The following is a 54,179-nucleotide window of genomic DNA, read 5'->3' on the forward strand; positions in this document are numbered from 1 at the left end:
ACATCAAACAATATAAGGCCTCTTTCCCCAGAGAAAGACCAAGTCTTCAGTCTCTCCTCTGATCAGAGCTCAGACGAGGGCCAGTCCCAGCTGGTATATGGTATGAATGGGACAGGTCTTCAGGCCAAGGTCTTCAGTACAGAAGACTTATTTAAAAAAAGAGAGAAAGAGGGCAAGGAGTGTGAGGGGGCAGATTTAAACAAACAACAACAACAACAAAACAAACAAAACCATGTTGTACTGGAGATAAGAGATTCCCATTTTGATCCTTCCCGCCAGAAAGAGAATGCTCTTCTGACTGACCTAAGGGGCAGCAGGAGAGTAGCTGAGGTAAGTTGAGGGAAGAGAGAAACTCATTCTGGCCCAAGAGTGGAGGTGGGCTGAGTAGTGACTAGTAAGGGTGTCCCATGAGGGACAGATTGGTTGGAAAACGCTAACAAAAAAACGTGGAACTTCCACACTCTCCATGATTGCCCTAGTTTTGAACTAACTGAAACCAAACTGTAAGAACAAAACTGAGAGAGCCATTTAAAAAGTGGGAAAGGAGAAGCAGAGAGAAGAGGAATCTGAGTCCAGCTCTCTGCCAAGGACTCTCTCCCCAGGGATATTAAAATCAAATCCTGCAACAACCAACACAGAAAGACACAGAGAAACCCGGGAGCAGCCACATTTCACTAATTACAATTACCTGGAAAGAGTGAGATAGGAGTCTTGAGTATAGACCATTTGAAAAGAAACGCATGCCATCACTTGTAAAAGATCACTAATGAAATATTTCCAAGGGGAGGCCCTGGTCAGCCTGTGGCAAAAACCAAGACTCACTTGCAGATAACAGTGTCCATCTACTTAAAACAATATCCCCGTGAAGAACATGTTCTCTTAGTAAGTGTAATCCCTCTACTCTCCCAGTCCTGTTCACACTGTATATTGCTTGGAAGTCCTGTCTTCATAGTCCAGAATAAGATAAACTCAGCCCAGAATTAAATGGATCAACGGAGAGGTTGAATTTGAGAGGTATCTATCTCTTCAACCCAAGGGTACCCTGGAAAATGGAGTATGGGTAGTAACAAGCAACCCCTTCTACCCCACCCACCCACCCCCTGACCCAACACACAAACACATTCACAACCCCATGGTGGTTCTTGAAATGGAAGGGGAAGGAGGAGGCAGGCAGCTTGCATTAGACACAGTTTAATCGCCTTCAGATAGATTAAAAGTTGTGGTTCACACCCCTCCCTGTCCCCATAAGTCGTCCAAACAAGACCCTGGCTTAGAAAGAGAAAAACACAGGTGCTCTAGGAAATATAGCCACATATAATACATAGATCTTCTTCCCTGAAATAGTGCAGGTCCTGAGCAGAGCTACCCGGGGGTCACAGTCTACCCCCAGGATGAAGTGGCTCTGGGACTCTGCCGGTGGAAGTGCTGGAAGAGCAGGGCTCGGATGAAGCCCTGGTGTGGTTACCATTGCCAGAGGTGGGCTGAGGCCTTGGAGTGGAATACCCGGGAGGGCAGCAGTGCTGGGCTTTCCCTCACTCAGCCAAGGCTTAATGGAAGTACTGTTTAGCCTTTTTGTTTTGCTTTTTTTTTTCTCTTTTTTTTTTTTTTGAGGGGATGAAGAGGGAGAGGAGAGGAGAGGAGAGCCTCTCTGTGCCTTGGCTTCCCCATTTGTGCATTCAGGGCCTCTGCAGGCCTTACACAAGAAGTATGAGGGGTAGTGTTTTAAGTGAGCACTCAGGCTTCCTCTGAGGAAAAGGACGCCCCAGAGTGCAGACTTTTATTACTGCCATTCCCACTCCCAATGGAAGCAGGAGTCAAAAGAAGAAAATTAAAATGGGCTCATGAGCAAAGAGGGGAGATGAGACAGAGAGTGAGGGCTATGCTGTTGGCATCTCATCAATGCTTATTGGGAATAGCACAGGCATTGAAGTTTCCGGAGAGTCTATGAGAAATGTCAATTGTTATCTCTATGATGACTACTTACATATATCACCTAATGGGGAGAGCGGAACTTGGATGTTAGAGAGTGGATGGGGAGGGAGTAGGAGGAGAAGCTACACAAATAAATACAAGTGGAAGGTACCTGCCCTATTCCTAAAAGGATTGGCTGGCAATGCTGGCACTTTGTAGCCAGGAAAATCCTCCAACCTCACTCTCCAATCCTCATTAGTTCTGAAGGAGTCAAGAGCCTAGTTAGGATTCCCTGGCCAGAGGTCTCTGTGACTGCCTCTGGACTCAGGACATGCAGCAGCTGGAAAGGACTTGAGTCAGTCTTGAGAATCTTTACCCAAGAATGAGACCAATGACCCCCAGCAGGAGAGCTAGGATCTGGAGGGAAGAGAAGGGGAGGCCAAGGACACCGTGTGGCTGAGACAATGGAAAACAAGTGCCATGTCCCAAGAGACCCATTTGTCCAGTTGCCAGAGGTAACTGGCATCTTCTGCCACTGTCATAAGTCCATAAATTTTAAAAAAAGTTTCCAGCAAGAAAACGCCAGTGTGCAATTCGGTGACTAAAGACCAAAGGAAAATAGTAATAAGGACAGCTTATTTGTTCTCTGTCTCAGGTTGATCTTTCCCCTGAAATCTCCCATAGCCCTAATGAAACACAAATAAAAGTCTCTTCCATAGACAGGCTACTTCTCAGCTTCAGTTGCCTCCTGTGGTGGCTCTGGGGGCTCTGGAGGTGGCATCTCTTCTGGGGTGCTGCTGTCCTCCGGCATCTCATTAGAGTTCATATGTTCTGTTGAGGCCTGAGAAGTAAAAGATACCAGATTCAACACAAAGCTCTCTCAAAATCTAAATGCAGCTAATTCAAAGGCATTGAATTCTTCCTCAGAAACCTGTGGACACTAAAGATATGCATCTGTGGTCACCAAACCCAGCCCAAGACCATCTCCGCAGCAGAATGCACCTGCAGCTTATTACAGGTATATCCTTAACTGCTGCAGACAGATGTTTCCACTATTATAAATGCTGATAATATATACCATAAATAATTATGTGCAAGCACAGCCACCACAATATAATCTTATACTGTGCTTGTCTAGCAGGGTCTGACCCAATAGTTTTGAATCCTGTTTCTGTCCTAACAGAGAATGTATTATAATAGTAAGTTGAAACCTATGGAAGTGGTTTCAAATGATACATATGATTTAAAACATCTCCTAAGTGATTCTAAAATAATCCTTTCCTATATTCAACTGAGAACCACTAACCTATACATTGTTATTATTTGGGGCCAGACTCATCAGAAAAATGTTATTCAAGATGATGACAATAACATGTAAACAAGCTTGCTGTTCTTTAAAAAGCAAATGAAAGATTTAGGGGAGAAGAGAATAATAATTTTAATTATGTATATAAAATAAGTTTCTATTCTGAAACAAAGTTTAAATCTAAAAATCTATTAGAATGAAAACATATTTGCTTAGATTTCAGAATATTAGACAGATATACAAAGTATGTTTTTCTACACCCTACTGAGCAATGCAAAATGAAATTAGGAAATCAACGTCATTTACATTAATGTCAAAAAGAACAAAATATTTATGTAACAAGAGATTCATTTAAAATTCAAAAGAAAACCAAAATGAACAAAAAGACAGCAGAGAGCTACCGTCCCACTATATCTAACAATCAAGGAGACAGAACTGTTCTCTCTCTCTCTGTCTCTGTCTCTCTCTCTCTCTCTGTGTCTATCTGTCTGTCTGTCTCTGTCTCTCTCTGTCTCTCTCTCTCTCTTTCTCTCTCTCTCTCTTTCGCTCTCTCTTGCTCTCTCTGGCTCTCGCTCTCGCTCTCTCTCTGTCTCTGTCTCTTTGTCTGTCTCTCAATCTCTCCCCTCTGTGTGTATATGTGCTTCTGGGTGTGCATGTGTTGCAAGTACCCTACCACTGAGTTCCATCTCCAGCAAAAGAGAGCCATGTTAATGGCTCAGAAAACTTGTGTTATGGTGGTAATATTCCTCAAACTGATCTACAGAGTCAATGTAATCTCCATCGAAATTCCAGTTGTTTTCTTCATAGAAACTAATAAGCTTTAAGAGAATCCTAAGATCCATTCAGGTTTCAAGGAACCAAGAATAGCCAAAATAAGCATGAAAAAGAATAAAGTTGAAGGAATAAGTATTGCCTGTTTAAAAAACTTTTCAGTGCTAAAGCACCAGAGACAGTGTACAGGCCTAAGAACAGACATGTAGATCAACAGACTTTAATTGAGAGCCCAGAAATGAACTCACACACTTCAGTCAATTGATTTTCAGCAAGAGTGTCAAAATAATGGGGGAAAGGGAACAATCTTTTCAACAAATGGTAGAAAGATAACTGGATATCTACAGACAAAAATAAGAAATAAAATGTGTACTCTACCTCTTCCCATGTATAAAAATTACCCTACAAGCCGGGCAGTGGTGGCACACACCTTTAATCCCAGCACTCAGGAGGCAGAGCCAGGTGGATCTCTGTGAGTTCAAGGCCAGCCTGGGATACCAAGTGAGTCCCAGGAAAGGCGCAAAGCTACACAGAGAAACCCTGTCTCAAAAAACCAAAAAAAAAAAAATTACCATACAATGTATGAAAAATATAAATGCAAAGGTTCAAACTATAGGGCTGGGCAGTGGTGGCACATGCCTTTAATCCCAGCACTCGGGAGGCAGAGCCAGGCAGATCTCTGTGAGTTCAAGGCCAGCCGGTCTACAGAGCAAGATCCAGGACAGACACCAAAACTACACAGAGAAACCCTGTCTCGAAACACACACACACACACACACACACACACACACACACACACACACACACACACACAAATGTTCAAACTATAAAACTCTCAGAAGAAACAGAGGAATAAATCTCCACAACCATGGACTAGGTAACAGTTTCTTAGATATGGCACCAAAACATGAGCAATAAAAGAAAAGAAAGAGAAATTGATATATATTACGATTTAGAACATATGGGCTACAGAGCTAACTCAGTGGGAAAGAGCTTTCTGTGTAAATATGAAGAGCCGAGTTTAATCCTTAGAACTCAAGGCGGGGGAAAGCCAAGAATGGTGACATGCACCTCTGATCCCAGCTCTGGGGAGCCAGGGACAGGACGATCACTGGAGTTTGATGCAGGCTATCTAAAAATCTAAAAACAAACAAACAAAATCACAAGCCAAACATATGAACAAGCCATCAAAAAACAAAGCTGGAAAGCACTTAAGGAACAGTAAGTTATCCTCAGGCCCTCTTATCTACCTACACACATGAAGTGGGCATCAGGAGGGAGGGATGGAGGGAGGAAGCAAGGGAGGGAGGGAGGGGGAAGGAGGGAGGGAGGGACAGAGAGAGAGAGAGAGAGAGAGAGCATGCACAAACAAAAGATTTGAATAAACATTCCCTTGTGAAGATATACAAATGACTAATACCTATATGGAAAGATGCATGCATCATTCATTAGTCATCAGGGAAATGCAAATGAAAGCCACAATGAGATACCACTTCACATCTACAGCGGCTAAAATAGAAACGATCAGATAACCTATCAGATAATGCTAGTGGAAATGAAAAATGGTGCAACCACTTTAGAAAGCATCTCAGCAGCATCCCTAAAGATGTAAATGTTTTATTTATATAATTGAGTTACCACTTCTCTCAGTAATTTCACTCCCAGGAATACAGCCAAAAAAAATTAAAGCATATGTCCATGCAAAAACTTGCACAGAGATGTTCATAGTAGCATTGTTTATAATAACCAAAAGGTGGACCCAGGGCTAGTGAGATGACTTAGCAGGTAAGAGCACTTGCCAAGTAAGCCCAATGACTTAAGTTTGATCCCTGGGACCCACAGTGAGACAAGAGAACTGACTCTAAAAATTGTCACCTGACCTACACACACACACACACACACACACACACACACACACACACACACACACACATGCCCACACTCACACACATGTACCACATATACACACACCACAGTAATGATAAATAAAATTTTAAAAATGAAGTGGAAACAGTGACCATACAATATGGTATAACCATGTGATGTTATATGAGTCAGCCATATAAAGGAATAAAGTACAGCCACATGTAATTGTGGTGGTATTGTGTTCCCCAAAATATTGTGTGCCCTAATAAACTTATCTGGGGTCAGAGAACAGAACAGCCACAATATTAAACATAGAGGTTAAGCAGTGGTAGCACACGCCTTTAATCCTAGCATTCCAGAGGCAGACATCCATATGGATCTCTGTGAGTTCAAAGCCACACTGGAAACATCCAGGCATGGTGACTCACGCCTTTAATCCCAGGAAGTGATGGCAGAAAGCAGAAAAGTTTTTACCGCATGAGGACCAGGAACTAGAGCTGGTTAAGCCTTTAGGCTTTTGAGCAGCAGTTCAGCTGAGATCCATTCAGATGAGGACACAGAGGCTTCCAGTCTGAACAAACAGTATCAGCTGAGGAATTGGCAAGGTGAGGTGGTTGTGGCTTGTTCTGCTTCTCTGATCTTCCAGCATTCACTCCAATACCAAGCTCCAGGTTTGTTTTTATTAATAAGACTCAAGATTCATTCTACATGTAATACAGCTGAGCATTAAAAATATTATGCCAAGGCCTGGGGAGCTCATTGGTAGAGTGCTTGCCTAGCATGTATGAGGCCCTGGCTTCCATCCCCAGATCTCACTGCTAAGGTATACAAGGTTTCTTAAGGCAGAGGAGAAGGAAATGTTTTTCTAATCTGTGACAATCATACACGTTAGCATACTATACTAAGGAATTGTACATTTTAAATAGATATGTGCATTGTATCTCAATAAAGTTCTTAAAAATAAATTTCAAATAACTTTTAAGAACATATTTTACAAAATAGATCTTAACTGAGATACCTGGGAGAAGGCTCACAACACCTGTATAATATGCCAATGTAACCGCACCACTAACTCTAACATGGCCCTTTGGCCACATCTTTGCCAAACATTGTATGTTTCCCTAATCAAGCTACACTTCACTCACTGAGCAATGCTCTGTTTTCTTTATTTTTTCTTTATTTTTATTTTTTGGTTTTCAAAGACGGGGTTTCTCTGTGTAGTTTTGGTGCCTGTCCTGGATCTCAATCTGTAGACTAGGCTGGCCTCGAACTCACAGAGATCTGCCTGCCTCTAGCTCCCCAGTGCCACTCCTGCCTGGCTCAATAAATCTTAATCTATGTCAAGGGCACAAAGATCTGGAGGCACTATCAGGGCATAGCAGAGACAGGGAATCTGGGGAGATTCAGGATATAAAAGCACACAGTTATATTTTGAAGTTGTAGAGGTAGCCTACATGGTTCCTATCACCAACATAGTATGCAATACTCACTGGACTCTGTGGCAAGAGGCTACTGCTGGTCTCTTGAGTACTTGGAGGTCGACTTCCATTTTCTTCCAGTGGCAAAATACCCCTTCGATCCAGCACACTGACAGAGACAGGAGAATGAATCAAGGACTTGGCAATCACTCTTCTACCAGCTCAGTCCTCACTGAACCTTGTTATGTACATTAGAAAGCACAAACATACCTTTGGCAATCTGTCCTGACCCTAGTACACATCTATCTTCCATTTACTCTTCCACAAACTAGAGGATGTCACATTAACCAGGGAAAAAACAAATGAAATAACCGGCCCATGGTTTATGGCCCATGTAGATATGGTGCCATGTAACATTCCTGGGAAGACCTATTTGATATCAAGAAGCTCTATTCAGAAGAATGCAGCAGAGCAGGCAAGAGGATGAGTTTGAGTAGTTCATCTTAGAAGCCCAGGGCATTTTTAGTACTTGAGTACCTGGGGGGCAAGGGGCCACAAAGCACTTCACAGCAGTTCTTCACAATGTTGCCATGACTGTAGGGATTCTGCACTCGATTCTTCCCTGTCCATGATCCTTTGATCTGTAAGATAAAAGCCAGGGCTTACATTAAAAAGCTATGTTGGAGAAATACATGCAGCATGGGATGATGAAAACTGTTCAAGAGGTGGATAATGGCAATAATTGCACAATAACATGAATGCACTAAATGTCACTGAACTGTACATTTAGAAAAGTTTAAGATGTTGGGCATAGTATATGTGCTGCCAAAGCAAGGAAGAGGGAGATCTGTATTTGGTATGTAAAATGAATAAAACATTTCTTAATAACAGAAAAGGTGTTGGGCATAATTTCACACACCCTGTAATCCCAGAATTTGGGAGGCCAAGGATGGAAGAGTCTGGGTGCTAGGCCAACATAGTCTACATAGTAATATCAAAATCCCACAAAAATAAATTAATAAAAAATTTTCTAGGCCAACATAGTCTACATAGTAATATCAAAATACCACAAAAATAAATTAATAAAAAATTTTAAATGGTTAAGATGGTATGTATGCTTTATGTTGTATATATTTTTTCTAAATTTAATGATGAAAATAGGGGCCAGGGAGATTGCTCAGTGGCTGAAGGCACTTGCCACCAAGCCTGATGGTCTGAGTCATCAGGACTCACACGATAGAAGGAGAGAACCAAGTTCTCCTCTGAAATCACACAAGTGAAGTCGTTCATGCACATACACACTAATTAATAAATTTCATTTTAAAAAAATAATTGGCCATGAACATTGTTCATAAGAGGAAGAAAAAGACAAATGAACATGTACTATTTGTATTTTAAAATACAGTGTATCTTTAAACTCACAGAGAGTGTGGCAGCACACACAAGACCTGCACAGGTTCAAACCAGATAAAAATCCCAGCACAAAGAAGAGAAAATGGACACAAAGTCCTACCACTAACCAAGAAGTTATTTGCAACTGATACCTGCTGGGAAAGGAAGTCAGTTTTCTCTAGTGAGTGTGACTGGATATAACAACCATACTCCAAGGCAGGCTCCATGCCCAGGAGTAGCTGGCCAACACAAAACAGACTTTTTATTTTGTGCTCTTTGTTTTACTTTGCTTTGGTATTTTTTGGTCTTACTGTTTTTTGGTTAGTTTTTTTTTTTTAGTTTGTTTAGAATTCTGCTTTGACATTTTTCTTTCTTTTTAAAAGAAAAAAAGAGCCAGGCAGTGGTGGCGCACACCTTTAATCCCAGCACTCGGGAGGCAGAGCCAGGCAGATCTCTGTGAGTTTGAGGCCAGCCTGGGCTACCAAGTGAGTTCCAGGAAAGGCACAAAGCTACACAGAGAAACCCTGTCTCGAAAAACCAAAAAAAAAAAAAAAAAGAGAGAGAGAGAGAGAAAAAGAAAAAGAACATGAAGCCAGATGGGTAGGGAGGTAGGGGAGATCTGGAAGGAGTTGAGAGAGGAGAAAGAATATGACCAAAATATATTGTATGAAAAATTTTATATAAAATTAAAATACAGTGTATATGTAAACAAATAAGATCAATTCTAGACAAGTTTAGAAGACTATAAATCATACCATTAACAAAAGTGATATCTAGAAGGTAAAGTTATAGGGATTTCTTTATTTGTTCAACTATATATTTCTCTCATTATCCATAATGAGTGTGAATTGGTAATTGATTAAAAGTAAATATTTATTTGGTGCAATTGCCCTTCTTTATTCCAAATTTAGAAGCATCAATAGCCTTTTTTATTGTTTGCTTGTTTTTTAAGACAAGATCTAGCTATGTAGCTCAAGCTGGTCTCTTTGTCGCTATGTAGCTCAGAATAGCCTTCAACTTGAGATCTTGCTGTCTGAGTCTCTCTAGCAAGTATTGCAGTAATTAAAGTGCTCCATCACACCAGGACTTCAGCTAGCCTTTAAGGACCTAAAAACAGTTAAAAGATGTCATGCCATGCCTATCCAACTTTTCAACCTCTTCCTAATGTTCTACAGGCATTCTGCTCCAAACAAAGCTATCCACCTGCTCTTGTACACCTTTATTAAACAATCTCCCAAGCCAGGTTTCTTTTCCACTTGTCTCTGGGCCCTGGAGACATAGCTTCCTAGCAGGGAACTAGAGAATGGGCATGGAGAGAAGAGTGATCTATAGCATGATGAGAAAGTTGACTCACATCTTCATTGGTTGTCTGGTTGAGAGCCACCAGGAAAGTGTGAAATCCAGTCAGTCCCACAACAGACCAGAGTGTGAAGAAGCAAATGAGGACTTCCAGAACAGTGAGGTTAGGTTAAGGAATATGAAGAACTCATACTAGGGGACTTGATGCTTCCACCCATATTTGTGATATCAGTTATATCATCTTTACCTCTTGGAACAAGAACCACGAAAAGCCAAATTATGTGTATATAAGCATAGATGAATTCTAAACTTCACTGGATAGGTCCTTTATGAAAGTTAATGCAGTTTCTGTTTATCAACTATGAATAAATCTCTAGCATCTCTAGTGTGTAGCATTTGACTGTTTGTCATTGGCTCTTAGAAGAGGACATTTAGGAAGGTGCCAAAGCTAAACAATGTTGGCCACCACTGCTAATGAAAACTCCACAAAAAATACACTTTATAAATGAAAAATCAGTGGGATGGAAACAAGATGTGGTTTATCCAAACCTCTTCTAAATCTTCTTTTCAGAGATGTAGCCACTGCACAAAATAAGCCTTCACTGAAAGAGGAGGGGAGGGCTCCCAGCAAATAGCACAAAAGTGTATTGAGATAGACGGTCGCCAACTTGAGGCATCACGGCTGAGCCAACCAAGAGGTGAGGGGCAAATGTCACTTAAAGTCCTGACCATTTTCCATTCTAGTTGCTAACATGAGGACTACACTTGTTAATTTTAGGCTTTGGCAGTCACTGGTGTCTGAAAAACTAGATAGCAGGAGAAGTGCAGGAAGAAAACAGGCTGGCAAGCAGTTTAAGGCAGCTTCACAGGGATAAACTGCCAGGGGAGGATATGTTCCAGGAGTTTCTTTCAATGTCTCCAGGAAGCCAATTTTCAAGGATTCTGTGAAATTGGGAAGAGGAACAGAAAGAAAAATTAGTGACTTTAGTCAAAACTATAAAAAGCCCCTTTAGTATCTCCTCACTTCCTCATCTCCCTGTCTTGTACTGTACTGTGGCACAAGAGAAGGTCCCACTGGGGCAAGGGTAGAGTTTCCCCTTCACTTGCAAGCTTGTGACTGAGTTCACATTCCCAACATACTCCAGTGCAGGGCTAAGCACTGGAACAGAGCTGAGAGAAACCAGCATTAGGTTCCCTTTCCTTTTCCCAGTTCCCAAATATGGACATGTAGGGGCCAGTAACAGATGAAAGAACCCCAAAGTATTCTAGAGGAGCCTTCTCAGCGATGTCTCTCCATTGTGTGCTATCCAGCTCAGCGCTCTTCTCTGGTCAAGACCACTTGCTTAGCTCCATACTCTCCCTGTTCTTAGCTACTTTGTGTGTGTGTACACATGCAAACATGTGCATGTGTAGTTTGCATCTTTGGAGTAAGTACACCATGATCCACTAACAGGTAAAAGCCTTCCACCACCCACCACAAGGGTATTTATCCTGCAAGACAGAATGAGAGGCTACGTAGAGGCAAATACATACCCAACCTTTTGTATCACTTCAGAACCTCTCAGTACCCTGGATGTGGCTCAGGAATTAGGACCCCATTCTCACCAGCAGAAGGCCAGAGAGAAGGCTAGAATACTCAGTAAATACCTACCAACATGAGCTTTGTTACAGCTCAGCAACAGACAATAGTACTTGCTTCTACTTGCTCCTGGGGTGTCTTCCTAGTGGCAAAAGTGCCACCAGAAATCCAACTTCCCCTAATCTACCCTCAAGCCTTTCCCCCACTCCGCTCTCATTCCAGTGACAGGTGCCGCCCTGTATACTTACTGAGGGCCACGTAGACGATGTTAAAGGCAAAGACATAAATTGTAAGGAGGGAGAGAGAAAGAATGAAGAGGTAGAAGTAGCGGTAGTTCCTCTTTCCAACACAATTGCCCACCCAGGGGCAGTGATGGTCGAAGCGCTCTGTGGGAGAAAGAGAGTTCAATGCCAAACTCTAAACTGAAGCAACCCTACCACCCACATAGTACCTAACCCAAAGAACTCAAGGAGCTGGGCATGGTGGTACACACCTTTAATCCCAGCACTCATAGAGGCAGGTGTATCTCTAGGAGTTTGGGGCCAACCCAGTTTACATAGTGTGTTCTAGACCAGCCAGAGCTACATAGATACCTGTCTCAAAAACGAGCTATATACATACCTGTCTCAAAAGGAGGTGGGGAGAGAAATCACTCCAGTTGACATTCTTTACTTTATGAAAAGGTTTTCACCACTAGTTCATTCGACCTCATGATGGCTCATCTTTGTTGTCAACTTGACAATATTGGAAATCAACTAAAATTCAAGCTGCTTGATGAGCCTGTGAGGAATTCTCTTAATCATATTGTTTGAGGCAGGAAGACCCACTCTAAATCTGGGCTACACCTTCTAATGGCAGCCTACCCAAAAGGACATGGAAGAAGGAAGCTTTTGCTTTTTGCCTGTTTGCCCTCACTCTTGCTGACAAGTTCATCTATACTGTTGCTGAGGCATTCCTTCACTGTTATCAGTACATACTTCTTCAGATTTCAACATAGACTAAAGACCAGAAGTTCTCTAGTAATTCTCTGGGACTCTGGCACCAGAATGGGACTGATGAGACTTCCAGAGTCATGGAAGACACACATATATATATATATATATACATACACACACACACACACACACACACACACACACACACACACACACATATATATATATATATATATATATATATATATATATATTCATTCTATCAGTTATGTCTTCTTAGAGAATCCTGACTGAAGAGATCTTCACAACTACACTGGATATAAAAATATTTTCTCACTTTACAGATCAAAAAACAAAGGCTTTCAACAGTTCAACAGTCAGGTTATTCTGTCAGTTAAGGGCATTGCTCTTGCCAGTAAAATCTTAGCAAGTGGATTTAGTAAATTCAGAAAATAAATTTGAAAAATGAATAGTATGAGTTTTTAACCTGTATTTATTAAAAATATAAATCTACAATACACTATTCTTAAAACTGTATGGCACAGTTCAATGAAACAAAAAGAACATAGAAATAGACTCCAGAATATATAGGAATTTACCATTTAATAAACACACCATTATAAAAGGAAGTATGATTTCATGAATAATTGTGAAAGAATAGGCTAATTGGTAGAAAATGAGGTTATATTCTTTTCCCTTCCATTTGCCGAAATAAATTCCAGATGGATTAATCATTACAGGTAAAAACAAATTTAGATAAAAAAAATTAACTACACACACCAGATATAGGTCTTTCCAACCACATAAGAACTGCAACAAAACATAGAGGACAAGGAAACATAGGTTTTACTCAGGAGACAGAGGCAGGAGGATCTCTGTGAGTTGAAATCCAGTCTGGTCTACAGAGCAAGCTCTAGGACACTGAAGACTAAACAGAGAAACTCTGTGTCATAAAACCAAAAAAAGCCTCTGACTTTTAAAAAATGACTTTCCATACATTAAAAATACTAGAGATCCAGTGAGATGGCACAGTGGCAAAAGGCACTTGCTCTGCAAGCCTGGCAACCTAAGTTAACTCCCCAGAGCTCATGTAAAGATAAGAGTGAATCACAATCCATGATGTTGTCCTCTGACCTCTACACACATGGCATGGCACACAAGCCCCACCCACATCAAACAAACATGCACAAAACATTCTGTCTCTAAATAATAAAAGGAAAAACTAGAGAGAAAAACATATATGCCTGAATTTGTGAGAAATCTTTCTAAATTGATTTAAAAAATATACTTCCTCAAAGAAAGTACCAAAGGCTACCTGAAATTTATTAGAGAAAAGTTCTCTTTTGTTTTTGTTTGTTTGTTTGTTTGTTTGTTTTCAAGACAGGGTTTCTCTGTGTAGCCCTGGCTGTCCTGGAACTCGCTTTGTAGACTTGCCTGCCCTTGCCTCCCAAGTGCTGGGACAAAAGGCATGTACCACCACCACCCAGCTTCGTTTTTATTTTGTAAGACATTATCTCACTATGTAGTCATAGGGTGGGGCCTTAATTCAATAGGACTTGTATCCTCCTATGGAAAGGATGAGACACTAAAAATGTGTGAACATATTTTTTAAAAAAAGGTGTGAGAATACAGCAAGGAAAAAGCCAACTGCAAGCCATAGGAAGAGGCCTTACCAGAAACTAACCCTTTTGTCACCTTGATCTTGGATTTCCCAGTCTCCAGAACCATGAAATATGTATATTCTATTGATTAAACAATCAAGTCTATAGGATTTTGTTGTCATAACCCAAGCAAACATCCAAGTATATAGTCAGAAGTTCACTTGCTAGATCATACACTAATGCCATGTTAAACTTTTGAGGATCTAGCCAAATGTCTTCCACACTGGATACATAATTTTATTTTCCTATTAGAAATGAAAGGAGGTTCTATCTTCTCCACATTCTTAAGCTTAATATAATTTTCTGAAATATGTAGTTCAAGCTGGTCTTGAACACACAATCTTCCTGCCTTAACCTCTCAAGTGCTAGGATTACAAGCATAAACTACCAAAGCTAACTGCGCTCAATAATTTTTATTTCAGTGTTATAATAATAATAATAACATCTAATTAGAGGAGACTGGCTAAATAAACTAGAATAAAACCTTATGATAGATTATGCCACTAAGATAATTTTAAAGATGTAGAAGAGTTTAGGATATAATTTTAAGAAACAAAAGGGAAGCCCGGCATCACCTTTAATCCCACCCTTGGGAGGCAGACAGGTAGACCTCTGTGAGTTTAGGATACCCTGGTCTACACAGTGAGTTCCCAGCCAGACAGGGATACACAGTGAGACCGTCTAAAACAAAATAAAAATGACAAAAGACAAGCTCAAGATTAGAAGCTCTTATCAGGAGCTACAGAGATGGCTCAGTAATTAAGAGCACTTGCTGCTCTTATAGAGGACCAGGGTTCAATTCCCACCAACCACATGATAGCTCATAACCATCAGTTACTTCAGTTCCAGGAGATCTAAGATCCTCTTCTGACCTCTGCAGGCACCAGGCACACATATGGTGCACAGGTAAACATTCAGACAGGCAAATATACATTAAAACTTAAATATTAAAAAAACCTCTTATCAAGCTGGAGAGATGGCTCAGTCTGTAAAGTGCTTGCCACACAAGCATGTGGACCTGATCTTGGGTCCCTGGCACTCACATAAAACACTAGACATGAGCAGGAGAGAAGGCTCAGTGATTAATAGCACTTACTCTCCCATAGGGCCTGGGTTCATTTCCTATTACCCATATGGTGACTCACAACCACCTTTATTTAACTCTAGTCCTAAGGAAATCCAATGCCTTCTTCTGACTTCCATGAGCTCCAAGTATGCATATGGTGCACATACATGCAGCAAAAAGCTCATACACATAAAATATAATAAACAAATCTAAAACAAAACATCAGGCATGGTGGCACATGCTTGTAATCCTGGAGGCAGACAGGAGAACCCCTGGGGCTCCTTGGGAAGTGAGTTTAGCAGACTCTATGATCTCCAAGTTCAATGAGAGACCCTGTCTCAAAAAAAAAAATAATAAGTTGGGGAAGGATCAACAAGATGATTCAAAGGACAAGCATTTGCTGTGTAAACAAGTCAACCTCAGCTGAATCCATGGGACTGACTTAAAGGTGGAAGGAAAGAACCACATTAAATTGTGCTCTGTGGTACATAAGCACAAATAAACATCACAAACACACACACACACACACACACACACACACACACACACACACATCCACACACATACACACTCACACACGTCCACACACATACACACTCAAAAATAAAATAGCCAGGCAGTGGTGGCTCATGCCTGTAATCCCAGCACTTGGGAGGCAGAGCCAGGCGGATCTCTGTGAGTCTGAGGCCAGCCTGGGCTACCAAGTGAGTTCCAGGAAAGGCACAAAGCTACACAGAGAAACCCTGTCTTGAAAAAACAAAAACAAAAACAAAAAAATTAAAATAAAATAAACCTCTTATATGTGGAGCAGCCAGAGAATTAGTGTAGAGAGTCCTCAGAAAACTAAAACTAAAACTATCATAATAGTCAGCTATACCACTGGGTATATACCCCAAAGAATCTAATATGTCCTCCACAGAGATGCTTGCACATCAGTGTTTACTGTTGCAGTACTCACAATAGCCAAGATAATAGAACCAGTCTAGAAGCCCATCAATTGATGAATAAATATGCTATACATATAATCAAATTCTATTCAGCTGTAAAGAAGAATGAAATTAAGTCATTTTCAGGAAGATGGATGGAACTAGAGATGATTATGCTAAATAAAATAAGCCAGAGTCAGGTAAATGCTACAAGTTTTCTCTCATATGCAGGATCAAGATTCGTGTGTGTGTGTGTGTGTGTGTGTGTGTGTGTGTGTGTGTGTGTGTGTAGAGAGAGAGAGAGAGAGAGAGAGAGAGAAGCAGGAAGGAAACAAATGGAGAAACAAAGGAGTTAAACATAAACAAGAATTATTGGGGCAAATATGAGCAAGGTTTAATGATATATGTGGATGAAAACATCATAATGAAACCTATTATTTTGTACAATAACTTTAAAAAAAGATAGGAGATGTAACCTGTGGTAAAGTGCTTGCCTAGCATATGTAAGGACCTGGTTCAACCCCCAGTACCATGAAAATCTAATTCAGAAATTAAAAATCTCTTATATTATGTAATGTCTTATTTTACTGACAAAGGGATTAGAACAAAAAAATAGCAAAAATAGAGTATGAATTTAAAATTGGGTTTTATTTATATTTTTATACCCTATATTTTCTAACACATGCATATTATTTTAACTGACTTTTAAACAAAGGGGTTGAGGGCTGAAGAGATGACTCCTCAGTGGTGAAGAGCACCTTCTGCTCTTCCAAAGAACCTGAGTTCAATTTCCAATTTCCAGCACCTAGAATAACGTCTCACAATTATCTGGAACTCCAGTTCTAGGGGATCCAAATCCCTCTTCTGGCCTATGAATACCAGGTACACAAGTGGTGCACAGAAATACATACAAGTTAAGATAACATAGAAATAAATTAAATACGGTTGGAGGAATAGCTTTGTCATAGTATTTTCTGTGCAAGCATGAGGGTTAGACAACCCCCAGACTCACATAAAAAATATGAGACATGGTGGTACACACTTATAATCGCAGCATTAGAGGGGCAGAGACAAGGGTATCTCTGGGGCTCACTGGTCAGCTAAGATAACCTAATTAATTTGGCAAATCATAGATCCCAGAGAGAGACTCTGTCTCTAAAAACAGGGAGGAATGACACCCAAAGTTGTCCTCTGGCTTACATATGCATGTACAATCACACACACATGAACACACACACACACACACACACACATACACACACACACACACACACACACACACACACACACACCTATAAAGTGGGTTAGTTTTTGAAGAACGGTGAGCTATGTACTAATCAAAAATAAGACTATAAGAATAGCACATCTCCTTGCTATAGGATTACAATTTATATTTTTTCAAAAAGAAGAAATGTATAAAGAAAACTGTCATGCTCAAGTGGTTAGCATCGTGCCTAGAATTATAGATATAGCCTCATTTTAAGCAAACTTGCCATATAAAAACATTGAGAAAATGTAAATTTATACAGATCTATGTTGTACCATATTTTTAGTGCTGCTCTCAACTTGGTTATAGAAGCTGCCTCCCACCCCCCTGCAGTGGAAGGAGTCAATGAAGATACTCAGACCTGATCAAAGTGCTGAGAATAAGTGACTGTTGAGCTCAGTCATAAATGAGACATCTACATCGACCCCACTAAGGCTCAGAGAACATCATGGAAGAAGGACAGGAAAGAGTACTACAAGAGCCGGAGGATTTGGAATGTTGTTTTCTGGACATGACAGGACCACTGTTCTCATGAACAAACAGCTGCTATGGTTACCTACACAGGATCAAGCCAGTTAATAATTCCAGCATGAATGAAGGAGGGGCTCATGAGGCTCCACCTTTAGCTGAGGAGCTATCAGCAATTGATGGCTGCTGGGAATGGAGAGTTGTTTTTTCTTTAGGGTGCATTTGCCAGATAATAAATGACCCCATACCCATGCACATGCATGCAGCACTAATTGGACTCAGCGGGTTATAAAACATAAAAAGAAGAGGGAATGAAGTTGCAACAGGCATGTGGTGGGGATTCTGGGGAAGGCCAAGATACTTTGTATGCATCATAGAATTGTCGAGAAAAATTAAAGTACATTTTAAAAAAGCATTCAGTTTTAACATTTACCTCTCTGATTATTAGTAGGGGTGGACATATTTTCACATCAATTAGATAATTAAATTTCCTGTTTTATGAACTGTTCATGTTTCTCAGAAAGCATCAGTGCTTTTTAAAAAAATTAACTTGTAAACTGGTGTAGTGGCATATGCTTTTAATCCTAGAACCTGAGAGGAAAAGACATGCAGATCTCTGTGAGTTCTAGGACAGCCTGGTCTACATAGAAAGTTTCAGGGCAGCCAGAGCTACACAGAGAGGCCCTGTCTCAAAAAATCAACTTGTACAATTCTTTTATTTATTTATTTTTTATGTGTATGGGTTTGCCTGCATGCATGCCTAGTACTCACAGGAGCCAGAAGAGGGTGTCAGATCCCCTGGAACTGAAGTTACAGATGCCATCATATGAGTGCTGGGAATTGAACCCAGGTCCTCTGGAAGAGCAGCCAGGGCTATTAACCACTGAGCCATTTCCAATCCCTTATGTGAGTTCTTTTATTTTTAATTTGGTTTTTCCAAAACAGGGATTCTCTATTTAGTCCTGGCTGTCCTGGAACTCTCTTTGTAGACCAGGCTGGCCTCCAACTCACAGATATCCACCTGCCTCTGCCTCCTAAGTGCTGACATTAAAGGCATGTGCCATCACACCTGGCCATATGAGTTCTATATATTTAAGAATATTAATAAAGAGAGGGAGTTCTTCGTGAAACCTTCACATCACACTTTAAATATTGTTTGTAGTCCATTTAAAATTAGTCTTGATTTATAAACTCTAACCCACATATCATTTTGGACCATATAAAAGAATATATAACTCCCCAAACTTTGCCTGAAGAACTGGCTAGTAGGAAGAAAGCAAGGTTCTCAGACATGGTACAGAGCATACAGAATGTCAGAATTACATCAGTGATAATAGCAATGTGACCTATATACCTATCAATGAACACCTTTATTATCTGTGTATTATCTTCCCCAGAGTTCAGCACAAAGTAGGAAGTATGTCTAAGACTCATGTATGCAGATGGCAACATAGACCTTGTGTTCTGCACACCTACATACATACAGTAAGAGCAAAGACATAAGAAAAAAAAGATGAAGGCTTGGACATCAGACCTGATCAAGCATCATCTCATGCCAATTACATGAACTTACACAAAGGCACTTCACTGTCATCATCTGTAAAATGAGGATGATACTGGTTTCTACGGGTTGCTATGAGTCTTAATGACAGAAAGGGCAAGCACTCAGCCCCAGGACTAGTACACAGTGTGAATGCAAAGACCACTTTTGCCATAGGCCTTCCTCAATACTGCCCTCCAGTGGACAATGATATTCTCCTCCTTTGTAAAGTGGGTCACACCTGACATAGATCCAGGAGAGAAAGAGATTTCCCAAACAGTTATTGCTTCCCATTTATCAAAGAGATTTTTTAGACCAGATCTCCATAAGTAGGCTGAGCTGCTGTTGTGTAGGAGCTTCTTTCCTATCTATATCTACCTTGTTTCTCATCACAATCTGCCTTCTCATTCCCATTGAATTTTCCCAAGAACTACTGGCCACTCACTGTGAGATCCCTTGTTCAACAGAGCTTAGCCCTCATCCCCTTGGTTTACTCACCCACACAGTTGTCACAGATGCTACAGTGGGAGGCCCGGGGAGGTCGGAAGATCTTGCATGTGTAACAGTATTTCAGCTTCACAATCTGGTTGTTTATCTGGAAATTCTTAATACGAGGAGGTGGTCGCTGGCCCTGTGGCACCGCACCATTGGTGGCTTCTGTAAGTCAGTAAAATAGGTTTAATTCACTGCTATCCTTTGTTTGAGTCCAAAGTCTCACTATCTCCAAAAGTTATGGAGGCCATGAAAGGTCAAGGCTCCTCTTTTCCAGGCAGCCCTACCAGACTAGAATATCAACATCACACAGCACTCTCCACACATCTACTAAATGTCATACAATTTGTACAAATGATGGACATGTAAAAGGGTGTTTCTTCAAGGGTACTGGGTTGGGAGGGCAGATTAATTACAAATTAAAAAAAAACATGGAAAAAATGGCAAGAATCTGAAATTAAAGCATCTAACTTGACTAATAATCAGAGAAATTAAATCAAAATATAATCAAGCATGTTGATCACATGCCGTTAATTCCAGCATTCAGGAGGCAGAGGCAAGCAGATCTCCATGAGTCCAAGGCCAACCAGATCTATAAAACAAGTTCCAGGCCAGCCAGGGCTACACAGTGAGACCCTATGTCAAAGAAAACTGTTAAAACACAAAAATAGCCAGGTGGTGATGGTGCACACCTTTAATCCCAGCATTCTCAGGAGGCAGAGCCAGGTGGATCTCTGAGAGTTCGAGGCCAGCCTGGGCTACAGAGTAAGATCCAGGACAGGCTAAGGCTACGCAGACAAAATCTGTCTTGAAACCCCCACTCCCCCAAAAATCCTATTTCTACCTATTACAATTAACAAATATTAAAAAGAAGATAAATACCCAGTATACCTAGAAAAGGTCAAACTTATATCTTGCCAGCTACCATAATTTTAAATGTATACACTCTGTAACCTAGTAATTCTACTAGCAAAATTCAAAGAGAACTACAAAGCACGGTTATGCAATAGTATTTTAATAATGTCCTTTTTAATAGTGAAAACTACCAGCATGGCAGCACATGTCTGCTATCAAAGCACTTAGGAAGTATACGTAGTAGGATCAGGAATTTGAGGAAAGACTTGGGTATAGAGCACATTAGAGACGAGCCTGGGCTACATGAGATCCTGTCTCAAAAAAACCAATGTCTAGAGGGGAAGAACATGTTCAAAGTACATTATATACTAAGATGAAAGTGTCCTTGTGAAACCTAATGCCATACAGAATTAATATATGCCAATTAAAATAATATTTCCAGGGCCTGGAGAGTTGACTCCTCAGCTAAGAACATTTGCTCTTTTTGCAGAGGTCTCAGGTTTAGTTCCCAGCACCAAAATGGCAGCCCACAACTGCTTGAAACTCCTGTGCCAGGGACCTGATGTCCTCTTGTATGCCTATGGGTACTGCATGTACGTGGTGCACTTACATACATGCAGGCAAAATATCCACACACATAAAATAAAATAAAAACATCTTTAAAAATTATTTCAAAACCAAAAAGGAGTAGAGGCTAGTGAGACAGCTCAGCAGGCTAAGGCATCTGCTGGAAGCCTAAGGACCTGAGTTTGGTTCCCAGTGAAGAACAGAACTGACTCCTGAAAGTTGTCTTCTGACCTACACACACACACACACACACACACACACACACACACACACACACACCATGATGCATGCAGTCCCCACCCCAAAATAAATAAATAAATGGAATAAAAACAATAAAAATATGTTAAAATAAATTGTCTTAAAAAGGGAATCAACTCAGGCTAGAAAGACAGCTTAGCAGTTAAAAGCACACTGACAGATCTTTCAGAGGATCCAGGTTCAATTCCCAGCACCCACATGGTAGCTCACAACTGTCTGTAACTCTAAGATCTGACAACTTCACACAGACATACATGCATGCAAAACACAATGCACATAAAAATAAATAATGTTTTTTGTTTTTTTGATACAGGGTTTCTCTGTGTAGTTTTGGTGCCTGTCCTGGATCTCGCTCTGTGGACCAGGCTAGCCTCGAACTCACAGAGATCCAACTGGCTCTGCCTCCCAAGTGCTGGGATCAAAGGTATGTGCCACTGCTGTCTGGCTAAAAGTAAATAATTTTTTAAGGGGGTAAACCAAAAGTATCTTGCTTATATTAAAACAGCTATCTTCATATTAAAGAAAAACAGGAAACAAAAATATACTAAAAATACTTCTATGGTGGGTTGTTTTAAATATCTGCTAGTTCCCTTAACTGAACTCTTAAGGATCCCTTAATTACTAGGACAAAGGGTATGAGTTCTTAAAGCCACTTTGCGCTTGTCAAGCTGCTTCCCAGACAGACATATGAATTTGCATGCCTATCCATCCACAGCAGATGAGAGCACTGAGCCCGTGGCACCTTTGCCACAAAGTATAGCTCAAAAAACAGAGTATTTTTCAATTCACTTTGATTTTAAAAATATCTGCCATATGGAACATTTTCCCTTTTTTGCCGAATGGGGTAGGTGCTGTGAAATCAAACAATAACAGTGTGCTACAAGCCCCAAGAAGAGGAGGCTAGCTATTCCTAAGATGATGATGTAAGTGCCAGCACGCCACTTTAATATCTATTTACATATGCTTTCCAGTAGGGTATGCGGGGGTACAGAGTTCATGGCAGCATCCAGGGGAGACATAGGGGTACTTAAGAGCAAGATAAGGGGGGCGGGATTTCGAGTACTGTTTTTTCTCTAGCTGGATTAATCTTTCATCACTACTTTCTCATTCACATGTGGATTCTGCCTACGTCAGCAAACCTCTACTTTGCGCTTACCATTTTCACTGTCACCTTACCCCACATAGTTTTAGCTCAGATATGTGCAACCCGTTTTTCCTTTAGCTCAACTAAAACTGGCTGAGTTTTTCCAAAAATAAATATACTATAAAAGTAAAGGAAAACAGTTCAAATAAACAAACACAAAGCATGGCAGCCTTCAGAGCAACATCAAAGAACTAAAGGCTAGCCACAGACTGGCACTCTACTAAAGCAGATATTCAGCATTCTAAGTTCTGGGTCACAGAGCAGGGGACAAAGCTCATTAGTAGACTATGTGCCTAGCATGCCCAGGGGACTAGGTTCAACCCCTAGTACCCACGGGCAAGGAGGTGATAAAACAAGTCCTGGGTCCCTTTTTTCTGGTCTTATCTTGTTTTTATGTGGATTCAAGCTACTTTCAAAACAAAATTGAGAAACACAGTCACTGCTGCTGAGCTAGTGGGCTCCCACTTGCTCCTAGTACTCGCTTGCATCATTGACTTCTTCACAGTGGGAACTCCCAGGATATCCCCCTTTCTAGTCCTGGGATGTTCTGTTTCAATTCATGAACCATCATGGCTCCCGGTGGTGTTACATTTCAGTCTTGGAGCTGCAGCTTGTAAATTCTGAGCCTGAAATTGCTTCCTGTGCTCCTCTGAGTGGTTCCTGGTACCATGGTAGCCCCTTCTCACTTTGTGTGACCCCCTAAAGCAGGAATTCTTGGTCATGGATCCATGAATAAACTTCAGAAGATCTATGAAATTATATCCAAAGTTGTATATATATGCAAAAAAGAACATTTTACGGAAAGACAGTTTACAGCTTCCCTCAACAAGCAGATGTCTGATGGCCTCCTCCAAAAATGGAAAAGGCACTCTCTTGGCAGCAATTCAGCCAGACCTTGCAACAAACTCTTTCTTCAAAGCAACCCAACACGCAGAAAAAGAAAGTACATGGCTTTACAGGCTTACAGTACCTGTCTTACTGAAGTGATAGGTCATCGTTTAGGATCTCAGACAGAAAAGGCTGGAATGTTAGTCTGAATCTGGAACTACTATGATGATTCCACTCTCCTACCCAACAGGACCACCCACTGTATAACAACTTGCAAGACTCACCTATTTCCATTTCTATGAAAGCTGCTTCATCGGGTAGTGCTCGAGGAATCACTCCAGGGTCACTGAAACTGGTCCTCAACAGCGTGGCCATAGAGAAAAGAAAGAGCATGGCAGCAAACACAGGGATGGCAGGAGACAGCTGAACAGCCAGGTAGCGACACCTGAAGAAAGGAAGCAATTTGACTTTAATTTAATATATATCCAGTCATTGCAACCATGTCAATCTGGTCTCCACAACTAGAACAGCAGATCTCCAGGGTAAAAGACTATGTTATTCACTTCCTCTGAATATTCCAAACACTTAAGATGTGATTCTAAACACAAGGTAACCTCAATACATACTTAATAGCTTGAGGTCACCTATGGCATATAAAAACAATCTCAAGGGAACTCCCTTTTGCCTAAGATAACCCATGCCTCTTATAACTCATGCCTCTTACCAGGCCTCTAGGAACATTTTGTCTGCCTCAGAAAAGGTTGGCACTGGCTAGGAACAGAGAAGCAAGAGCCTGGACTTGTAAGCACCATAGGGTACTTTTGCTCTGGGAATATACAGAGCTTTTCATATCCACTCATCTGGCATTAGGACTGAGCTTAATGAGGAGGAGAAAAAATAGGATGAATCAGGAAGCAGGCTCACAGTGGCACACAGAGGGCATCTCAGCATGCTTTAAGACCAGTAAAAAGCTTCCAGGCTACTGATTGACTCTGTAACATCCATTCTTTTTGTCTCCTCAAATAGCTCAGCTAGTGGGTGATGAATGACCATCAGCAATGGAATAAGAAAACTCCTTAACACTACTTCCCAACACCATGTACACTTCTGTCTTCCCTCATAATGCACCTTTTCTTCTCCATATCCCAAATGAACTTATATTTCAGGTCCTAAACACATCACTGTCATCATGGCAACTACAGTTTACCAATACCAGGCACTGTGCTAACTACTTTAAACACCTTATTTCATCCAATTCTCACACCAAAGCTACAAGGTATGACCCCTTATATTTATTGATAGATGAAGAATTTGAGACTGAAAGAAGTCTCGTCTCCTCCAAAAGGCCTATGGGAAGCAGCATTTCCCCTTTCCTCCTGCCATCAGCTTCACTGTGAAAGCCTTTCATTATTTCCTAGCTCTTTATCAGTATGCTGATTTTTACCTCCCTCAACTTGACTTCTTAAGAGCAATAAACTGGTCTCACAGGACCTTGGGTTCAAATTCTGGTTCTACCAACTCCCAACTAGGTGATAGCTGATATCAGTTTCCTCATCCGTAAAATGGAGACAGTAGTAGTATTTTGGGGGGTCACTGTGTAGACCAAATGCACTAGTATAAAAATTGCTTAGAAGGACACTTGATGCATAATGGACACTAAATAAATGATCTCTATTAACATTAGCATCGGATTGTATATTTGCTAGATATTCATTCAAGTAAGGGAACAAAGAAGCTATCAATAAATACTTGTTGCTCAGAACTGACTATCAAACCGAATGAATGAGAGTATGTGATGTACATTATTACTGACCTATTTTTATCCATCTCCTCCCAAGGCACATTTCTCCTTGAAAACAGAGATCATCACTGGAGGCAGACTATAAGTGGATGAGCAAGGAGCAGAGGGAGAGCAGAGAAAGTAAGCAGAGAAAAAAAGCTTACTTCATCAGCATGGAGAGTAAGCAAGCTGCAGTCTATTCAGGGCAAATGTTTAACTCCAGGCTGTATGTTTGCTCTAGTCACAGAACAACCCCCAGGAGATACTTCCCTGCCTTCCCTCCACAACATAAGTGCACAGAGTGTGTGAGGTGTGTGTGAACGCACTGTTATATTAGGCTAAATAGTATTTATAATGGAAGGGAGCATATGTATTGAACTTGCAAAATTATTTCAGTGCCTTTTGCTCATTTTAAAATATAATTTGTGGTTTTAGTTTTCTTTTAAACAATTTACTTCCTTCTTCTAAAAGTCAAAAGAACATAGGGGTAGCATGTCAAGAACTGAAGGACCCAGCAAATGGGTTCAGGGTAACTAGGGGTCATGCATATTACTAGTTTGTAGGCTAGTTTCTTCTCCATTACTCCTTTTGCAGGAACAAATAATCAAAAAGTAAATTCAGAAACAAAAGTCACCACCACTTGCCAGAGATCCAAAGGATACAGGAGAAGCATGAATCTATGTTTCATGAACAAGTCAAGTGTAATCACTACACTAACAGAAAACAGCTATCTTCCTAGTCATCGATCATCTGTAAAATTGCTCTTCAAAACAAAGAAGGACTAACTGCCTTGAGTATAGTCTCCAATCAACACGGAAGAGGGAAATCTCATGGGGCACCACCCATACACAAACAACTACAGGCAACTTAGGAATGCTAAGAGTGGGAGAAATAGCCCCCATCCCAGGGAAGAGCCCTCTAATTGCCCAGGGTAGAGACCTCTAATTGGTTATCTAATACTAAACAGACTGAGCAAGTTGTGTGTGTGTGTGTGTGTGTGTGTGTGTGTAACAATTAAATAAAAAGAGGCCATAATTTCTAGAGGGAGCAAGGAGGCTCATGGGAGGGGTTGAAAATAAGAAAGGGAAGGGGAATGATGTAATTATATTTTTTAAAACTTTAAAACAGCAGAACTATTTGATTATCTACCAAAAAAGGAGGTTGTTCCTTTTTTTTAAGATTTATTTATTTGTATTTCATGTGTATATATGTGTTTTGTACACATCTAGGTATATGCACTACGTGCATGCCTGGTTCCCTTGGAGGTCAGAAGAGAGTGTTGGATCCCTGGAACCGGAGTTATAGATGGTTGTGAGCCACTATATGGGTGCTGGGAACCAAACCTAGGTGCTCTTCAAGAGCAGCAACAGATTTTAATCACTGAGCCATCTCACCAACCCCAATTCTTTTTATTTAAGAGAAAAGATATGGAGCTAGTAAAACAACCACCAAAGGAAAAAATCAAATCAATGCTGGCCTCTGCAAAGAAGGACCCAAGCTTAACTAAGTCCAATTCCAACACCTGCTGTAGACTAGACAAAAGACAGCTTCGATTTGAATTGTACTGCACCATCAAGGATAAAGGTCTCTGTAGTCTCCATACAGACTATCTTCTGCACCTGCTAAAACAATCCACTCTGTATGTCAACAAGCACACAACAGGCTCATTGTATTATTCTCTTCCCAGAGATGAGGCTAGTGCAGCCAGTTGTCCCTAGTAAATGGGCATGGTTAGAAAGGCAGATGGGGGACCAGCAGGCCTTTCTACTCCAAGTAAGAGGAAATGTCAAAACTAAGACTATTGTGAACTACAACCTAAGGTGTCTCTCTTCTAACTATGTTTAAATAAAAAACAGCATCCTAAGCAAGGACTGGTGGTGTATGCCTGTAGTCCTAGCTACTTAAGAGGCTGAATCAGGAGGACTACTTGTGTTCATGAGTTCAAGACCACCTTTGGCAAGACAGAGAAACATATGTTTTAAAAAAACTCCTTCAGTGTGGGAAGGTTGAGAATATAGTTGTCAAAGGTCACATAATTTCAGTAAGGAAGAATAGATTCAAGAGATCCACCACACATAACAGTGACTATAGTTAATAATAATACTTGAAAATGGTTCAAATTAGATTTTAAATGCTCTCTCCACAAGAAAAGATGAGTATATGCAATGCTACATATGTTAACAAGCTTCATTTTAACCATTCTACAACATATACATGCATCAACATGTGTTGTTCACTATAAATACAGTTTGTATTTGCCACTTTACAAACATTTTAATCTTATTTTAGTCCCATGGCTGCACTAAGCTGGAAGTCTATCTTTGACAGGAATAAGCTCCTTAAAAATTTGTAGTAATTCCCCAAAGTCAAGGTAACCTCAAACTTCACTAATTTGTCTTAGAGAAATACTTGACCTGCCACCGACAATCTAATCGCTTTTCAAACTCCCTTCTACTTTCCATCTATATCATTATTGGAATAATGATATCCAAACTCTCATGGAAACAGAAGTCTCTTTTGTCTTCCAAGTACCAGGAGGCCGTCCTCTTTCCAGGGGTTAGAATTTCCCATTCTTACTTTATAAATAAGCCATGTGCCCACTAAAGCATTCATTTCTGATACCTGAAAGGGCATTATCATTTTAAAATATCCTCTCCCAACTCCTTTACTGACCTCAGGCTTCCATAGCTGGTCTAGACTACTGGATTTCCATATGTTCCCATGAGCCACATGCTGGTACTGACCAGCAGTATCCAGCAGTGCCAGGCTAGGCTAATGCATCATGCCCCATGCCCCACCCCCAGCATGCTAGTTCATTGGAGGAATGATAGTAATGGCACAGACTTCAATTCACTTGAAAAAAAAATCTCAAAATAGATTCATGAGTGGAGCTGGTACAAGACCAAATAGATTCTATGTTAGGGCTCTGCCTCACAGACTGCAATCTTGGATTGTTCTATATAACACTCTGCCTCTAAGTCCCTAATAGCTTTCTTCCTACATTTTTAATGCTTTGTTTGTTCTTTTATCAGTGCAATCAATAAGCCAACATGTATTTATTGGTCTAACAACTGAAGAACAAGAAAAATAGGAGCTAATTTTGTTGGGGAAAACATAACTAACATATGAAACAGCTAAAGCATAAGATGAGACCAATAATCAAGTGTTAGAATGGTGATTCAGACTCTCTGGACTGTAAGTGGTCAGGAAAGAGCTCTCTTGGGGAGCTGGTGGCTGTTGAAACTGTTCCAATAGCATCTGTTAAAGATGGCTTTAAGGAAGAGCTGTGCTTTTAACAGCAAAAAGGGCCTAAGGATCTGAGCCCAATGATGCCCTTTTATCCAACATGATAGATATAACACTTCGCTTTAATTCCTCCCAGATATAGGTGGTTAGTTGTCTCCTTATTCGCTAGTTAGGGCATACATTGAAAGTTTCTGTTTCCACAAAATTCACGCTGAAATTCCAACTCCCGATTCAATAGCATCTGCAGGCGGGGTGAAACCCTTGGTAAATGATTATGTCACCTAAGTCTCCATCTTCACAAATCAGATTAATGACTCATATTAACGAGAGCCCCCTTGCCTTTGTATGATATGAGAAGACTGCAAGAAGACAACCACATCTAAGACGACCACATCATCACACCTGATTCTGCCAGTACTTTGACCTAAAGCTCTCTAGCCTCTAGAATTGGAAGACACAAATTTCTGCTGTTGAGAAAGCATAGTCTATAGTAATCCGTGATGGTAGCCCAAACAGACTAGCAAGACTACCTGTAGAGCAAAATAAGCATGTTAGAACTATCATGCAGAACACAGTTTCAAGGTTATCATAGCTATACCCAGAGTCTGCTGAAAGGGAAGAAGTCCCTTTAACACTGAAAACTTAATTGAAAATTAACCTCCAGACATTTTGCTACATAAAGGTCAGAGGAAAATGTATAACCTTCCTTTGCTTCAGTAGAAATGGATAACATTAACTAAATGGGCATTTTCTATTCTGTGGTGATAAAAATTCTCTTTTGAGGAGATACATACTCTGTACCTAGGTAAATTCTATTCAATAATTGTCAAATATTAGTTGTAATGACAATTTTTAAACTTCAATCATAGTTTACCCCTGCTTAAGAACTTGGTACTGCTGCCAAATATATATATATATAGTCCCAAAGTCCACAGACCAGTATTCCAAGGCCTTCCATTAACTAGCCTTATCTAATCATCATCACAAGGCTCCTGTCTTCTCATTGCTCCATTTCAGAAACATCCCACTAATTACACTGAATTACCCAGCTTCCTGATTTGGCAAGAGACACAAGGTGCCTCCTTTGTTCATTCTTAAACAATACTAGCTCTGACATCTCTGAGGAGGAAGACTTCTGAGGTCTCTTTTCTCCCTCAGTAAGCACCTCAACTCATGTCAGATTGCTGAGAACATCTTTGTTCTTTGTGCTCACCTTTTCCAAAATAGTGAATCGCATACTTAATTAAGATTCATTCTAAACTGTCATGGTGGCTCAAACCCACTATCCTATCACTCAGAAGACTGGGCCAAGAAAGATCACTGATTAAAGGCCAGTGTGGCTTACCAAGAAAGTTGCAGACCAAGCTGGACTAAGTAGGCCTTTCTAAAACAAACAAACATACAAACAAATGACTGGTTCTCATTCTTGGCTATAGTCCCATACAATTGGGAAGCTGAAGTAGGCTCACGTGGGTTCAAAGCCACTTGAAAAACATAAAGAGATGGTCATCTCAAGAAAGAAAAGACTATAATCCTCTGCAGGGTAAGAGTGCAGCTCAATAGGAGGACACTTGTGGGGCCTTGGGTGGGACAGAAAAAACAATATTCATCTAGCTGAAATTTTAAAAAATATTTTAAAAGCAGATTGACAGTAAGTAAGTCATTACCACAAAAGATGGGAAGAGAATAAAACCATACAGAGGAATTCTGGATGACAGAACCATTAAGAATTACTAAAGAAAATAAAACTGTTTTGGAGACTCATCTTCAAAGAACATGCATTATCAACAGTTACATCTAGGGTTGTAGCTCAGTTGCTATCCTGCCTGTCTAGCATTCAGGATGCCTGAGGTTCCATCCTCAGTACCACATAAAACCAGATATGGGGACACATGCTTGCAATCCCAGCACTCAAAACATAGAGAAAGGAGGATCAAGAGTTCAAAGTCATCCTCAACTACATAGTGCATTTGAAGTTATCCAAGGCTACATGAGACCTCGTCTCAAAGAAGGAAAAAGTTAAGTTTAGCTAAGAACTGTAGTAGACTGATATCAAAGAGCCCATTGGCCATTATAGCATTCTAAAACTTCCATTTGGTTGGTCAAGTACAGAAGAGCTGTAACCCACATAAAATGCAAGACTGACCTTCACAGAGCAACTGGCAAAGGAACACTCTCTTGGTCAGAGATCATGATAGTCACCTTTACAACTCTTCTCAGTCTCAGTGAAGGATGCTCTTTAGGATAGGCAATAGATTTCTACTATGTCAAAGTGTGGCTTTGGTCTCTGGAGTTCTGTATTTCCTTAAACCTGGTTAACTGTCATCAGATCTGCTTTTTCTACTGAGTCACAAGCACCCACAGAGTGTCTAGGTAAGAAGCACACCTTGCTCAATTTCTCTCCCAGCAATTTTCATCCTGGTATTCAGACCTAGGAGTGGCAATAGAGGCAATGATCCTTCATGAACTCACAAAGCATCTTACATTTTAAGTGCTCACTTAAAGACAGGCCACTGTGCTCCTGCAAGAACGCCATGCCAGAATGCTGTCAGTTTTCTATAAAATGCTCCTTGGTTTCCTAGGAGCATGAGCTTGGGAAATTCTAGAATTTGGCATCATATACAACTTTAATAATTTTAATGTCTTCAGAACTGCACAGCCAAAAGATAAGCATTCAACAGATCTTGAATTAGCTCACTTCTGTGGGCCTGATTTCCTAAACCACAAAAAGGATGGAGAGAGTCTCCAGAGCCCTTTATAACTCTACCATGCTGTGAGTCAAGACTGGAATTTTAAATGCATCCAGAATGTATTCTCCTGGCAACATTTATTGACCACCTACTTCAGTGCAGATTACCACAAGGGGCTACAGACACAGGAGATAACACCTGAGCCTGACAAAGCTTGAAGCTATACAGGACAAATGAAGAGTGTACACATAATAGAAACAGAAAAACAGCCAGGTTGGATGTGGTGGCACAGATCCATAATCCCAATACTCAGGGGGTGGAAGCAGGAGGATCAGGAACTCAAAGTCATCGTTAGCTACACAGGAAATTCAAGGCTGTCCTGAGATCCATGAGAACCCATCAAAGTAAGAACTCAGAAATGTAAGACATGTCACATTATTTGATACAATGAGCGAATGTACAGTTAAAGGAACTTGAAAGAGGAGGAAAATTTGGGTATGCTAGAAGAACTGAGATAATTACTAGGCAATAATATAAATCTCTTTTCTAGTTTATCCAGTTCAGTGACTTCTCTTCTAATATGCACATCGAAAGAACCCATGGGGACCAGTTTGACAAACACGGGTCTGAAAGCGCCTGTATTCAATTTCCTCCACATACATCACACAGAGGGCATCAACACCAATCATAGCAGCAAGGCACGTCTATGTAGGACTCAAGAGTCATACAGTCCTTCTTGCAACTTAAAAAGTCTCTGGACTTTGATCCCACTAGAAATCCAGTCAGACAGTTAAAAGAGAACACTTATAAGTTCATTCCAAAGACAATGTGTTTGATCCTTTTCCCAGCTCTATACTTCATCAGGAAGTTGAGTCAAACCAAATATCACAAAAGCTTTTCAGTAGTTGGACAGCTCACAGGTTGTCAATGTCATTCTGCTATAATGTTCTGGCATAAGCTGGACAGGGTTTGAGCAAAAGGACTTAAATATCGTTCCTTGTGCTGAAAGCTAAAACTGGCATCCACATGCACATTTCCTAAATGCCTCACCACTAGAATTAATCAGAAAATCCTTTGTCTTTATGCATTTTACACTTTTCACTTCACCTTTAAACTTATGTATACTTACCACAAATACAACTACCTATTGGTAATCTACACTCCCTTTTTGCACCTTCATGTCCTTTCAGACAGATACAGTTATGCAGAGTTTCAGACAGAGCTACCAGAGGTTTAACTACTTCATACTGAATTTCCAATCCGCTACAGCAACCTTGAGGGATGACCACCTAACTTCTTCAGAAACACTTCTAACAATTTGGTGCTAACTACTCCCAAGTGAATGATCTTTTAGGTTGTTTTATGTATTCAACATATAGCCTGTCCACTGAAAATTACAGATCCCTCCTTTGAACACCCAAGATTTGTAAAAGCAAAATTTCAAAGTGCAAGGCTGGCACTAGTACCAACACTGCACATTTTTTTTCATGAAGGGGCATCCACATGACTGACCAGACTGCTCAAGCCATCTGGCTGGTCCACAGCTATGCCAAACACAGCCATAAATCTGCTCACACTTGTTCCTAAGCACCTGCTGCCAACAGGACCTGATTGATAAAAAGCAAATCCAGATGTGTATCAAGATTTGAACTACCTTTCGGGTGGCAAAAATGAAATAGCTAGAGGAAATGAAGTCTAGCCTCACAGATAATTTAAGAATGAAAACAGTCAGTAATCTGTGAATTCAAATATGCTCTCCTATCACATCTTGGTCTTTTGGCTAAAATCAAGTGTAATGTCAAATGTCATCATCACCCACCTGAAATTAGGGACTAGATCATCTGGTTTCCTTACGTATCATTGCATCTTAATACTAACATTAGAGCCCCAGCTCTGTCCTCCTAACCATACTAGCCTCAACTATTTGGTTGAGAGTAAGTTATAGACTAATCAACCAGAAAAAAAAGACTCAGTTACTTGTTAGGTTGTTGTGCCTTATACAGCCTACCATTAAATAGATACAAAGTAGCCACCACTTTGATCTTTGATTATCCATGTGCCTGCATGCCCCCCACTACCTTTCTTATTACCTAAAAGCATTCATCACAGGAGTCTTCTTTTCTTTTCTTTTTCTTTTTTTCTTTTTTTCTTTCTTTTTTTTTCTTTTTCTTTTTCTTTTTTTTTTTTTGGAGCTGAGGATCGAAACCAGGGCCTTGTGCTTGCTAAGCAAGCGCTCTACCACTGAGCTAAATCCCCAACCCCGAGTCCTTTTTTCTTTGTTCAGATTTACACTTCCCCATTCCACTACTAAGCTAACACATTTACTTCCTTCTTCCCTCCCTCCCCCAGCCTTTAGTTTTGAAATATTTACTCTTTCAAACATACAGCTGGAACTCGGGGCCGTTTTACAAAACTTTGTGTCTACAGAAAAACTCCAAGAAATAATTTTGAAATGGGAGTCATCTTGGAAGAAAACTGATAAGCCTCTGTTGAACAGTAATTTAGCTAATTAGAAGCTTCATCCCATGGGCAGTTTTTTTTCAGAGGCCTTCAGGGGCCTAAGTGGAACAGATCCAAGTCTCAGTCTCTTTAAGCCTTCCAGGTATAAAAAAAAAAAGAAACCCCATGTTTCTCTGACCAAACCAGAGGTTTCCTGGACCCAGAACTACCAACTCACTCAGAGCCTGGAAACAAGTCTCATCTCTGTCATGAAAAATTCCAATCATAAACATCTAAGTGCAGAGATGGGGGGGGACCAAAAGGACAAGAGAGAAGAAGAATGACTGCAGAATTCAATGTTGTACTTCCATCAAGAAGAAAAAGAGGAACAAAGCAAGGAAAACGGAGAAAGAAGAATGAGCTGAAGGAAAAAAACAAACTGTTTTCTGTTTTCTGCCTGGCTGCACATGCTCACTTGTAGTACACATAAGCACGTGGTGCATGTACACACACACACACACACACACACACACACACACACACACACACTAAGCTGTAAAACTCAGAATGGAAAACAGGTAAGAAGCCTTCAACAGCCTCCCTAACTTCATGGAAAGCCTCCACAAAGTCAGTGGCAGTAACAACCGAAGGACCTTTAACGAAGAGTTCATTTGATCTGACTTTACCAGCCCTGTTACAGAGCATTATAACACCTCCCACTGCTGTTACTCAAGCCAGCACAGAGAAAGACAAAAGTGAGTCTCAATGGACTGCAGCTCATTTTAATTACCTACTCAGTTTGTCCAAGGAGCCCCCTCGGCATCTCCCAGCCACACCCCAGCATGGGAACTCTCATTTCCAGGTCACCCAGGAACACAAGCCAGGGCAGGCTCACAGCAGGTGTGGCCTCAGTATGTACACCTCTTGTTTCCTCAAGGTCCTCCTCTTAATACAGTAATCCCAAAACAATTAGCATGGCTCCCATCCCTAGAGTGTAGAATCATTCTCAGCATACCCAGTAGTCATGCCACGGTGCACTAGATAGAATCCAATTGGCCACCTTCCTGCAGCAGTGACCTACACAGACTTCAAACAGTGTCTCTAGTACCAGGTGTCACATCACACAGAATGCTTATATTTTTTACACTGAATGATTTTTGAGGGAAAGACAGAACAGCTCACGATTCAAGAGGATCTATATGGCATCCCCACAGTTCCTTTGTGGTACAGATGATACTGGGACGAATCTTTAGGTTTCCAATTCAGTTTGTTTTTCAACTTAACAGCTAGGTAAGAACTAGGGCTTACAGAAATAGGACCCAAAGTAGCAGATTAAGTGGATATGGTTGAGTGGTGTTGTAATAACGAGGGTTACTCCCAGACTTGGGAGGAGTAAAGAAGTAATTTGTCACTAAGTTACAATCAATGAAAGGAGGTGAATAATTAAGACAAACTCTCTTATTTGTCAGGGGTTCTTCCCACCAGTGCCATGAAGTTGATGTTAAAGTTCTTGGTCTTTTTATGGAATGTACAGCCCAAAGCAGTGAATTCAATAGACACAGCCTATAGACATTGTTCAACAAAATTATAAAGTCAGGCAAGAACCACCACAAATGGCCTGGAAAGACAATTTCATTCCTGGGACCCAAATTAACCATCACCAGACAACTGTATTCAATGAAAACTCACTCGAAGGCAAAGAAGAGTGTGCATGTCCCCAGGATGAGGAAGAGGGTCAAGTAGAAGATGCCCTTTTGCCGGGCCATCATGACGCGGCCATCACAGCAGAAGGTGTTTCTGCCTGGGAGTTTCTCCCACTTCCGTGTCACCTTCTTTCTTACCACCATCACAGACATGATTGGAGGTCCTGGTCCAAAACCGGAAGACTACACAAGAGCAGAGACAGAGCCCGGCTTGGAAATCACGTCGGGTACTATTGCTGTCACTGGGTCAAACATTATCAAGAGTCCTAAAAAAGGCAAAGGGGAGGAAACGTGAGAGAAGAATAACAAAATGCAGCTGAAGCCTCATTTCCCAAAGACTGCCTGGAGGAGTAGGAAGGGGAAGTTTGAAATGTGTTTCGAATCTGTGTTTGCTCTCTAAAGAGGAAAACAAAAGAAAGAAAAAACAGTTCTCCAAAAGGGGAGGGAACTAGTATTTCTTCAATAATAAATCCCATTTCCAAACAAATGCTGATGATTTGGTTAATCATGAGTCTTGGAAGTAAGTAGGAATTCTGTAAGTGGCCACCCTCATTACTATACTTTACCAATAAGTTAACTGAAGACCAGTGAGATGTGATAACATAACCAGGGTCACCCAGCAACAAAGCCGACCGAAGAAAGCATGCCCGCTGACTTCCAGTCCCTAGCACATTCCACTCCACCACAATATTCTTTAGTTCTCATTAAGAGACCCATAAAAATAATACTAGCAGGTTTTTGTTTTCTTGTTGCTGTTTGTCCCTAAGCAGCCCTTCCCATGCCTCTTCTACTCCTTCACCTTCTTTCAATTAACCATTCAAAATATTAATTACAGGAGGGAAAAAGGAACCCTCTGGTTGGGCAGGATATTCTGAGCATTCTGTACCCATACACACATCATATTTACACAAAACAGATTTCCCCTAATCAAACCTTCTGTAACTTCCTGAGTCCGAAAATGAAAGTCTTGCTGGTCTAGCTTAGCATTTGTGGGACTCTTAATAAACCATGTCACCCTGTAGATAAAAGGCTTCCTTTAACAGGAGAGATTCTGGAATGGTTGGCAACTGATGATGGGGTTGGCGGAGGGCGGTGGCAGCAGCTAAGGTAAGTCCCTTGAGGGCTCCCCGGGACATTTCCCCAATACCATCTCTATCCAGCATCCTGGATTTCCAGGCCTACCTAGACTTTGCCAGTCACTGTCATCCTTCTCTTCCTCTCAGGTGTGGGGCTGTGTCCTCTATTTACTGGCACCACATGCCCCATGCTGGCAAGAATGAGGCGGAAGCCTGCAGCCTGATGAGCAAGAAACCGCCAGCCAGAGATCATTCTCGAGCTAGAGAGGGCAAAGGTCCAAAAGAGGACTAAGAGCTGAGCTGCGAGATGGAAAGGTGTGTAAGGCTTGGGAAAGGGGAGGGGGCCCCAGAGGTGCAAAGATCACTTCCTTTGTGTAAAACTAACCTGGCCAACAATCTCCTCCTCATAAACTGAGCCAACAGGAGGACACAGACTAGGAAGGGGAGCCCAACCTGGGAGAAGAAAAATTAAAATCCTTCGGAAAGCCGCGACCGGGTTCAGCAGCCCAGTGCCAGAAGCCAGAGCTGTGCAGCGGCTCGGCCTCAGGAGGCCCGCCCTGCCTCCGCCACGCAGCCGACCACCGCCCCAGGCTCACTGGGACGCGCGCCACATCCACACGCACACGCGTCCACAACCTCGTACACACTCACACACGCCCCGCCACGTGTAGTCACCCCGGGCCAGGGGCTTGGCAGCTGGCGAGCTGAGCAGGGCGGTGTCAACGTCCCCGGGTCCCCGCGGAGCTGAAGCGGGGCGGTGGGGGGGTGCAGCCCTCCAGACAGCAGAGCCCCGGAGACCCCCCACCCCCACCCCTTGTTACCTGAATGAGGGAGATCGAACTCGGCCGGCAACTGAGGGCAGAAAGTGCACTGTCCCCAGGGATCGCGTCTGCCGCCAAAGGTGGTAGCGACTTCTCCCTGACAGGGAGGGTGCCTCCTCCTGACAAGGGGCCCCAATGGTCGGGGCCCTAAACCAGCTGTGGCAACCGCCCACCGCTGGCGGAATGGAACGCTCCTCACGTCACCAGGTCGCTCCAGTAGTTGCTCATCTTCCATTGGCTAACCGGTCACAGTGCCTCCATCCCGCCCCTGCCGCGTACTGCCATTGGCGACTTCGAACGCCACTCTAGAGTGACTCCGCCCACTCCCCCCACCCATCTCCGGCTACAAGCCCACCTGCCAAGCCACAGCCAGCCTCTCTCTGGGACCCGAGCGCCAGTATGTGAAGTGTTCCCTTCTATTAATATAGTTACGCAAAAGCGGAGGCGAAAGGTAGTGTGGACCGGGCAGGGGAGGAGCCAAGAGCAGCCTCCCCACAAACACACGGCGAGATGCTGAAGCAACTCTAGCTCACAGATCCGGACGCTCACACTGAATTAGGTCTGCCCTGGGCCTCTCCAGTACTGCTTGCCTTAAAACCGACCAAGGTCTGTTAATGGACATCTTTATGTTAAGTTCTCTGCTTCCCAAGTCCCATTCAGGAGCCAGGGACTCCGACGCAATCTCGAAGGCTTTCAGAAGAAGAAAAAATATATATGAAAAAGAATAAACCATCTCTGAGAACGTCGTTTTGTGATATTGAAAATAAGTAATTGACATTAAGGGAGTTGGGATAACTCCACTGAGACAACATAAATACTTCCAGGTAGATAATGAGGTAAAGATTGCCAAAAGGTGGTTAATTTCCATTAGAACTTGAGATCTTGTTGGGTGTGGTGAGGCAGAAGTAAGTAGGTTTCTGTAGATATGAGGCCAGCCTGGTCTACATTATGAGTTCCAGACCAGACAGGGCTACATAATAAGATCCCATTTCAAAAGAATCAAACAAAAAAACTGGAGATATTATGATAATTAAAGGAAGGGCATCCAAGGCACAATTTTTATACATCAACCAGATTGGTTCTTTCCTTCTATACCTCCTCTGCAGTTACTGCCTCGGCTATCAATTGTCCTGAGTAACATCATTTAGAAATTTGAAACTGGAGTGAGGAAAACAGCTAAGAATCACAGCATTATGTCATAGGGTGGATGTTAAAAGGCACCAGGTCTGTTTCCACCAGTATGGTTGGTTCTTGCCTTCCAAATAATATGAGGGAAGGTTTAAAGTGGTCTGTCCTTGCCTACCACACTGTCTGTGTTACCAGCCCAGGTTTTCCCAGAGCTTGACCAAAGTTTCCCTAGGGTCACAGTAGTTGGAATTAGTACAGAAGGGACTGTCAATGCTCTCCCAAAGGCAGCTTTGTGATAGTTTTAATGAAGGACCACATACATGGTCAAGAATTATTCTTCCTTTATGGTATTTTGGTGCCATATAATAGGAAACAAAAATCTTTATAACAATAATTATTCTTGACACATTTATGATGCCTTCCAATCAAAAATTTTAAAGGGTTTAAAAAGCATGAACCAATTGTCTTACAAGAGAGATATGTTATAATTAATTTGTAGTGGAAAGTATGTCTTTATAAATCTGTTGTTCCTGAGTACTCAGGCTGACTATAATCATTGGTCTATTCCTTAGGAAGCATATGATCAGCATTATTGCCTCCAATTCCTGGAGGGCACTGGTATTATTACACACTTGGCATGGAAGGCACAGGAACTTCTCTTGGCCCTGTCAACTCTCTGAATTCCCAAGCCTGTGCATATGAGATGCTCTTAGGAATTGCATGCTCAGCCTAGCTGCCATTCTTGTGAGTGTAGAGCCATCAGAATGAAGTGACCAAAGAAAAACATGCTTTAGTCATCACTCAGATGCAGGTGAAGCCTAGGAGGTTCTGGAATGAACATAACTTGGCAACTCATTCCTGAGCTCTGCCCCTCCCTGATCTGGGTCACATTCCCTCTGGGATTAAATGATTTTGTAAATCAGGCTTGTTTTATTACAACTTGTTACTAGTATTGCTCACTGAAAGAAAAATAAGGAAATTTTATATGGATAAATATTTCATAGCACTTCTTTCTACACAATTACATCATTTTACATAATCCTGAAGGTCTTAGTAAAAAGTATAAACTAAGATGGGTTTTCCTTTCCTTTTCTCTTTCTTTTCTTCCCTTTGCTGTTTTCAACAAACTTCCCCACTTTATGCATCCAAATCAGTGTTGGCTCTTTTGAAGGGGAGTTGCAGTCATTGAACAAGCAGGAAAAACACTACTAGAATCAAGGGGTAGCCTTCCATTTTCTAAGACAGCTCATGATTTAGTGGTATATGTTCTAGCATTGCTATTTTTTTTAAAAAATTTGTCTTCGTATTTACTGCACGTGTGTATGTGTATATGCATGTGTAAGTGTAAAGTAATGTTGAAGGGATTCAGACCCTGAATGCCATCACTGAATTTGAAACTGCTTCTCAGTGTTGTTGCAGAGATCATCTAGAACCACAGCCAAAAACAGACACATCAAATTAAACCCTAGATCACATTGGAGCTCATGATAACTCAACCCAATACGCACGTGCCTCTCCTCACCCCACTTGTCTGACTTACATTCCTCTCCCTACTCCCTGGCTGCAAATAAACAATAGTAAACAAATCACAAATGCCCTGCCCACACATGACCAGCTAGTGTTACTAAGCAAGATCTGCTTCTGTGGGGACAATATAGAAGAAGAAATATGGTATTCAGTAGATCTATGTTCAAATTCAGGCTACTTAATATCTGGGGTAATGCTGGCAAGCAATTTATGTATTGTGTGCTTATTTTCTCATCTATAAAATAAAGCTACTACAGATAGCCCTCCATATCATCCAACTACAGATATTTAAAAAATGTTCCAGGGGGAAAAACACCTCTGCTGATCATATAGAAACTTCCTCTTGTCATTATTCTCCCAAACAATGCAATGTTAACATCATTTTCATAACACCTCCAGTGCAGTCAGTATCATAAGTAATCTGGATTTAAAATACATGGGAGAAAAAATTTAAAATACATGGGAGGATTGCAAAGGCTATATGCAAGTATTATTCCATTCTACATGGAATATTTGAGCATACATGCACGTTCACATTCATGTGGGTCCTAGATCCAATCAATCCCCTTTGGATAATGACGGCAACTGTACCTACTTTATAGAATTTTTAAGGTTATTAGAGATGGTGTGTTCTAAATGTTTGGCATATAGAAGAAAGATGATACATGTCAAATGCCATACTCATGTCTATTCAACCTGCCATCTCCCACCACCCTCATTCAGTCATGCTGCTGACTAGGGACAGAGTTCAGAATGAGACTTGCTACCATGTTTTCATACTCTCTACATTCACTACTGACAAGTTGCTTGGTTTCCAAGTCCCACATTTCACTTTAACCAGGTCAAGTTTGCCTAGTAATCTTTGTAGAGTCAAATGTCTGTTTTTCAGCACCATCTTCTCCATGAAACCTCACCACTGATGTTATAATCTGTTTCAACACAAGAAAGAGAAATGGAAACTGCTTTCATTAAGCACCTGCCATGTTTACAGCACTACACTTAACTTGTTGGCTCTTCCCGGAGAACAAGCTACACCATTAAGATGTCCACACATACATACAAAAAATCCAACAAAAACTGCCTGGTGTGTCCGAGATTGAACATCTATTTCAGATTGTAGAAACTGAGCCTCACTCTGGTTTTCTTCTTCGTTTTTGTTGGTGGTTATGTTGTTTCTGTTGTTGTTGTTGTTGTTGTTGTTGTTATGACACAGGGGCTTGCTGTGTGATGCAGGCCATATTCAAACTTTAGATTCTCCTGCCTAAGCTCCTGAAATACCAGGATTATAGGACTACACCACAATGCCCACTCTCCAAACCCCTGTTTCACCTCTGTCCCTGGCTGCTCCTGCTGGTCCCCAATTTGTTTCCATTTCTGGACTGTGGCTTTCTGACTTTCCCTGGAATAGTTTTAGGTACCATACTTGAACCCTCAACTCCCTCTAGTACTACCCTCTCATTAAACAGGAATCACACCAGCAAAATAAGAGGTCTTATTAAGGAGCTTCCCTGGGCCAGGAATTGTGCTAGGTGCTTGATACAGATAAGGTTCCCAGATTAGGGTCTAAACTTGTCCAAGTGAGAGCAACTGATACTGACTTGGCACATTTCTAGTCTCTGACTCTGCCCAGCCCTCTCATTCCGGAGCTGACCTCAAAAAATTGTGTAGCCCACAAATATAAACTGGTTTATTAGTCATTCATTGGGTATGTATTGATCACCAACAGTTTGACTAGACTGTGCTGAGCATTATGGGAAATGCCAAGGAAGTGTATGGCATGATCTCAGCCTCCAGGGAACTTAAAATATTCTAAGGGAGAAAAGACTAGCATCTGAGCAGTCATTAAAGATAAATACTAAACAGTTCAGAGTCAAATTCTCAACTACTTACTGCTGAGCCTCCAGTTAAAGAAAGCTTGACTAAAAAGAGTACAGCTGGGGTATAGCTCAGGGATTACAGCACTTGCCTAGCTAGCATACATGTGGTCCCAGGTTCCATCCATAGTACTAAAATAGAAATTTTGTGGGCTGGAGAGATATCTTAGCAGTTAAGAGTGCATACTGCCCTTGTAGAGGACCCAAGTTCAGATCTCAGTACCCATGCTGCGTGACTCACAACTGCCTGTGACTCTAGTTCAAGGGGCATCCAATGCCCCTGACCTCCACTGGCACCTGCACTCATGAGTACACACACATACACACACTTAAAACTAATAAAAAATGAACCATAAAAAGTAAAGGCTGCACTCTTCCAAAGGCTGTTGATAGAAGAATAAACTGGTTTTAAAATTAGTTGGTCTATATGGCAAGGTCTCCTAATATTCATGTATTACCTAACCATTGATCCAACAACCCTACTTCTATTTAGAAAAAAGAGCTAGTAAAAATGTTTGAAGAACAATGCTCAAAGATGATCACTAGAACATTGTATGTAATTGCAAAAATCAGTAAACAAAAGTCCACCACATATTTGTACAGAACTGCCTAGCTGTTAAAAAAATAATGAGATTATCTGGCTACTCAGTAGCCTGAGGCAGGAAAATCACTCGTTCAAGGCTAGCCTGGACAACATGACAAGACATCTCAAAAAACAGTAGTAGGGATAGGGAGATAGCAATTTGTCAAAATGCTTGACTTATAAGCATGAAGATCTGAGTTCAATTCCCAGAACCCACATGAAAAAGTCAGATATGGTGACCCATACTTGTAATCCTAGTACTGAGGAGGTGGAGACAGTTCGGTCTCTGGGGCTCACTGGCCAGCCAGCTGATCCTTCTAAGTGTCACAGGCTAGGGAGATTAGTCTCAAAAAGCAAGGTGGATAGCATCTAAAAAAACTTGAAGTTAGCCTCTGGTCTCCACAAATACAAGCATTCATGTATATGTATACTTACACACAAGTCCTACAACACAAACATGCACATATACACTGAAAAATAATAGCAATTATCCTGATAGCTTAGAAGATAATGACATTTGCCACTAAGCCTAACAACCTGAGACCTAAGTTTGATCCCTAAGACCCCTATATGGAAGGAGAGAACCACATACTAACTAAATAAGTGTAAAAATGAATACAAAAATTTTAAAAAGCAATGATAATTAAACAGTAATAAACATACAAAAGAGTAGAACATCATTTGTGTGTCTGTGTGCATAGTTCAATTTTAAAAAAAAACACATTAAAGAGCAGCAAAATGGCTCAGCAGTTAAGTCACTCGCCTCTGAGGCCTGGCAACCTGAGTTCAATCCCTGGAACCTACATAAAGGTAGAAGAACCAGTTCTACAAAGTTGTCCTCTGATCTCCACATGCAAACCCTGGCACACATGCCTCTTCCATGCACAATAATACTGTAAAATAAAACAACAACAACAAAAAGGTGTGATGGGAGATTCTAATGAGTGAACTAATCAATGGAAATGAAGGTCAATATCCTAAATTTGCCTGGAAATGAAGATCATTTCCCTGGAATGGCCAGAGGTTTGCTAGTAATTCTCAAGTTCAGGAGAGCCTTCGAGGGTCAGATGAAATATGATGTCATATCACAGGCTCCAGGTGGAAAGGGGAGAGTTCCAGTTTTTAAAAACTTGAGCATTTGGGAGGCAGAGCCAGGTGGATCTCTGTGAGTTCGAGGCCAGCCTGGTCTACAGAGCAAGATCTAGGACAGGCACCAAAACTACACAGAGAAACCCTGTCTCAAAAGACAAAACAAAACAAAACAAAACAAAAATTGGTATTAGGCTGGGTATGGTGAAATGAGCCTTTAATCCCAGCACCTAGAAGCCAGAGGCAGGCAGATCTCTGTAGTTGGAGACCAGACTGGTCTATATAATGTGCCCTCTTCTAAAAAAAAATGGTGTTAAAGTTATTGAATAGAATTGAAATTATATAGCAGAAAATTTTTTTGCATTTATTATAATATTATATGTGTGTGCTTGATGGGGGGGTACTTATGTGGAGATCCATGTGGAGGTCAGAGGACAACTTTGCCTTTATCTGCTGAGCCATCCTACTGGCCTTATTTGGTTATTTTTCTTTATTTAATACATTTTTTTTAATTAGGAGGCATTTCTATTATAGCACTTCTGTAGAAGTCAAAGGACAACTTGCAAGAGTTGATTCTCTGCTTCCAACATGTAGGCCTAAGGCTTGAACTCTGTTCCTCAGTCTTGGTGACAGACATCTCTCCCACCTGAGCTATCTTGCTGACCATCATTAGTTCTTTTTTCTGTTTTTAATATAATTTTTTATTAAAAAGTTTTTTTCAGCTGTGCGGTGGTGGCGCACACCTTTAACCTCAGCACTCAGGAGGCAGAGCCAGGCGGATCTATGTGAGTTCGAGACCAGCCTGGGCTACAGAGTGAGTTCCAGGAAAGGCACAAAGCTACACAGAGAAACCCTGTCTCAAAAAATGAAAACAAAATTTTTTTCTTTCCTTTTACATACCATCCCCTGTTCCACCTCCCTCCTCTTCTCCTGCTCCCACACCTACCCCCATTCCACCCCCATCCCCTCCTCATAGAGGATAAGGCCACCCTTGGGTAGTCAACACAGGTTGTCATACCATATTGGGGACAGACCTAGCCCCTCCCCACTGCATCAAGGCTGAGTAAGGCATCACATCACAGGGAATGGGCTCTAAAGAGCCAGTTTGTGTACCCTGGATAATTCCTGGTCCCACATTGCCAGGGGAGCCACAAACACATCAAGCCATGCAACTTTCACCCATATTCAGAGGGCCTAGTTCAGTCCCATGCAGGCTCCCCAGATGTCAGTCCAGAATCCATGAGCTCCCACTAGCTTAGGTCAGCTATTTCTGTGGTTTTTTCCCATCATGATTCTGAACCCCCTCCCCTTGCTCTTACAACCCTTTCTCCTCTCTTCAACTGAACTCCAGGATCTTGGCCAAATGCTTGGCTGTGGGTCTCCACATCTGCTTCCATCAGTTACTGGATATAGATTCTATGATGACAGTTAGGGTAGACGCCAATCTGAGTGCAGGGAAAGACTAGTTCAAGGACCCTCTCCACCACTGCTATGAGTCTTAGTTGGGGACAATCTTGTGGGTTCCTGGGGTTTTCCCTAGCTGCAGTTTTCTCCCCATCCCCTTAATGGTACACTCTGTCAAGATATCTCTTTCATTGCTCTCCCTCCCTGTCTCTCCACCATGTTCCCACCTCCCATCCACTCCTCCATTCCCCCCTCTCAGTTTACCCAGGAGATCTTAACCCTTTTCCCTTCCCAGGGCAATCCATGTGTGTCCCTCTTAGTATCCTCCTCTTTACCTAGCTTCTCTGGGGTTATGGCTTGTAGTCTGGTTATCCTTTGCCTTGTGTCTAACATTCACTTAAAAGTGAGTACATACCATGTTTGTCTTTCTGGGTCTGGGTTACCTCACTCTGGGTGATTTTTTTCTAGTTCCATCCATTTGCCTACAAATTGTGTAAATGTACCACATTATCTTTCTTTATCCATTCTTTTGTTGAAGGGCATCTAGGTTGTTTCCAGGTTCTGGCTATTACAAATAATGCTGCTATGAACATAGTTGAGCAAATGTCCTTGTGGTATGGTTGAGCATCTTTTGGGTATATGCCCAAGAGTTGTATTGCTGGGTCTTGAGGTAGTTGAGTCCCACTTTTCTGAGATACCGTCATACTAGAGTGGCTGTACAAGTTTAGACTTCCACCAGCAGTGTTCCCCTTTCTCCACATCCTTTCCAATATAAGCCATCTCCAGTGTTTTTGATCTTAGCCATTCTGACAGGTGTAAGATGGTATCTCAGAGTGGTTTTGATTTGCATTTCCCTGATGGCTAAGGATGTTAAACATTTCTTTAAATGTCTTTAGGCCATTTGAGATTCTTCTGTTGAGAATTCTCTGTTTAGCTCTGCAGCCCATTATTTAATTGGATTATTTGATATTTTGCTGTCTAGTTTCTTGAGTTATTTATGTATTTTAGAGATCAAATCTCTATCAGATGTGAGGTTGGTAAAGATCTTTTCCCATTCTTTAGGCTGCCTTTTTTGTCTTATTGACAGTGTCCTTTGCCTTACAGAAGCTTCTCAGTTTCAGGAGGTCCCATTTATTAATTGTTGCTCTCAGTGTCTGTGCTACTGGTGTTATATTTGGGAAGTGGTCTCCTGTGCCAATGCATTCAAGGCTACTTCCCACTTTCTCTCCTATGCAGTTCAGTGTAACTGGATTTATGTTGAGGTCTTTGGTCCATTTGGACTTGAGTTTTGTGCATGTCGATAGATATGGATCAATTTGCATTCTTCTACATGTAGATATCCAGTTATGCCAGCACCATTTGTTGAAGATGCTTTCTTTTTTCCATTGTATAATTTTGGCTTCTTTGTCAAAAACCAGGTGTTCATACATTTGTGGATTAATGTCAGGGTGTTCAATTCAATTCTATTGATCAATGTGTCTGTTTTTATGCCAATACCAAGCTGTTTTTATTATTATAGCTCTATAGTAGAGCTTGAAGTCAGGGATGGTGATGCCTCTGGAAGTCCTTTTATTGTATATGATTGTTTTGACTATCTTGGGTTTTTGTTTTTCCATATGAAGTTGGGTATTGTTCTTTCCAAGTCTGTGAAGAATTGCATTGGGATTTTGATGGGGATTTCATTGAATCTGTAGATTGCTTTTGGTAAGATTGCCATTTTTACTATGTTGATCCTACCTATCCACTGAGATCTTTCCATTTTCTGATATCTTCTTAAATTTCTTTCTTCAAAGATTTAAAGTTCTTGTCATACAGGTCCTTCACTTGTTTGGTTAGAGTTACCCCAAGAATCAACTTGCAAGAGTTGATTCTCTGCTTCCAACATGTGTGCCTAAGGCTTTAACTCTCTTCCTCAAATGTGGTGATAGACATCTCTCCTACCTGAGCTGTCTTGCTGACCATCATTAGTTCTTTTTTCTTGTCTTCTTTTTTGAGACAAGATCTATATATGTAGCCCTGGATGTCCTGGAACTCTTTGTGTAAACCAGGCTGGCCTTGAACTCAGGAGATCCACCTGCCTCTGCCTCTTGAGTACTGGGATTAAAGGCATAATTACTTCTTAGTAAAGCATTGTTTTACCTCAACACATTTGAATCCTATCATTATTTATCCAAACTGAAAGAAGGCATGGAAGTATTTTTCATGAATAGACTGGTTTTCTCTTGTCAGCTATAGTACACAGTACTTAAAACCCCTGGTCAATTAATTATATGTCATGCATTAAAATGTAATTAAAATTTTGTCACTGCATTTTTCAGACTTCCAATTATCCTTACAGTTGATGCTTTAGTGATACATATGGACATTACTGTGCAGGTCAATTGTCTTCTGCTTATTTTCTTGTAATTTAAAGGAAGTCTTATCAACAAAGAACGCTATTACAATTTCTCTTCTGTTTTTCTCAGTGTGGAGTTCAGAGTCTAACAAATTGCCAAAATATATGTTTAATATCTCATAAGAAGCATGATTACACCCTTTAATTTTTTTAAATCAAATCTGAGTTTTTCTATACTGTACAACCAAACAACCTGAACTCAAACATGAAGCTCTTCTGCCTCAGCCTCTGGAATGCTAGAACTACAGATGTGAACACCTTACTGTATCAGAAACATGATTATAATATTTCCAATTGTAGCTGGGTACAGATTTGTTTAAAATCCAAATGCTGCAGTTATATATAGCATACTGATATAAAAATAATATTTTTGCATATCAAATATATGCACATAGAACAAAATCTTAAAGTTATATAAGGATATACACTGACAATCAGGCCTCCTGTTCTCCCTCATCTCAAATTCTCCAATTTCTCCCTTTGAAGAGACTGTTGGCAGTCTCATGTGTTTCCTTTGATAGGTAATCCACGATGCTTTGGTTAGGAAACAGGATAATTGCCTTTTCCCTAGCAATCTCTTAGTACCTGGCAATGCAAAAATGTAGTGGGCAAAACTAATGTTCTAGGTATTGGGATGGAACAGTGTCTGCCCTTGAATTTTTTTCAACTTCATTTTCAGAAAACATATTCTCAGAGCAGGTCACAAGATATTTATTGAAGAAGTAGTTCTTCTAGCTGGACAAAACACTAATGGACACACTGATTGTGAACATACAGTAGCCAATATACCTCACAGATCCAAACATTTCAGTAAATGCTTTGGGTGGATTGTTGAACAAGAAGGGAGGTGTGCTTTTATGCAAGATGGAATCAGTGAGAAACTGTTCACTATTTTCTAAGTAGCTGGAGAAGATTTCATCAAGGAGATTCATCAAAGTTGGCCCCTGGCTCAGTGATGTACAGAAGGTATTCCAGCAAGATTTGTGGTCCAAGGGAAATCCTGGAATTAGGATTTGGGATAAAAGGGGGGAAAGGCGGTAACTGATACTTATTTATGAAGAGCAGAAGATCAAATTAGAGTGCCAGTGAGAAGCAGTGCTATGAGTTTGTGGCAATATGAGCTGAACCACCCATTGCATTTATGGATAATGAAGCCTTATATAAACTTCTGTATAGAGAAGTGAATCTCCTTATATTTACTATGCCTTCTACATTCCTGGAGCTGTCATGGGAATGTCATTCATTTCTGGATTTCTCTCAGAGGCACTAAAGAAGGAATTGTGGAGAACAGCAGCAGGTTTTCTACATTGTAGCCATCTCACAAGTTGACCCTATTTACTGAATGGCCATGACTTTACTTAATAAGTTGTTGCAGCGATTTCATTTGCACATTTATATGTAAATGTGTTCTTTTCTGCAGGGAGCTATCCTGTGCATTTTAAGATGTCAAACCGTGTCCCTGGTCCCCATAGGACTCCCCTGAAAATGTTTTTAGACATTGGCAAATGTCCCATGGAGAACTACTAAAAGCTTCATGAGTCTTTCTTGTTTTCTCTGGTCTTCTGAGACAAGGTCTTGCTTTATTAGCCAAGCTGGTGTCGAATTTACAATCTTCCCTTAGTCTCCTCCGTACTTAGATTACAAGTGTATCCCTCCATACCTTGCTGAATCTTTTTGTTCTATAGGAACTTTTTAAATTAATACTTAAAATGTTTATCAAAAGATATTCCTAAAGGCTTAATAATGACATTCATATCTTGGTACTACCAAACCAGTTGTCTAATTGGACTTACAGCTTACTTAGCAGGAGGAAAATCATGCCTACTACAGGAAACCTAGTCAAGTATCCAGGGCTAGTGAGGTATTGTGCTGACTGCCTCCCAGAGTCAGCAGAGAGCATGGCTCCCAGAGCTGCCAGTGAATTACCTCCACCATGTTGAAAAGCTGAGGTGGGCAGAGTCAGCAGTCAAGGCTGCCTCTTCAGTCCTAAACACGCAGTTTAGCAGTTTAAAATCTCTCCTGGTCAGAGAAGAATTATAGGTCACAATAAGGCAGATTCAGATGGATGGAACAAAACTTTAAATGGAGCCTGGCGCATGCCTGTAATCCCAGCACTCAGGAGGCAGAGGCAGGTGGATCTCTGTGAGTTCGAGGCCAGCCTGGTCTACAGAGCTAGTCCAGGACAGGCTCCAAAGCTACAGAGAAACCCTGTCTTGAAAAACCAAAAAAAAAAAAAAAAAAAAAAAACAGAAAAAACTTTAAATGGTTTATAGAATGTATAAAAATGTACATAGGCTTGGAAGAGAGAGGAAAGGGAGTATATCAGTTACATAAAGGAAGAAATAGGGCTGGAGAGATGGCTCAGAGGATAAGAACACTAGCTGTTCTTCTAGAGGTCCTGAGTTCAATTCCTAGCACCCACATGGTGGCTCACAACCATCTGTAATAAGATCTGGCTCCCTCTTCAGGCCTGCAGGGATACATGCAAATAGAACACTGTATACATAGTAAATAAATAAATCTTTAAAAAAGAAAGAGTTTTAAAAAATAAAGTCTTTTAAAGAGACAGTAAAAGCAATATAAAAAATAAGCCACATAAAGATGGAAATCACACAGAGTCTGGATTATAGTGTCTTTGGGATTTGATTGTAAAGACTGCTCTGTAGATGAACAGTCTTATTAAATAAGAAACACAGAGACAATTGTAGCGTTAAAAGCCCAAGAGGTCAGAGCAGTAGCTGAGAGCTGAGATTTAAAACCGCCTTCTTACCCTTTGCTGTCACTGTCCTCTTTCCCCTGAGAAAGAGACCTACTTCCTGTGTGTCTGTCTTTTTATTGACTTTCTGTTCTGCCTTCTCATTGGTTGTAAACCCAACCTCATGACCTCCTCGTCACTGCCTGTCTATGCAGACCTCCAGGTCTTCTATGGTTGGTATTGAGATTAAAAGTGTGTGTCTCCATGCTGGCTGTATCCTTGAACACACAGAGATCGCCTAGCTCTGCCTCCCAAGTGCTGGGATTAAAGGCGTGCCCCACCACTGCCCAGCTTCTGCTATGGCTTGCTATTAGCTCTGACCCCCAGACAACTTTATTTATTAACATACAAATAAAATCACATTGCAGAGGAACTTTGGGTGACTGTCCAGGCAGGAAGCTGTCTCTCTCATTTCCAGAATTTTTTTGAAGTTGCTTACAATGCATTTCCTGTTTACTTAGGTAATATTATATCCTTCTGGGATCTTTGATGTAGTTGAAGACTAGATAGTTATAATTATAGTTTTTCCTTAGTTATGATAAAAGGTAAATTAGATATGAAACTTTAGACTCACAAATATACAATAGATGGAATATTTTGCCAAATACAAATAGACTAGATATTGTAACTGTAATTCTTGCTTGATAACTGTTCTATTATACATATTTTTACTATGTTAAAGTTAAAACCTTCCTTTTTGATTAGACAGAAAAGGGGAGGTGCTGTGGGATGTCTTTCTGTATGCTGTGAATATGTGTTGCTCCAATTGGTTGGTAAATAAAGCTGTACTTCCCTATGGCAAGGCAGCTTAGAGGCGGGCAGGAAATTCAAGCAGATAGACAGGAATAAGAAAGGAGAGGCAGAGAAGAGATGCCAGTTGCTGCCAGGAGAAGCAACATGTGAAAGTACTGGTAAGCCACAGCCATATGGCAACTTATAAATTAATAGAAATGGTTTAAGTTAGAGGAGCTAGCTAGCAAAAAGCCTGAGCCATTAGGCCATACAGTTTATAAGAAAGATAAGCCTCTGTGTGTTTACTTACTGAGTGGCTGCAGGACCAGGCAGGACACAGGAAAACTTCCAACTACAGTATTAGATCTTAGATGACAATCTACTAGTGCCACTTGACTAAACCCGTGTAATTCCTAACTTCATTCTAAATACTTACTCTTCTACCCACAGATAAGTGTAGCTCTCACCTTTCATCAAAGAAGCTTCCCAGTGAAGCAGACTAAGACCATTAGAGAAAACCACAACTGGTCAAAATGCAGACAACAGCTGATTATGGGTTGTTTAATCCATAACTGATATAGCCACAACATACCTCCTAAGGCTCAGGGAACATTGTGAAAGAGAGAGTGGAAAGCTCATAAGAGCCAGAGAGCCAGGAAGTCTTCTGTGAGATTGTGTCTCCTAGAAATGCCTAGGAAGCATCACCCATGATACCTTAACAATGCTGTTGCCTAAACAAGACATGAACAATGACATATAGACATGTTAACACAAAAGGGGAAAACCTCACAAGGACTCACCCCTAGTCAAAAAACTAAAAGCAACTAAGGACTACAGATAGAGGGAGAATTCATCTTCCCCTGGGGTGAGCCCTCTAATTGGTTATCCAATATCAAGTGGTCAGTCCTGAAATCACAAACATACGAACAACACCAAACAAACTCAGCAGGTTGTAGTTACAGCTTTATGCAGATATGAAACAATAATAATTAAAGAAAAAGTGTTCATGAAAGGGAACACATGAGTGGGGGGAAATTGGAGGGAGAAGGATGGAGAAATTATGTAATTATATTTTATTTTAAAAATTGCAAACAAGGAATTTTTTTTTTCCGGAGCTGAGGACCAAACCCAGGGCAAGCGCTCTACCACTGAGCTAAATCCCCAACCCCAGAAATATTTCTAGATTACAGAAAATGTAGATAATACAAAAAATTCCCACTATGTAAAAAACTCTTCATCATTATAAAAAAGATTATCAAAATACTTCATTCATGTACATAAAGATTAAATAGTACCAAAAGGTTTAGAATGAAAAATAAAAAAATTAGTATCTCTTGCCCCAGTCATCCATGAAAGTAGTCTCATTCTCTAAAGGTTACCACAATTGTTTTTGAGACAGGGCTTAATGTAGCCCAGGCTGGCCATGTAGCTGAGGATGTAATCTTGAATTCCTGATCCTCCTGTCTCTGTCTCTGGAGTGCTGGCTTTAGACTTGTGCCATCACAACAGGTTTTCTGCAGTACCAGGGATTGACTTCAGAGATGTTTACACACTAGGCAAACATTCTAGCAACTGAGCTTTACCCTGAGCTACCACTTATAAGCGTTTCTGACTTGGGTTTTCCTAATGGTTCACGCCATATCCATTAAATTGTGCTATAATTTGGATATGGCTTTTCTTCCAAGTTTCATTTGTTGGTAGCTTTGTCCTCAGTGTGGTTAAAGCTGTGTTGAAGCTGATGTTGTAGAACCTTTAAGAGGTGTTTGTCATTTGTGCCATATCTATTGGAAGAGATTAATGTAATTCTCACTGGACTCTAATTAGTTCCTCTGAGAACAGTTTGTTAGAAACACTGAGATTGGCCCCTGAATCTCTTTGGCTTCCCTTCTTTCCATTTGATCCTTCTTGTATTATAATAGAGCTAGAAGGTCCTCAACAGAACCCAGCATCTTGAATCTCCAGAACTATGAGCCAAATAAAATTCATTCTGTATAAAGCACAAAGCCTCCAGTATTGAGTTATAGCAATGGGGACTAATACATCCTGTTTGTGCACTAATTTAAACAAACAAAAATTTTTAAGCACTGTTTGTTTGCTAAGGTGACCATAATAAAATACCACACCTCATATTCCTTCTAATCCTATCAAAGCATTCTACTTCCTGATGACAAAATATACAATCCAGTGGGGGGCATTCTTATTCAAAGCATCACAGACATGCAAACCAAAAAATATATGCAGTAAATGATGAGATGGCTCTTGAAGAGGTCCTAAGTTTGGTTTCCAACACCAGTGACTCAAAACTGACTGTAACTCCAGCTCTAGGCAATACAACAACCTCTTTTAGTCTCTGTGGACACACACACACACACACACACACACACACACACACACACAGCACACAGCACACAGCACACACACAAAGAGACACATATATATATGAATAAAATTAAAAATATTTTTAGAACAGTAAATGAATGCTATGGAGGAAAAACCAGAGAAAGGAGATAGACAGTATTCAGTCAGAGGGCTGCAATTTCAAATACAGTGGCCAGAGCAAACCTGAGAAGTAGGTGTTTTAATAAGCACCTGAAGGAGATGATAGAGTGAGTCACAATAATATCCAAAGAAAGATAATTCTAGGCAGAAAGAATAGCTGGTTTTAAGGTCTTAAAGTGGCAACAGGTATAGATCACTCAAGAAACAGCAAGGCAGCCATTGGACTGTTGCAAAATGAGCAGGAGGACTAGCAGGAGTTGTAGGAGTGGGAATTGTGAGGCAGGCAATTGTGTAAAGCGTAGGTACCCATTGCAATCACAGTCTCTTGTTCTGAGTGAGCTATGGGGACATAGTTTAAGGTTTAAGTTTTAAGAAAATCTCTCCAGCCACCGTGTTAATAATAGACTAAAAGGGGGCAAAGGTGGAAGCAGAGAAACCAGTGACCGGAATAGTGTAAGAATCCATTTTCTCTAAATCATTCCTTGGTTTACCAACTGTAGACAGCATCTACTGCTTCCTGGTGTGATAGATGGGGATTTAGCACTTATACTACAGCACCTCCCTCTCTTCCCCCTAATACATTACTATTTTTAGTTCCCCTCTTTAGTTCCCTCCACAACAGACAACAGATGTAATGTGCATCCTTTTGTTTGTCCTTTGTTTGTTCACTTGTTTGTTGGTTGGTTTGTTTGTTTTAAAACAGTCTTTTGTGCCTTTATAAACATCTGTTTCTCATTCACCTATAGATAGTGTCTCTGGATTTCACACTTCTTAAAATTAGAATATTGACATCTCTATGTGTCCTTCTATCTCCTCAAATTCTACTTTCTGTAAGCTTTTACACTAAATTTCTTAGCAATAAAAGCTAAGTTTTTGCTAAGCAGTGGTG

At 40.9% G+C, this 54,179-nt stretch overlaps 1 protein-coding gene across 2 annotated transcripts; it reads right to left on the reverse strand.

The window, feature by feature from the left end:
- Positions 1–1,175: 1,175 nt before the first annotated feature.
- Positions 1,176–37,503, reverse strand: Zdhhc9 (zinc finger DHHC-type palmitoyltransferase 9). Of its 2 annotated transcripts, XM_036174952.1 has the most exons (11): positions 37,305–37,503; positions 36,869–36,936; positions 35,394–35,673; positions 23,834–23,994; positions 19,904–20,062; positions 11,791–11,928; positions 10,857–10,905; positions 10,019–10,121; positions 7,810–7,913; positions 7,345–7,441; positions 1,176–2,752 (listed from the first exon to the last, which is right to left on the reverse strand). In XM_036174952.1, exons 3-11 carry the CDS (start codon positions 35,558–35,560, stop codon positions 2,636–2,638), a joined length of 1,095 nt encoding a protein of 364 aa, XP_036030845.1. In that variant the 5' UTR covers positions 35,561–35,673; positions 36,869–36,936; positions 37,305–37,503; the 3' UTR covers positions 1,176–2,635. The 2 variants fall into 2 exon arrangements, with proteins under 2 accessions (XP_036030845.1, XP_036030844.1); XM_036174951.1 differs by lacking the exon at positions 36,869–36,936.
- Positions 37,504–54,179: the final 16,676 nt, after the last annotated feature.

Source organism: Onychomys torridus, chromosome X (genome assembly GCF_903995425.1).
Source record: "Onychomys torridus chromosome X, mOncTor1.1, whole genome shotgun sequence".
In the NCBI taxonomy this organism is placed as follows: Eukaryota; Metazoa; Chordata; class Mammalia; order Rodentia; family Cricetidae; genus Onychomys; species Onychomys torridus.

What these genes read in the sequence shown, in the direction of transcription:
- Zdhhc9 (XM_036174951.1), bottom strand. Translation starts at nt 35,560, where the DNA reads ATGTCTGTGATGGTGGTAAGAAAGAAGGTGACACGGAAGTGGGAGAAA. An exon ending in CATCTGTGACAACTGTGTGG is followed by an intron (nt 11,929 to 19,903) that starts GTGAGTAAACCA and finishes TTTCTCCCACAG; the next exon opens with AGCGCTTCGACCATCACTGC. An exon ending in CATCGTCTACGTGGCCCTCA is followed by an intron (nt 10,906 to 11,790) that starts GTAAGTATACAG and finishes CCAATTTCACAG; the next exon opens with AATCCTTGAAAATTGGCTTC.